Source organism: Podarcis pityusensis, assembly GCF_964106645.2.
Source record: "Podarcis pityusensis genome assembly, chromosome: 13".
NCBI classification, from domain to species: Eukaryota; Metazoa; Chordata; class Lepidosauria; order Squamata; family Lacertidae; genus Podarcis; species Podarcis pityusensis.
This window is the reverse complement of record NC_138038.1, coordinates 55685602-55755179: the sequence shown is the minus strand read 5'-3', so window position 1 is coordinate 55755179 and position 69578 is coordinate 55685602. Positions and strand designations below refer to the sequence as shown.

The following is a 69578-nucleotide window of genomic DNA, read 5'->3' as shown; positions in this document are numbered from 1 at the left end:
GGAGGCCGCATTCCAGGCAGTCAAGGACTTGCTTGTCTCAAACTCGGTCTTGGCACACTTCGACGAGAGGCTGCCGGTGGTGCTAGCATGCGACGCCTCACCCTATGGCATTGGAGCTGTCCTGGGGCACCAACTCCCGGATGGAAGAGAGGTACCGGTGGCGTACTTTTCCCAGACACTCAACACAACCGAGCGGAACTACTCGCAAATCGACAAGGAGGGTCTGGCAATCGTAAAGGGAGTAAAAAAATTCCATGATTTCTTGTACGGGCGGCCCTTCACCGTGGTGACTGACCACAAGCCGTTGCTTGGCTTGTTTGCCCCCGAAAAGCAGACCCCCCAAGTGCTGTCTCCTCGCGTCCTCAGGTGGTCAATTTTCCTTGCCAGCTACCAGTATGCACTGATTCACCGACCTGGGAAGGCGATGGGCCATGCGGACGCCCTCAGCAGGCTACCACTACCGGAAACAGGCCCTGACCCAGCACCTGCACAAGAGGTTATGAGCCTGGAGCTGCTTCCCGACCGCCCCATTCAGGCACAAGAAGTTGCACACCATTCCAAGAAAGATAGGGTCATCTCCCGGGTCCTGGACTGGGTGTGGAGGGGATGGCCCAGCAGCAGCCCCGGGCCAGAATTCGCCGGCTACACAACCCGCAAACATGAACTGTCGGCCCACAAGGGGTGCCTGTTATGGGGAAGCAGAGTCGTTGTTCCCCAGCCCCTCTGCAAAAGGGTCCTCACAGCCCTACACGAGACACATCCAGGGGTAGTAAGAATGAAGGCCCTTGCCAGGAGTTATGTGTGGTGGCCGGGGATCGATGGAGAGATAGAGGCCTGGGTCAAACACTGCCAGGCCTGCCAAGAATCCCGCCCAGATCCCCCAAGGGCCCCAGTCCAGTCCTGGGAGTCCGCCCGAGCACCATGGTCACGCCTGCATGTGGATTTCGCTGGCCCCTTTCAGGGGAAAACATTCTTCATAGTGGTGGACTCCTACACCAAATGGCTGGAAGTCGCACTGGTACCGTCCACTTCCACGTCCGCAGCCATCCGGGTACTACGCAGGCTGTTTGCAACCCACGGGCTCCCTGACACTCTCGTCTCAGACAACGGGACTGCATTTACGTCAGGAGAATTCCAAACCTTCACAGCGCAGAACGCCATCCGCCACATCCGTTCGGCGCCGTTCCACCCTGCCACCAATGGCCAAGCAGAACGCATGGTGCGGACCACCAAGGACACCCTTCGCCGCATGACGCAAGGGGACTGGGAGTACCGCCTTGCCACATTCCTTCTAGCACAGCACAGCACCCCCAGCTCAACGACTGGCCGGAGCCCCGCTGAACTACTAATGGGTCGGCGCCTTGCAATCAGATTGGACCGCCTTCACCCCGATAGAGCTCAGGATGAGGTAGTGGTGGGGGAAGGCAGGAACCCCCGGACCTTCGAGGCCCAGGACCCAGTGTACGCAAAGAATTTTGGGGCAGGCCCAGCATGGGTACCCGCCACAATCACCAGGGTCACTGGCCCCGTGTCGTACGAGGTGCTAACGGATGGGGGGCAATGCTGGCGCCGCCACTGCGACCAGATACGGCGACGATTCCCGGGAGAAAACCAGGAGGAGGACAGGTCAGAGGAGTCCCAAGGGAACAGCGGGGCAGTGAGGCCCATAGAGCAGGAGGGGCCAGCAGGAGAGGCAGAATCAGTAAATACAGAGAGGACCCGTGAGGCCGAAAGGACACCGGAACCAGAACCACGACTGAGCGAGCCGGTTGCACCAGACCAAACAGCCGCATCACAGCCAGCATCCTTGGAACACGAGCCAGAACCCGGAGCCCGGACCAGGGAACACCCCAGGCCACAACGCACACGTAGGCCGCCGGCATACCTTGAGGACTATGAATGCGACCTCCCGGGCAGGACTGGAACTTAGAGGGGAGGGGTGTTATGTACTGAGTTGAATAGGATCCAAACTGTAGCAGTCTGATTGGTCCTAGAACAATAGGATCCAAAAGGCAGCAGTCTGATTGGTCCTAGAACAATAGGATTCAGAATGCAGCAGTCTGATTGGTCCTAGAACAATGCAGCAGTATGATTGGTTGGCAGGAACCACCCAATCCTGCTCCAGATAGAAGTGAATCCACAACCTGATTGGCTTACAGTAGAATTCCAGAATTAGCCAATCATGTGCAGCCCATTGTGTAAATAATGTATATAAAGCAGATACTGTGAGGGGACATTTATTCATTCCTCCTCACCACTATGAGCTGAATAAAGAGCATGAAATCACTTTGCGACTCTGAGTATATTTCAGACCGCCTTTTCTGGGATGTATCTGAGGGGTGGTCTTAGGTTACACCCCTTCTGTGATGTATGCATAATATTTCTGGGGGTGGTCTTGATCTAGAGGATGGAAATTTCAAAAGTCTTTATAAGCCCTTGCACAGCATTTTTGTGGGTCCTCCTCCTTTCCTGCGAGTGAGGGGAGCACCCTGTTGCAACAGATCAATAAAGATCCAGCTTACTAGCTGCTTTGCTTCTCAATATTCTCTGGTTGGCCTCTGTTATTTTCTCCTACCAATAGGGAACCTATGTAAGGACTCTATATGGGCTCTTGAATACCCCATAAGGGAAAAGGGCATATTTTTATTTACAACAATGGGAGAGCCCTTGAGATATATGAAGGTGGCCATCATTACTCACATTCAACCAGATATCAACTGAGTGTTGAGTAGGATGACACTTTGTTTCTGCCTTTTCTGTGATTGAAGATGGGAGACGGCAGAATCATAGAAGCATAGAATTGTAGAGTTGGAAGGGACCACAAGGGTCATCTAGTCCAATGATGGAGAAAATAATAATTTCAGAGAACTGTATATTTGATGGTTTCATTTTCTTTTGAGTCTATGGCCTAGCTAAAATGAAGAGGCCTGGACCTGTTTTTTTACAGCACAGAACTAGTTGCTTTTAGGTACTGTACACAGTGAATGTTCGTTCCAGAACACTGAAAAGAATAAACTGTTAGACTCTATGATGGCCATTGTATGCATGAAAAGAGAATCAGCTAGGCATGGCAGTTGTGATTAATATTGAATTGTTTTGTAGACAGATGAAAAAGGATATTGAGAGACATTTAATGAATAGGGAAATTAGTCAAAGTCTAAACAGGGAAGGACACTGAGATGGGGGCTGATTTGAACTAGGTGATTTTGATTGATTCGCGGTGGCGACACTAGGTTGCGACTATTCAGGTTGCTGTGATCCTTTGATTGGTAAATAGAAATCATTTGTAACATGGAAGTGTATTAAAGTGTGTATCTGAAGAAGTGTGCATGCACACAAAAGTTCATACCAGTAACAAACTTAGTTGGTCTTTAAGGTGCTACTGGAAGGATTTTTTTTAAAAAAACAACAACATTGCTTTGGATGTTCTTTGCAGCCTTCTTATTTTTGAGGCTGCCCCTAGGCACATTTGGATTTCAATAAAAGCCTATCTTTTTACTTGGAACTTGCATCCTTTTCTGTTGGGTTTCTGGGTGGGATACCTCAAGTCTAGGAACCACTTTTAAATTTCTCCATTTCATGTTAAAAGTGGGATTGACTGATACACCACAGAGTCTCAGGAACTGGATTGAAGTGGGGAGACTGTCACTGGCAGAGGTGCCTAAAAAATAACCAAAATTTAAAAATCTCCTCCTTTGCCTGTCCTGCACTCAACATTCAGCACTGGCGTCTTTGAGGCTTGTGTGGATGTATGAGTTTTAACCCCTATGCTATTTATTGCAGGCTTTAACTGAAAATTTCTTTCATTTTGTTCTACAAGATATTTTTGAGGTGGTTTGCTGGTTTTATTGAAATAAGGTTTTTGTTGTTGCTGGTTATATTGGTATTGCCAGATATGCTGGGTGGTTGCAGCCAAAAAAATATACAGTACAGGGGAATTTTGTGTTGTCCTTATTTGTTTTGTTTGTATGAATGCCCAATGAGAGTGATGGTCTCTGAAAATCTTGTTGATCAGGTTAGGAAGGAAGATGAGTCCAGCTGCCCAGCCAAGTGTTGTGAGGTGAGGTCAAAAGCAAGGGGGCTCAGTGGAATTCTGTGAGTCATTTTTATCAGTAAGGGTATGAGCCTATTGTGTTGGTGGAAATCTGCTTAGACTTGCTTTGAGACCTGGCTCCTTGGCATTGTCACCAGAGACACCACACAAAGGATGCCCTACACAATCCTTTCCTAAGTGTGATGGCTGCCCTGGTACCTTTTCCCCAGTTCCAAAGCAATGAACCTGCTTACTGGAGTTCGATAAACTGTGTTTGGTGTGACATTATCTAAGACACTCTGTTCCTGGCATTGTGTTTCTGAACCTTGTTCACCCTTGTTGTTTAGTCGTTTAATTGTGCCCGACTCTTCGTGACTCCATGGACCAGAGCACGCCAGGCACTCCTGTCTTCCACTGCCTCCCGCAGTTTGGTCAGACTCATGTTTGTAGCTTCGAGAACACTGTCCCACCATCTCGTCCTCTGTCGTCCCCTTCTCCTTGTGCCCTCCATCTTTCCCAACATCAGGGTCTTTTCCAGGGAGTCTTCTCTTCTCATGAGGTGGCCAAAGTATTGGAGCCTCAGCTTCACAATCTGTCCTTCCAGTGAGCACTCAGGGCTGATTTCCTTAAGAATGGATGCGTTTGATCTTCTTGCAGTCAATGGGACTCTCAAGAGCCTCCTCCAGCACCATAATTCAAAAGCATCAATTCTTCGGCGATCAGCCTTCTTTATGGTCCAGCTTTCACTTCCATACATCACTACTGGGAAAACCATGGCTTTAACTATACGGACCTTTGTTGGCAAGGTGATGTCTCTGCTTTTTAAGATGATGTCTAGGTTTGCCATCGCCTTTCTCCCAAGGAGCAGGCGTCTTTTAATTTAGTGACTGCTGTCACCATCTGCAGTGATCATGGAGCCCAAGAAAGTAAAATCTCTCACGGCCTCCATTTCTTCCCCTTCTATTTGCCAGGAGGTGATGGGCCCAGTGGCCATGATCTTTGTTTTTTTGATGTTGAGCTTCAGACCATATTTTGCGCTCTCCTCTTTCACCCTCAATAAAAGGTTCTTTAATTCCTCCTAGAATCATAGAATCATAGAGTTGGAAGAGACCACAAGGGCCATCGAGTCCAACCCCCTGCCAAGCAGGAAACACCATCAGAGCACTCCTGACATATGGTTGTCAAGCCTCTGCTTAAAGACCTCCAAAGAAGGAGACTCCACCACACTCCTTGGCAGCAAATTCCACTGTCAAACAGCTCTTACTGTCAGGAAGTTCTTCCTAATGTTTAGGTGGAATCTTCTTTCTTGTAGTTTGGATCCATTGCTCCATGTCCGCTTCTCTAGAGCAGCAGAAAACAACCTTTCTCCCTCCTCTATGTGACATCCTTTGATATATTTGAACATGGCTATCATATCACCCCTTAACCTCCTCTTCTCCAGGCTAAACATGCCCAGCTCCCTTAGCCGTTCCTCATAAGGCATCGTTTCCAGGCCTTTGACCATTTTGGTTGCCCTCCTCTGGACACGTTCCAGTTTGTCAGTGTCCTTCTTGAACTGTGGTGCCCAGAACTGGACAAAGTACTCCAGGTGAGGTCTGACCAGAGCAGAATACAGTGGCACTTTTACTTTCCTTGATCTAGATGCTATACTCCTATTGATGCAGCCCAGAATTGCATTGGCTTTTTTAGCTGCCGCGTCACACTGTTGGCTCATGTCAAGTTTGTGGTCAACCAAGACTCCTAGATCCTTTTCACACGTACTGCTCTCAAGCCAGGTGTCACCCATCTGGTATTTGTGCCTCTCATTTTTTTTGCCCAAGTGCAATACTTTACATTTCTCCCTGTTAAAATTCATCTTGTTTGTTTTGGCCCAGTTCTCTAATCTGTCAAGGTCGTTTTGAAGTGTGATCCTGTCCTCTGGGGTGTTAGCCACCCCTCCCAGTTTGGTGTCATCTGCAAATTTGATCAGGATGCCCATGAGTCCATCATCCAAGTCGTTGATAAAGATGTTGAATAAGACCGGGCCCAAGACAGAACCCTGTGGCACCCCACTAGTCACTCTTCTCCAGGATGAAGAGGAACCATTGATGAGCACCCTTTGGGTTCGGTCAGTCAGCCAGTTACAAATCCACTGAGTGGTAGCATAGTCAAGACCGCATTTTACCAGCTTCTTTACAAGAATATCATGGGGCACCTTGTCAAATGCCTTGCTGAAATCAAGGTAGGCTACATCCACTGCGTTCCCTTCATCTACCAGGCTTGTAATTCTGTCAAAAAACGAGATCAGGTTAGTCTGACATGACTTATTTTTCAGAAATCCATGCTGACTATTGGTGATCACAGCATTCCTTTCTAGGTGCTCACAGACTGTTTGCTTAATGATCTGCTCCAGAATCTTCCCTGGTATTGATGTCAGACTGACTGGACGGTAATTATTTGGGTCCTCTCTTTCCCCCTTTTTGAAAATAGGGACAACATTTGCCCTCCTCCAGTCTGCCGGGACTTCGCCTGTTCTCCAGGAATTCTCAAAGATGACTGCCAGTGGTTCTGAGATCACATCTGCCAGTTCTTTTAATACTCTTGGATGCAGTTCATCTGGCCTGGAGACTTGAATACGTCTAAACTAGCCAAGTATTCTTGTACTATCTCCTTAGTTATTCTGGGCTGTGTTTCCTTTGCTGAATCATTTGCTCCAAATTCTTCAGGTCGGGCATTGTTTTCTTTATCGGAGAAGACTGAGGCAAAGAAGGCATTGAGGAGTTCAGCCCTTTCTGTGTCCCCTGATTGCATTTCACCATCTTCTCCTCTGAGTGACCCCACTGTTTCTTTGTTCTTCCTTTTGCTACAGACATACCCATAAAAGCCTTTTTTGTTGCTTTTAACCTCTCTAGCAATTTAGTTGTTTGTCTTTCTTTGTTGTCTTTGCTGTTGTTGAACTTTTTTTTTTGCACAATTGCCAAGAAATCTGATATTTTTCAGCTTTTTTAAAAAAATGAAAAACCAGCACTTCTGGAATGGGTTGCCATGTTATCCTGGACATTTTCATGCTTGCCAAAACTTCCCCTCGGATGCTATTAGCATCACACGAATCCCGGTCCTCTCTTTTCCCCTTTTTGAAAATAGGGACAACATTTGCCTCACTTTCTGTCATCAAGGTTGTGTCATCTGCATATCTGAGGTTGTTGATATTTCTTCCGGCGATCTTAATTCCGGCTCGTTCACCCAGGACACCTCTAAAATAGTTCCATTGCAATGAAATAAATTTCAGGGAAGCATCCTTTGGTTTGAATGAGTTTCCCATTTATGAATCCATTGCTGTGAATTTTCGTTTGTGATGCTGCTTTAAGCATTGTTCCACAGACGTAAAATTCAGGGAAGAATCCTTGAGTACCAGTGGATTGAAGTATGTGTCTGGAATGGTAGTGGTTGCTTAAATGGTTCCATCACTAAGTCTTGGACAGGCTGATCTATTGTTTTGTTTATCTGCTATTTGTATGTGGTCTCTTTTGTCTGCTTCTTTTGTTAATTTTATAGGGATGCGGGTGGCACTGTGGCCTAAACCACTGAGTCTCTTGGGCTTGCCAATTGTAAGGACGGCAGTTCAAATCTGTGTGCCGGGGTGAGCTCCCCTTGCTCTTTTGCAGCTCCTACCAACCTAGCTGTTCAAAAGCATGCCAGTGCAAGTAGATAAATAGGCACCACTGTGGCAGGAAGGTAAATGGTTTTCCATGTGCTTTGGTACTCATCCCATTGTCTCCCTCGGCCTGAAAGCGGAGATGAGCATCGCACCCCATAGTCTCCTTTGACAGGACTTAACTGTCCAGGGGCCCTTTACCTTTACCTTACCTTTGTGAATTTTTGTAAAAATCAGGGTTCAAAGTTTGATCCCTGTCAAATTTCCACATAGAAAATAGTGTCAAGATTAGTAAATATAATTCTCTAGAAAACTTCAAAAAGCAATTAAGTTGTATAAAATATGCCCTGTTATGGTTGTTTTAGCCTATATCTACACTCTATTCCCAGCTCCTTAATTTTCCTCTCAACCGCTTCCTTTTTTCTCCCAGTGTTTCTCCCTCTCACATCCAAAGCCTGCCCAAGCCTGCCCTGGATTTTATTTACCATAAATTAACTAATTACAGATCAGAAATCTGACTTTTCCAAGGAAGCACCTTCTTTCGCGGAACTGTCTGATATTATTGAATATTGTGGGTCCCCAGTTTGAAATGTAGTAAATGGGTGGTTAAAGGCAGAATTCTTTTAGTTCACCTATAAATGCAGGAAACCTCCCCCGCTGTATCACAGTGTTTTTTTGCCCTGGGGAGCAGGCAGAAACCAGAAAGCCCCTGAAATGCAGGAATCTTGTGCAACGTGGGACTCGAACCTACAGCTCTGATATTACCGTAAGCCTCTTAATAGATAAGGTTCTATCCCTCAGGTACATCTATCCCAGTAAATATTCCTATTGATTTTTAATTGCATTTTAGTTCCTTCTCTTATTCCTTGTACTTTATTGTATTACAGTTTGAATTGTGTAGCAAATGGTAAAATACAACGTGTAAGATATAAAACGAGCAATAAAAATGCAAGGAAAGATCTCACAGCATCTAACAAAGAACATGATTCTATAAGGCTGCAACAAGCTGAACAAAAGTGGTCTGCTAAATCCCTCAGCCATTTTCAAACCATGAGGAGAGGAGTTTGGGAACCCCTCCTGCCATATGCTTCTTTGAGGACTTTGGATGGAAAGTAGCAGGCAAATCTTTTCCATGTATCCTTGAATCTCTGTCCAGCTGTTGCAGCTCAGGATCTTTGTGAATAAAACAGGCATCTCCTTCTGTCCTAGTTTGGGAGCGTTACTGGCCTTGAAAGGGGTCAAAGCAGACACCAGCAGGCAGGGGTGTAGCCTGGGGGTGTCAGAGGGGCCATGGTCCCAGGCATAGTTTTTTGAGGGGCCATGAAGCAGGAGCCCCCTCCATGCAGGCACCATGCTGGGGGTGCCTGCATGGGACCCCTTGCTCCATGCCCACCAAGTGGTGTGTTGGCTGGGGGTGGGAAGGCAGTGCAGGGCGGCCCTGCTTGGCTCCAGGACAAAGGGTCACTCTGGCAATGAGGGCAAGGGTGCCACCACAGGCTCCTTCACCCTCTGTGCCCCTGATGAACTCACACCCCCTCCCCTGGCACTCTGCTACTGCCAGCAAGTGTGAGCAGAAGTTTGAGATGAAGTTGCTGTCCTGGCTGAGGCGAAGCAGGTCTGGGCGTGATCAGGGCTGGCTGGATGATTGTCTGGGAGCCATGGTCCCTTCCAGACCAGAGCACAAGAAGAGCCCTGCTGCTCAGACCAGAGATTTGTCTGCAAACCAGTCAGTTTGAATGCTCAATATGCAGGTCATTGAGTTGTTCTACCTCACTAGTTAGGGGCAGCGATGCTTCTGAACATCAGTTGCTGGAAGCCACCAGAGGGAGAGTGGCTTTTGTTCTCCCATCCTGCTTGTAGGTTTCCCTCTGGGGGCACCTGGTTGGCCGCCGTGAGAACAGAAGGCTGGACTAGATGGGCCACTGGCTTGATTCAGCAGCCGGGCTCTCCTTAGGTTCTTAAATAAATATGAGGAGGAGGAGGAGGAGGTTTCATTTCCTAATATGAAGTCTTTGTTTTGAAAAGCCCTTTATGTATTGACAAAGCAATTAAATTATTCTGTAAGGAGAAGGTATTCAGTATATGGTCCCTCCTGGGGAAAGAGATGGAAAGGATTAAAACCTCTCACACGGTGTGAATAGTTACAGATTGGTAGCCGTGCTGGTCTGCCGTAGTCGAAACAAAATAAAAAATTCCTTCCAGTAGCACCCTAGAGACCAACTAAGTTTGAAAGCTAAGTTTGAAAGGAATTTTTTAAATTTTGTTTCGACAGTGTGAATATGTTTCATCTGAGGGCTCAGATTTCAAGTCACAGGTCCAAGATGTTCTTCTTTGGTCTCACCACTTTCCCAGGGAAAACCCGCAGTTTACTGTTGAATTGAAACAAACGTCAAAACATATTCTTTTACCTCCTCATAGGGCTTCTTTTTCCATTTATTTCCTTCCTCTTGTACTAATTTTTCATACATAACCCAATTTTTGCTCATATTTATCTTTTTCAAGTGTTAACTTGAAAACTTTCAGGCTGTTTATATTTTGATGCAGATGTTTAGATGCAGGCCCTCCACTAATCCTCAGATGATGAAAATAGGGACATTTCTTTCTCCCAACTGGCCCTCCTCAATGCCAATTTTTTGTTCCTCCCCCTTTAGAGCATTTCCTATCAGAAGAAGGGTGGGCACCACACCAACAGGACCCAGCACAGACACCCTCCACCATCCTGAGAAAACCTCTTAATTCTGATTTGATTTGATTGGTAGATTTACAACAAGACAAACACTCACCAATAACAAAATTTTAGAAAGGGGCATGATTAGACACAGATGCACAAAGCTTTTTTTTTTTTTTAAAGTTAATATTCCTTGTACTCCGCTCTTTCTCCCTTTAGTCCCACCCAGGGCGGCCCTTCCCTCTGCCTGCTGCTCAGAGCCAGTATGTCATGCAGGACTGGGCAACAGCAGCCTCTCCTCCTCCTCCCCTGCTCTCCAGCAACCGCTAGGAGCTGCCCAAGCTGCCAGGGGAAATAGGGATGTTCTGGGCAGTGGCGAAGCTGCATGGTCTGGCACCTGGGGTGGATAACAGGTGGTGGCATGGCTGGCGCACATCCCAGAGGAGCGTGGTGCGTCGCCCGTGGGGGCATGGCACACGTCCCCGGGGCGTAGTGCATGGCGCAGTGGGGGGTGGCGTGTGTCCAGGGGTGGCGGCGATGGTACCCCCCTCCCCGATGGTGCTGGGGGCTCTGCGCTCACCCCGCTCCTCTGCCAGTGGTTCTGGGATCACAGCAGAAACCAGGATGACTTCAGGACACTTTGAATGGTGTGTAGATGTTAAATATTTTCTGGAACATATGCAGATGCCTTTATAAATGGACTCGTTGAGCCCTGGGTTACATTGAAGGGTTTGATGCAACCGCAACAGAATATTATTGTCAGGGCTGCCTCAAGTCTCAGCTCACAAAAGACCAACGCCTTTCTTTTCTTATATACAAAAGTGTTTATTGCAGTTCATTGTTTGCTTCAGATCCGAGGCGCGCAGCCCTACGTCTGTTAGGCTTAGACCGCTGAAGTCCCTTCTGAATCCGTCCCTCCCCTGCACCAGTTTAAGAGGCTTGCGCTGCTCCACCTCTTTCTCTCTTTCCTTTTCCGCAGGGTCTTTCTGCCCGCTGGGGTTTCGCCCCTCCTGGATTCCTCCGATGCGGAATCAGACTGCTCTTGCCCCCTCCTGCGGGCTTTGGGACCTGGCCCCTCCTCCGGGCTCCCTGTACTTCCGCGCGCCTCTACATTTGAACTTGGCGCGCGCGCCCAACCTCTAACTTTCCTTTTGACAGCTATGCTACTCCCTTCACTACTCCCCTCCCCTTCCGGGAGGGTGGCTTGTTCCGACCTCCCTCCTTTCTCTACTGCCGGAGCCGCCTCCCCTGATACACTTGAACCTCCACCCCCTTCGCTGCACTCTGGCGGGGAGGCTGGTCCTGACGCCCAGCTGCCACTTTGGGATCCCCCGCTGGCCCCCTGCTCCTGACACGTCCCCCCTGGGGCTCCCCTGGCCTTGACCACCGGCGCCCCCTTCTGGGAATCCTCTGATTCGCTGGAAAGACTCATGGAATCTCTAGAGTCATCGTCATCCTCTTCCTCGCTGTCCTGGGATTCATCCCCATCGCTCTCGATCTCCTGCCTACCCTGTGCCTCTGTCCCTGAACCCCTGACAATTATTATTATTATTATTATTATTATTATTATTATTATTATTGTCAGGGCTGCCTCAAGTCTCAGCTCACAAAAGACCAACGCCTTTCTTTTCTTATATACAAAAGTGTTTATTGCAGTTCATTGTTTGCTTCAGATCCGAGGCGCGCAGCCCTACGTCTGCTAGGCTTAGACCGCTGAAGTCCCTTCTGAATCTGTCCCCGCCCTGCACCAGTTTAAGAGGCTTGCGCTGCTCCACCTCTTTCTCTCTTTCCTTTTCCGCAGGGTCTTTCTGCCCACTGGGGTTTCGCCCCTCCTGGATTCCTCCGATGCGGAATCAGACTGCTCTTGCCCCCTCCTGCGGGCTTTGGGACCTGGCCCCTCCTCCGGGCTCCCTGTACTTCCGCGCGCCTCTACATTTGAACTTGGCGCGCGCCCCCAACCTCTAACTTTCCTTTTGACAGTTACGCTACTCCCTTCACTACTCCCCTCCCCTTCCGGGAGGGTGGCTTGCTCCGACCTCCCTCCTTTCTCTACTGCCGGAGCCGCCTCCCCTGATACACTGGAACCTCCACCCCCTTCGCTGCACTCTGGCGGGGAGGCTGGTCCTGACGCCCAGCTGCCACTTTGGGATCCCCCGCTGGCCCCCTGCTCCTGACACGTCCCCCCTGGGGCTCCCCTGGCCTTGACCACCGGCGCCCCCTTCTGGGAATCCTCTGATTCGCTGGAAAGACTCATGGAATCTCTAGAGTCATCGTCATCCTCTTCCTCGCTGTCCTGGGATTCATCCCCATCGCTCTCCATCTCCTGCCTACCCTGTGCCTCTGTCCCTGAACCCCTGACATCCATCCCCCCCTCGAAGCCCCCCCTTCCCCCCTCCCGCTGCTCGGGCGCAGGTTCCGGGAGCTCCGTTGTAGCGGGGGTAGACGCTGGATACAGTTCATCGACGTCGATCTCCTCTGCTTCCAGTTCAGTGTATGCGTGCTCGAAACCGGGGTCCTCCCCCAACACATCCAAACCCTTCCCTCCCCCTGTTACTTCAGGCGATGCTGCTTGCCAAGGCCCCCTTCGCCACCCCACTTCTGGTTGATCGTCCCACCAATAAGAGCGGTCCGTGTCCACCCCCGAGCACGATCCCCTTGGAGGGCTCGATTCCGGTGTGGTCTCCTCTGCGGAGGAGAACCCCCGGAAGGTGCTGCCTGAAAGTGTGGGCGTAAAAAGCCAGTCGTCAAAATACTCCTCTGGCATGGGCCTGTGTGGGAAGAGTGCATGGAACTCGTCTTTAAGAAGAGGTTCCTCCAGAGCATAATCTGGCACCCAACTGTTGGCGCTGGCCGGGGTACCTTCCCTGGCGAGGAGGTATTCCACTCCCTCCTCCCCCCATCTCGAGTCCAGAATTTCCGTGACCTCGTTGAGTGTCGGGGTCCTCGGTGACTCCCCCCCCCTGGTGATTCTCTATGTGGGTCTGGTGCCGTCCCTGGCTCCTGAAATCTGTGTGGGGCCTTGTAGGGTGTAAGCACCGACCTATGAAAGACCGGGTGCATTCGGGAACCTTCTGGGAGGGTCAACCGAAAAGCTACGGGATTGATCCTGCCCTCAACTTGGTATGGCCCTAGCTGTTTGTGTCCTAGCTTCTTCTTAGCTAACGACTTGGCCGGCACCGCCTGGGCTGCTAACCATACCCAGTCCCCCACCTGGATGTCTTCTCCTGCCCTCCTGTGCCTGTCTGCCTGCACTTTGTAGGCGTGTTTAGCTAGTTCCAAGTGCCGTCGTAGCTCCTCGTGGACCTCCTGCAATTCTGCTGCTAAATGCTCAGCTCCCTGCAACTCCCCCTGCGTCGTTGTCTCCAACGCCGGGAAGGTTCTGGGATGTCGCCCATTGTTGGCGAAGAACGGTGTCACCCCCGTTGACGCGTGCTTCGTGTTGTTGTAGGCAAACTCGGCCATCGGTAAGTAGTCCACCCAAGTTGCAGGCTTTTGATTGGCGTAACATCGCAGGTACTGCTGCATGATGGCGTTGACCCTCTCCGCTTGGCCGTTGGTTTGCGGGTGTCTCGCCGACGCTAAGTTGATCTTGACATTCAGGATGCCCAGGAGCTTCTGCCAGAAACTGGAAATGAATTGGCGACCCCGGTCGGACAGGATGGACCGCGGTAAGCCGTGCACCCGGAACACGTGGTCTATGAACAGCTTGGCGGTCTGTTCCGCTGTTGCCACCTTCGCGCAAGGAATGAAGTGCGCCATCTTGGTGAACAGGTCTACAACCACAAGCACCGCCGTCTTGCCCCGCGAACTGGGCAGATCAGTAACAAAGTCCAGCGCCACCCGTTCCCACGGCTGTAGTGGCGTCTCCAGCGGTTCCAGCAATCCCGCTGGCTTCTTGTGCACTGGCTTGCACCTCTGACAAATGTCACACCTGGCGACGTAATCTGCGACCTCTCCCCGCATCTGGGGCCACCAAAAGTCTCTGGCTACTAAGTCCGCCGTCTTTTCTTTGCCGAAGTGACCCGCGCTGGGTGCGTCGTGTAACTGCTGTAAAACCTTCGCGCGGAGATCGTCTCCGGGCACGTAGAGAGCACCTTTGCGGGTCAGCAGACCGTCGCGTATCTGGAATTCGCCGTCCTTTGCTGTCCCTCTTCGCACCTCCTCCATCTTGGATTGTGCGAACGGATCCGTCTGCAGCGCGCGTCGTACCGCGTCCAGGTCCACGGCGGCGGAAGCGCACGCCCACGCTTGCGGTGCGAAAATGTGCCTGGCTGCCACTGGTGCCGCTTCCTCGAGATACTGCGGTTTCCTGGAGAGCGCATCCGCTATGACGTTGTTGTCTCCCGGGATATACTCTATCCGGAAATCGAAATCCGCAAAGAACTCCGCCCATCTCATGTGCCTCTGGCTCTGGAGCTTCGCCGTGCGCCAATACTCTAGGTTCTTGTGGTCCGTGCGGACCTGCACGGTGTGCTTGGCTCCGATAAGGAAGTGCCGCCACGCCTTGAAAGCCGCGTGGATGGCCAACAACTCCCTGTCCCAGATGGTGTAGTTCTGTTCCGACTTGCTGAGCTTCCGGGAATAGAAAGCGCAGGGCCTCCAGTTCCCTTGCGGATCTTCCTGCAAGAGGACGGCCCCCACTGCTCTGTCAGATGCGTCAGTCTCAACCCGCATGGGCCTGCCGGGATTCACGTGTAGCAGCTGGTCTTCGGACGCGAAGAGACTCTTAAGTCTCCTGAAGGACTGCTCCGCCTGGTCCGTCCAGGTGAACTTTTTCTTCTTGGAACTGAGGGTGTCCGTGATAGCTGCCGTCTCTTTCGCGAAACCCCTGATGAACTTGCGGTAAAAGTTGGCGAAACCGACGAACCTCTGGACCTCCTTCCGATTGCGCGGACTATTCCAGTCCAACACCGCGCGGACTTTGGCGCTGTCCATGGCTAGTCCCTTGTCTGACAGCCGGTAGCCCAGGAAATCCACCTCCGTCACGTCGAACTGGCACTTCTCCAGTTTGGCGTAGAGCCTGTGCTCCCGTAGCCTCTGCAGGACCTCCTTTACGTCTCTCTCGTGAGTCTCCTGCGATTCTGAGAAGATCAGAATGTCGTTGAGGAAGCATACGCACTTCTTGTAGAGGAGTCCTGCTAGCACGTGGTGCATGAATGCTTGGAAACAGTGGGAGCCATTTTGGAGACCAAACGGCATAACTCTGTATTCATAGGTGCCCAGCGGCGTGAACATGGCCGTCTTCCACTCGTCACCTTCCCTCATGCGTATTAGATTGTATGCTCCACGTAGATCCAACTTGGTGAAGATCCTCCCCTTCCTCACCGTCGCGAGCAGGTCGTCAATCTTGGGCATGGGGATGGCCTTGGGCTTTGTCATCGAGTTGATGGCCCTATAGTCCACAATGAGCCTTTTTTGGGGCGTGTCCTTCTTCTTCACGAAAAACACAGGACTGCCCCCCACGGCCTTGGATTCTCGGATGAATCCCCGCTTCAAATTGTGATCTATGAACTCCCGGAGTTCCTGCATTTCATCTTCAGACATGGAATACAGCTTCGCAGTCGGCAGCGTCGCCCCTGGTAAGAGGTCAATTGCACAGTCGTAGGGCCGGTGGGGTGGTAATTGGTCAGCTTCCTTTTCACAGAAGACCTCCAAAAACCCCTTGTACTTGTGGGGCACTGCCTGCACCATGCCTAGATGCAACTGCTGCCCTTCCTCCTGGCCCTCCTCCTCCTGGCCTGTCTGGATGCAATGTTGTGCGCAGTAGGACGAGCCAAAGGTGAGCTGCCGCTGGTACCACGCTAATGATGGGCTGTGTCTATCCAGCCAACTCATGCCTAACACTATAGGCGTGTCTGACAGTTGGGTGACATTGAAACTGATGACCTCGCGATGATTCCCAATTTTCAGCAGCATGGGTGGCGTCTGTTGTACCACTTGCCCACCCAGCAACTTTCTGCCATCTACCGTGACGACGTTCAGAGGCAGCGTGGCTGGTAGTAGCGCTATGCGATGCTGCTTGATGAACTGCATCCCCACGAAGTCTGCGTTGCTCCCTGAGTCAATCGTAATGGGGACTTCCAGGGTGAGTCCATTAGGTAGCTGGAGAGTAGCAGTGAGCTGCACCACTGGCTTGGGTGGTAAGGGGTCTGTAGGCTGCAAAAGCGCTGGGGACTGCTTCACTGACTTGCCTGGTGGAGCCCCAGCATCTCTGCTTCCATCCAGGCATTCTCGTTTCCCTGAAACTGTTCTCCTTGGAACTCTTCCCCTGTTACTGTTGCTAAGGCTGCAGTGTGCTTCTGGAGCCTCTGGGGACACTCTTTAGCCATGTGCTGTGGACTGTCACAGATGTAACACTTCCTGGTCCCTCTAGGAGGCTTCGCCTTGACTGCTCCGGACGCTGAGGCTCCGGCAGCTGACTGAGCCTTTGCACGACCCAGCTCCATTGGCTCCTCCCCTCCCTTCAGCATAGGCGAGGGATTTGTACGTCCCAGGTCCCTGGGAAGAAGAAAAGGAGGCGCTCTAGCTGGTGGGCGGACGTGACGCCCCTCCTCACTGTGCCAAGGGCGTTCTTCGTGGCGCACCCCTATCGTGAGTGCCCTCTGGACGACGTCTGCTAGGGTTTGAGGTCTGTCTCCCCTAGCCAGCTCATCTTTTACTGAGCCATGAAGCCCCTCCCAAAACAAGTCTCTCACTGCCAGGGAGTCTTTTTCCCAGCCCAGCACATTCAGCAATGCAAAAAAGCGAGAATGGTACTGACGCACTGTAGCCTTGCCCTGCCGCAATCCATGCATCTCCTGGCGCGCCACATCAACGTCAACGGTAGATTGGAAGCAAGCGTCCATGGCTTTGATAAATTCGTCAGAGTCCCTGCGGGCAAGACCATCTTCGCGCCACAAATTGCGTAACCAGGTTCTAGCTTCCCCATGCAAATGCGACACAATAAAGCCTACTTTCTCCTCCTCATCTTTGAAGTCTTTTCGAAGCAAATGCAGCGCGTATAGGACGTCTGCTCTGAAATTGGGATAATGCTTCTGGTTCCCATCGAAGTGGGCTACTAAATTGCCTCCCCTTCGTCCGAGAGCGATTCCCTCTGATCTGGACCCCGGGAACCCCTGTTTGCACGCCTGATCCCACCTGGCTTGCAGATCCTGGCATCGCGCTTCTGCTTCGGCAACTGTCTTCTGAGAGACCCGTACTGCAACGGAGAGTTCAGCGACTGCGTTTTGCAGGGTCGTTATCTGCTCCTCAGTAGTCATGTCTGCCAAACTTCGTGAGCTTTGCAAAAAAAATTTTTTGCAGTTTTTTTGAGAAGGGACTTACTGTCAGGGCTGCCTCAAGTCTCAGCTCACAAAAGACCAACGCCTTTCTTTTCTTATATACAAAAGTGTTTATTGCAGTTCATTGTTTGCTTCAGATCCGAGGCGCGCAGCCCTACGTCTGCTAGGCTTAGACCGCTGAAGTCCCTTCTGAATCTGTCCCTGCCCTGCACCAGTTTAAGAGGCTTGCGCTGCTCCACCTCTTTCTCTCTTTCCTTTTCCGCAGGGTCTTTCTGCCCACTGGGGTTTCGCCCCTCCTGGATTCCTCCAACGCGGAATCAGACTGCTCTTGCCCCCTCCTGCGGGCTTTGGGACCTGGCCCCTCCTCCGGGCTCCCTGTATTTCCGCGCGCCTCTACATTTGAACTTGGCGCGCGCCCCCAACCTCTAACTTTCCTTTTGACAGCTACGCTACTCCCTTCACTACTCCCCTCCCCTTCCGGGAGGGTGGCTTGCTCCGACCTCCCTCCTTTCTCTACTGCCGGAGCCGCCTCCCCTGATACACTGGAACCTCCACCCCCTTCGCTGCACTCTGGCGGGGAGGCTGGTCCTGACGCCCAGCTGCCACTTTGGGATCCCCCGCTGGCCCCCTGCTCCTGACAAGTCCCCCCTGGGGCTCCCCTGGCCTTGACCACCGGCGCCCCCTTCTGGGAATCCTCTGATTCGCTGGAAAGACTCATGGAATCTCTAGAGTCATTGTCATCCTCTTCCTCGCTGTCCTGGGATTCATCCCCATCGCTCTCCATCTCCTGCCTACCCTGTGCCTCTGTCCCTGAACCCCTGACAATTATTATTATTACTACTACTACTACTACTACTACCCCTCCCATCTGGCTCGGTTTCCCCAGACACTCTGAGTGGCTTACAGCACATTCCTCAGGGCAGGCGCCACTACCGAGAAGGCCCTCTGTCTGGTTCTCTGTAACTTCCCTTCTCGCAGTGAGGGAACCAGCAGAAGGCCCTCGGAGCTGGACCTCAGTGTCTGGGCAGAAGGATGGGGGTGGAGACGCTCCTTCAAGTATACTGCGCTGAGGCTGTTTAGGGCTTTAAAAGTCAGCACCAACACTTTGAATTGTGCTCAGAAACATACTGGGAGCCAATGTAGCTCTTTCAGGACCAGTGTTATATGGTCTCGGTGGCCACTCCCAGTCCCCAGTCTAGCTGTCACATTCTGGATTTGTTGTAGTTTCCAGGTCACCTTCAAAGGTAGCCCCACGTAGAGCGCATTGCAGTAGTCCGCACGGGAGATAACCAGAGCATGCACCACTCTGTTGAGACAGTCTGCGGGGAGGGAGGGTCTCATCCTGCATACCAGATGGAGCTGGTAGACAGCTGCCCCAGACACAGAATTGACCTGTGCCTCCATGGACAGCTGTGAGTCCAAATGACTCCCAGGCTGTGCACCTGGTTCTTCAGGGGCACAGTTACCCCATTCAGGACCAGGAAGTCCCCCATATCTGCCTGCCCCATTCCACAAAAACAGTACTTCTGTCTTGTCAGGATTCAACCTCAATCTGTTAGCCACCATCCATCCCCCAACTGCCTCCAGAAACTCACACAGGACCTTCACTGCCTTCACTGGTTCTGGTTTAAGAGAGAGGTAGAGCTGGGTATCATCCACATACTGATAAACACCCAGCCCAAACCCCCTGGTGATCAGCATGTTGGCTGAAGACAAAAATTTCCAGAGGGAGGTTATATGCAATTTACTCTTTATTTTGATTTTCTATCAAAATTCATCTGCCCCTGCTGCAACAAGGCATGTCTTTCCTATATGGGTGTCTACAGCCACAGCAGGTGCTGCAACCTTCCAATGGTTGGACTTCACCCCCCCAAAGAACACTCCTCCATGGTCTCCTGAGACAGATGAATGCAAGGAGGAAGATTGCTAATCTGGGCCCTGCTAGGCCTACGTCTCCGTCATGCACACAGCAGAGCAGCCATGATATATCAAGATGAAGGACACCAGACCTCCTTTGTGTCTAACAAACTGCTTGGAGCCGTGTGCACATATTGGCTGCTTTAGATAAGGTTCATGGAGACATTGGCCTTACAACTGGGCAGCAGGAACAGCAGCCAGGATCCAAGACAAAGGTGTCAGGCGCTTTGGCAAAGCGGCGCTGAAGGGGCTTCAAAGTTCCCTCCATTCCCTGGAACATTGCTGATCCAGGGCAGTTGGCGGGGGTAGGTTTCCCTGGCTGTTTTTCCTTTTCTGCCTTGGTGCCTGCTTTACTTCACATGCTGTTATGAGGCTGGCAGCCATGGATTGTTACTGATCTAAACCTAGATTAGTTTCACAACCAGATGGGTTGGAGGGAGTCAGGCGTTGCATTATTTGCTGTAACTGATAGCTCTGTGCTTGCTGATTATTAGTTCCTGTGCAAATTAAGTTGCATTTAATATAATGTGAAAATAACTTTATTCTTAAATATTTCATCTTGCCTTAATTCCTTTAAATTCAATCTTCTATGCCACTCCTGCATAAGGTTTATATCATTTATCATTCTGTTTCATTTCATTTAATAGATCTGTTGCACACCACCCCAATCTCCAAGCGCTGAGAGTCCCCAGGGATTCCAGGCACTTACCCAGGGTTCAGTTTGGTTGGAATGAAAGCCAGCAGAGACCATGGTGTCTTCAGGATGTGTGGCTTATTTACATATATCTACAACCCAAGCATAGGGTGCTGGGGCTCCCAGCACTGACACCCAAGAAGGTCTTGCTTCTTCCAGCATTGGATTCCAGCAAAGATCCAGCATGTCTCTCCTTCTCTGGCCTCTGCCTGCTTCCAGCCCAGCTCATACACACCCAGCTCTGGCCATTGTCCTTCTCACCACCAGCCAGGTAAGGGAGGGGATCTACCTGTCTGCCCTCTGACACAAAGCCATTCCATTCTTATACTAGTGACCCATATTTAGGGGTCATTATGGTCCTTACCTGACTAATTCAACAAAGGGATCCTCAATTAGATGTTGACCCTTATTGGATCCAGGAATTACGACACAGGCATCATACAGCCTAACTGCACATGCTCTGAGGTCCAAGCACAGTGGGCAGCCAAAGAGGACAGCAGTGTGACTGGGGTGGTGTGAGGGAGGTGCCAGTGCCTCTCAGGGGAGACCTAGCTGGCCCTTCTGAGGTTGAAGGGATCATCAGGCCCCAAAGCCACAAGTGTAACAGTCTTCCTCCCACCCTGCTCATAACAGAGGACACTTTTGGTCCCCCAGAGCTCCAGACTGTGTTTGTGAATTCTAAAGTGTCATAAATAAAAGGCACATTCCTAAATGCACAAGGTAAATGCACCCACGTAACTGCATAAACCTCATGTCTGAAAATGTACAGCAGCCATGCTTAGCTCCTAGCCAACCTCAGAGACTCCCTCAAGACACAGAGCAGGGAATTCCTAATAGGTTGCCCCTCTGTGAACAGATTTGACAAGGATCTATTGAATGGCCAAGCAGACCTGTTAAAGGAGCAGATATCTGTCCTTGGCAATGGATTCTGGAGTCCAGCTATTCACCATTTCAAAAGGATGTCTCCAACATCCATTAAGTATTTCCAGGCAACTTGATTGACAGACTTGAAATACGTTGGAGAAATATGGACTCTGAGCATGATCTGATTTCCATGTGCAGCCAATTTTGTGATGCACCGGTGATGTGGGTTGGGGTGTTCTTTCTGTGACAGGGCAGTCACTCTCTGAGGGTTTAAAAATTGTAACATGCTTTTGTTCAGGGCTCCCTCACCTCCTTGCAAGGGGGGCAGGCAGGGGTGAGTCTATTGCAGGGGTTGGCAAGGTTTACCTCGCCTGGGCCGGTTCACTCCAGCAGAGATCCCTCTGTGGGCTGGATTGCGTGTGCCTGTGATTTCCAACATTTGCATCTGCGCAGACGCAATTTCCAGCATCTGCGTCTGCACAGATGCAATTTCCAGCATTGTGAAAGCGAGTCCCCGTGCTGCGCTACACCAGTTTACCACAGTGTGTGGGGACTTGCCGAGCGGGCGGCTTGGTTCGGGGGGGCTCATGGGCCGGTTAAACGACCCCTGTGGGCCACTTGTGGCCCATGGGCCATAGGTTGCCGACCCCCTGGTCTATTGCAACAGACCAATACAGATCAGCAGCTTGCCTTGCTTCCTTCCATTTGTATCTCTGACCACAGCAGACCTCCAGGGACCCAAAGTCCCCCCATTTTCCCCATAACATTTGTGGCTGGGGGAAAAGGGTGCCCCCCACTTTTCTGGAGGCCCCTTTCCCCACTGCAGGGGATCTTCGACCCGCTGTGCAGAGTGTGGCAAGGCATCTGGCATCTGGAGACCCCTGCCTGGGGCTCCTTCCCTCTCCCTCCTGGCTCAGTCTCATGGGCAGACGTAGGAGAGGAAGGAGGCAACTTCGTTCTGCACCACGACTTTGCCAGGGTGGATGTTGTCGGGCAGGTAGTGGCAGGAGGTCATGGCCCAGGCATCCACAATGGCCACACGCAGGCCGGTGAACATGGCGCGCAGCAGGTGGTCCAGCTGCAGGGAGAGCCAGTCGCTGCCGTAGACAGACTTGTAGCCGGTGTTGGCCGTCTTGATGACCACGGTGGTGAGGGGGCTGCGGGCCAAGAGCTGGGCCACAGCTTGCCGCACCCGGCGCAGCCGCCGGACGTAGACCTCCAGGGGGAAGGTGGTGAAGTGTGCCCAGAGCGTGAAGGCCACCACGGTGTCAGGGCCACCGCCTAGCCCATCCAGCTCGTTGGCCAGGTAGTGCAAGTCAGCCATCATGGTCTTGCCAGTGCGCAGAGGGAGACCGTGGGCACGCCAGCTCAGCACCAGGCCCCGGGTGGCCTCCACGGCCAGGAGAGGCCCCGACTGGTAAGTGACGTGGAGGTCGATGTGCTGGAGTGCTGGCAGGAGGGGCAGGGAGAGAGGGGGGACAGAGAGAGATTCAGACCCCAAACATCCCTGGGTTCTCCTGCTCTGGGTCCTGCCCACCCTCACAGGGACCCAGAGCAGCTAGAGCAGTGGTTAGGATCACAGAGTAGAAAGGGATCCCCAAGGGTCATCTACTCCAACCTTCTGCAACTCAGGAGTAATGTACTGAAACTTTATTCTCTGGGCTGCACTTTTGGAATAAAAATCTACTCCCGCCACACCAAATTTTTTCATTAATAAGAAATGTGTTGGAAAACCCAAGTTGGATTGTCCTCAGCATTTCTTGAGGCTCTTGCTCTCATTTGGAAAATATATCTATCCATATTCTGCAAATGCAAAAAATGATTTTGATGCTGTACTATACTATAATTTAAGCATTTCTCGAATTGCCCTTGAATCTTCTGCCACACTTGCTATCCTCTCCTGCTGCCCCACTATGGTGCGCCACACCCTTTGAGAACCCGCTCGGTTAGAGTGTTGGACTCAGACCTTGGAGAGACCAGGGTTTGAAGAGTTGCTGGATAGCTCAGTTGGTAGAGCACAAGAATCTTTCACTCAGGGTCATGGGTTCGAGACCCATGTTGGGTAAAATATAGTTATTTGGCCCCTTCCATGCTTCTCCTAGCCCCAGCCATCCATTCCTCCTCTTTCCACCCAGCATGACCAAATGGGACCTCCCTTGTACCCCCCTGCTCATTGTCCTCTTCCCTCCATTTCTTTTTGCCTGGTCTCCTCAGCTCAGCTCAGCTCAACCTGCCTCCGGTTCCACCTGAATGCCCAAAGTGTCCCCCCCGCCACTGCCCCAGGGGACCAGGCACTCACAAGGGATGAATTCCACCAGGAACTCCCACCACTGGCGCAGGGTGGAGTCTCCAACCATGTGGACGATCTTTCCTTTCAGGCAGCTGAGGGCCAAGTCTGGAGTAGTGAAGGGCCGACTGGAACACAGCAAGGAAACCCAGGTGTCCTGGTAGTAGAAGCCCACTGGGTTGGCGGGGGCAAGGCCAGGGCGGCACGGCTGAGGGGGTGGCGTCACTGCAGGGAAGCGGGCAAAGGAGAGAGATGGTCAGCTCCCACCAGGCCCGAAAAGTGCCACTCTGTCCAAAGAGACAGGAATTCACCATTTCAGAAGGATGTCTCCGACATCTATTATCAAGTATTTCCAGGCAACTTGATTGACAGACTTGAAATATGTTGGAGAAATATGTGACCAGGAAATAAAGGGACCAGGAACCAGCAGGGGGCAACTGACCCCCCTGGCAACTCACCGATGGCCTGCTGGGGGTTGGACAGCACCCGGATAACAGGCACACTCCCTGGGATGGGTTGGTCTGTCACAGCCCTGTGTGGACAGAGAGAAATGAGAAGTGGGGAAGGGGAAGGGGGGGTCCTGCAGGTGCTGCTGCCTGGGAAACTCCTGGCTCTAGGGAAGAACAAAGGGCATCAAGGGCCCCCAGAGCCCCTCCAGCAGCTGGTTCCGGCTGCTGACTGACCGTGCTGGTGCATCTCCCTCAGGCACCTTCACCTGCCTCGCCTCCGCCTTTCCTACCTGCTGCTTTTGGCTTTGGAGTCAGGGCCCAGAGAGACACTCTGCAGAAGCTGCCCAGGTGGCCCCTGGGAGATGGAGGGGCGCCTTCCCTGCCCTCCCCTCCCCACCCTGCTCTCTGTTGTTTTTCTTCAAAAGATTCTGTTGGGGGTGGGGATATACAAAAATTAATATCAAATATCTTTTTAGAATATCAAAGATAAAACAAACAGATCTAAATAAAAGCACATACAAAAAATGAAAAAGAAAAATAGGAGGGAAAGAAAAGAAGAAAGAAAAAAGGAGAACTTCTGATTCTTTGTCTGTCAACTGCATATAAAAATTATTCAAAACATTAGAAAATAACTGGAATTTTTTAAAATATATGATTACAGCAGAGAGACTCTTGTGTGGACAAAGATGGAAGTATTTATTATTCTTTAATATGGAGGTTGTTGAAGTTATTGGAAACAAAGCTGATATGTCTGATTAGAGAAAAACGATTGCTAACGTTTATTAATAAGAATAATTAGAGAACACCTTTTGAACTTCTTGTGTAAAAAGGAAAACGAATTAATCTGTGACATTTGTGTTGGACGTTTCAGGAAATATTGCCAGTTGTAGGTCATTCTAGAGTGAATATTTTGAATATTTTCTTTTATGTAACTGACAGAAAAATAAGTCTTTTTTACTTTCCCTCTCTTTTCCTCTTTTCATTTCCCCCCTTTCCTTTCCTTTCCTTTCCTTTCCTTTCCTTTCCTTTTCTCTTTTTGTTTTCCTTTGGTGTTTTCTCTTCTCTTTCTCTCGCTGTTTGTTTTCATTTATTTTATTTTCTCTTACTCTGGTATGAAAATGCTTTAATAAAACCTTATTAAAAGCAGAAACAAAACCCCCACCTCTCTCTTTGAAAGACCTGTCTAACAAGCCTCCTGGGCGACTTGGCACCCCCCCCCCCCGCCCCTCTCACCTCGCAAAGAGAGCCTTCTCCCTGGGCGCCAGCACGCTTTTGTAGCGCCCCGACGAGTGGCGCACAAGGGCCGCGCAAGGGTGCGCTTGGGGCCGCGCGCAGAACCAGCGCTCGCCGGTGCCCGGGTCCACGTACTGGCAGGCCGGCCCGGGCGGCGGGTGGACGTTGCACTCGGTCACCTCTTCCTTGCCCGGCTGGTCTGGCTGCGCGAAGTAGCCGGAGAAGGCGACCGTGGAGGGCTGCGAGCGGCGGATGCGGCGCAACAGCGCCACGGCCTCGCTGGAGTGGGTGAGGCGCACCGCCACGCGCACGGCGCCCGCCCACAGCAGCGGGAAGGCCAGCGTGTAGGAGCCGTTGCCGTGGTCCTGCACCGTCCCGGCCGCGGCCGCCTTCAGCTCCGGCGAGTGCACCTTGGCGCGCACGAAGTCGCCCCCGTAGCGCTTGCGCCGCCCGGCGTGGTCGCGCGCCTCCAGGCGCACCAGCAGCGTGTCGCCCACCGTGTAGTTGCGCGGGGCGTGCAGGAGCGCGTAGCCGCTCTTCTCCGGGCTGGTGGAGCTAGCGAACGCCACGTCGGCGGCCTCGGCGGGAGCCGGCCACGCGATCAGCTGGAGCAGCGCCTGCATCTCGCGGGCGTCTGGCGAGGGCATCGGGGTCGGGCGGGTGTCGCGCGCGGGCGGGGGCGCCGACTGGGCCCGGGGCTTCTCGGTGGCGATGATGTAGTACAGCACCTGCGGAGACAGAAGGAGAGCCGTCAGGCGGGCAGCAGAGCGGCGGAAGAGCCTGTGGCTGCTGGCTCTAGGGTGCCTCGAAGGAAAACTCGCGAGCAGTCTCCAAGCGCAGGGCCGTCTCCCCTCCTGGCAGGGCTGGCACCCAGAAGCATAGCTGCCTCTGTAGAGTGCCACGCCTAGCCTTTGTGGCCAGGAGCCATCGAGAGCCCTCTGTGGATTTTAAAAGCATATTTTAAAGAGGTCTAGAAAGGGAGACCCTCCCTCTCTTTTCCCAGCCCCCACCTCGAAGATTATGATGGTAGTGAATTAAATTTGTATACCGCCCTTCATCCATAGATCTCAGGGCGGATTACAGCATAAACATGGCCATTCACATCCTGCACAGGGTCTTTCCGCGCTCCCCACGACGCCTGCTGGCTACCGAGGAGAGACCCCATACCCGGGCTTTGCGCAGGGGGGTGTCTATTCCCTCTGTGCGCCAGGTGCCTCCAGTGAGGCTGAAGGGCAGATGGATGGATGCTCCTGACACATTTGGATTTTTATGACTTTTTTGTATTAGGCTTCTGCATTCTAGCCATCTTTTAGCGCAGTGTTTCTCAACTGGGGGCCATACGGCTCCCTGGGCCCTCCCCCCAGGATATTCCAAGGGGGCCACAGATGAAAATCGTGTAAATGGGGGGGGGGCACGGCACGAGGCGGCGGGGCCAGAGAGAGAAGTGAGAAGTGAAGAAAACAGAAGTGACCTAGAGAAAAAAACAAGAAAAAGACGTTGCTGTTTCTTTGCAAGAAGTGCTGCTAGAGCTGCAGAACGACGTTAGCAGCCAGAGTAACTTTCAGTCAAGAAAAACACCGTTTTTGGATAAAGTGTACAATATCTGAGCTGAGCTCCCTCAAGGTTCAGCAGACCACCACCCCCCAACCCTGAGAATGGGACCCTTTCCCAGCCCACTGGGACCTCAAGCCCTGCAGGAAGGAGGGGCAGGGCAGAGGGGGGCAGGGCATCTCCTGGTTAAGCTCCGCTGGTGCCCTTGTGGGGCTGAGTGAACTATGGAAGGCAGGGAGGTGCAATCCAAACATCTGAGGCTGAGGTGCGGCTCTGGAAGAGGAAGGAGCATCCATCATACTCCCAGACAACTGCTTATTATATTTGCTGCAACCCAGCAGGAACAGCGTCTTCCAAGAAGGATCTGGGAAGAGCCAAAGGGAAGGAGGGGAGGGGAGTGCCCGGAGGCAGTGCCAGGCCAACCCGTTGAGGAGATGGAGCCCCTGCTAACACACACACACACACACACACACACACACACACACACCAGTTTCCTTTGGGGCAGGGAACAAAAGACATTTTCTCTCAAAAAATTGACCCTGCACAATAAGCAACTGTAAGGAAGTTCTTGATTTTATTTTTAAAGCAAAGCTACCTTTTTAATCTTAACTCCCAATTTGGACTGCTCTTACTTTGCTCCTCACACACACCAAACACACAGCAACACCCATCAATTCTGCAAGTCCTCTTCCTACAGAGGGAGAGGGCGGGCAGGGGGACAAATCCCCTCCTCCAAGCTCCAAATCCAACAGGGATTCTGACGGCAAACCACTGCAGAGTGCATTTGACCCCAAAGGAAGAGGTTTAAGTAACTTCTGCCAACTTGGATAGAGGCACCACACGACTCCCCTCAAAGATTCCTGGATTTTGTTTGGGTGAGGGGAAATCTGGTCCAGTTGGGGGTGAACCATGGCTCCCAGGATCCTTGGGGGGGAGCCGTGTCCCTTAAATGTGCACATCCAGAACCCTGGCTGAGAAGGGCTGGAGGGGGAGATTAAGCGGCACTTCCCTCTCATCTCCACCAGTGAGTCAAGCTTTTTGCATTTCCCCCTTGCCCACCCAAGTGGCCAGCAAAGCACAAGGTCCCCCCTCAGAACTCAGAAGACCACCCAGCCCAACCCCTTTCCCCGAGAGATGGGCTCTTCCACATCTCATTCCCTTTGGCACCCAGCTCACTTGCCCCTGAAACATTACTGAGCAAAATGTGAGCACTCCAGGCAAACCAAGAGGCAGCTCATAGAATCATAGAATCGTAGAACTGGAAGGGACCCCGAGGGTCATCTGGTCTGTAAGGAATGAAAATGTCTCTTTTTCATAAAAGCATAAAAGGTCAAAAGGCCTCCAAAAGTTGCAGCTTCTGAGCAGAATGTTGCAACAACTCAGAAACCATAGACTCGCTTGGGGTCTTATCTTTACTGGCTTGGGGTTAGAATGCCAGAAAACAGGGTGGCTTACTGCTGGAATGTGGTTTAGACACTTCAGCAGGGTAGAACTGGATAGAAGTCATGTGCACCTAAGGGTGGTCAGGATGTGGCTTCATCTCTTGGGAAAATGCATGAGAACACACTTCCTTATTTGGGTAAAAGTAATTAAGAGTGATGGTCCCTGGATTTAGAGGGATGGGAGATGTCAATAGGGGCAGAGAGTTTAATATTTTAATTAGGCAGTCCTGATAAGACTGTAACCCCTGTGTGCCTCCACCCAATGGGGAACAGGTGATATAAACTTGTATTTTACTAAACTGGGGTGTGCCTGCTTTTGGGACACCCAAATCATGAAAGAAACATATATGTAATCAATAAACTAACTTTTTGCTGCTTCACCAATTTTGCTCAACTTTTTATTTAAAGGTCCCAGAGTCTTGGGACCGGTGTTTTATATCTCACATAGTCCAATCCCCTGAAATGCAGGAATCTCAACTACAGCATCCAAGACAGATAGCCACACACCTCTGCTTAAAAACCTCAAAGGAAGGAGAGACACACCCCCCCATGGGTCTTTTGTAGGTACTTGTGGGAACTTCAGGATGGGACCCCCCCCCCTGCTCAGGTTGCACGTCTGTCTGACACTGTCTGGCTTGATGGCGAATGCAAGTAGTAGGGCTCAGCAAGGACAGACCAGGAACAGGCCCCACAGAGGCAACATGTCCGCTCTTGACCCACATCACCATTCCTTTTCAATCACATGCACACCCTAAAGTCAACCCCACTGAGCCCTCCCCACTCCCTGCTGGGGCTTTTTAGTTGGGGGCAACTTGACTTAGCCCAGTGACCAGCAGCAGCCCCAGGAGATGCACAAACCACCACGATGCTCCCACCCGCCCCTTGAAAGACTGCATCCTCCCAAAGGGCTCCATTCAGCTTTTACCCCCACCCAGGCCTGGTATTTTTAGACAGCATGATACTCCCCCAGTCAACCTGCCCCCTTGACTCACCACCAGCAGGAGGGTTAGTCCAAAGCAGAAAAAAGCAGCTGGTCGGCAGCCCCCAGAAGTCTTCTTGGCCAGGTGTCTCATTGCTTCCTGTGCAGGACGGTCTGTGCTGACAGGGCACGAAGGTGGGAGTGACTTGCTCTCAGAGAGGCCAAGCGCAAGCTGCGAGGGGCAGAGAGCAGCCCAGGTGAAGGGAGGAAGGGAGTGGAGCAGTGAGGCCCTGGGTCCAGGGACACGCCTGTCTCCCGCTCTGGACCTTGCAGTGGGACTCTGACAGCCAGGCTACTGACCTTGAGAGGAGGACTCTCACTTCCTGCATTGGATCTCCACCTCAATGGCCGCCTGCCAGGGAAGGGACTTCTGCAAGCAGATCTCCTCCTCCAGGGCCTCCTCAGAGGCCCCTTCCCAGCCCCATCTCTGGTGCCATCTCAGCAACTGAGGCAGAGCCCATGGAGGAGGAGGAAGAGGAGGAAGGCCCCAATATTGTCTGCAGGGCAAGCAACTCTGAACAGTTGCAGAAGGGGCGGAGGAGGAGAGAGTGTCTCCTCCTGGACCGCCTTCTCAAAAGGAGCACCTGAGGAGCAAAGCTCCATTTTCCAGGGAACGGGAACCCCCAGGGAGAGGCAGGGCAGCTGCTGGAAAGCCACTCCTCTGGCTGGGCAGGCAGCCACATGAGTCAGTGTTGTACATAAGTAGCCATGGCTCACCTCCTGTGGACCTCAAGGTGGAATTATTATTATTATTATTATTATTATTATTATTGATTATATATTATATTTATATATTAATCCCTGAGAGGCAGGTTGGGCTGAGAGGTAGAGACTGGCTTCATGTGAGGATTTGAATCCTGGTTCTTCCCAGTTCCTGCTCCAGCCCTCAAACCACTACACCATTGCTTGCTGAGGTTGGGCTTGGGCTGCCAGGATGTCTGATGGCCAGAGGTGGGGGCAGTGGTTAAGCTACACTGCAGCATCTGGAGAGTCACAGGTGCCCCCCCCCAGCCCTCACGCAGCAGCATTTGTGGGGCAGGAAGGTCGCCAGATGGGGGGGGGCTTTCGAGCCTGGAGTCCCTCTGCTCTGGAAGGAGGCAGAGACCTCTGTGCCTTTTGGGGAGGGGTCTAAAGCAAGAGGGAGGGGCTGCCTCAAGAGGAGCCCCTTTGGGAGGAAGCCTCTCGGTGAGAGGCAGGAGGAGATACCGGCCGGGGAAAGAACTCTGGGAAGAGAAGCTGGAGTCCCCGCAATGTTGCTGCGTGAGAGGAAGCTATTCGGGGTGGGGGTGACTGCGGGGTGAGGAGCAGCTGGGAGGAGAGAAAGCGGGCAGTGTCCTGACATCACACACCCCGCCACCGCCCAGTTGATTCACTGCGCTCAGATCTCTTTAAAAAGGTGAGGAGGATTGAGGGTAGCGGGGAAGTGAATTATTCAGCATTTTAAGGAGGGCAAAGGAGCTTTTTTAATGGCCCAGATGTGAGCATATTAGTAGACTGCTTTTGGGTTGCTGTAACTGTTTGTGTACAACTGTACAACTGTTGCTGTAACTGTTTCCACTCCAGTATCCCTGCCAAGAAAATTCCATGGACAAAGACAACAGGCATATAAAAGTTATGACGCTGGAAGATGAGCCCCTCAGGTCGGAAGGCGTCCAACATGCTTCTGAGGAAGAGCAGAGGACAAGTACAAGTAGATTCAGAGCTGATGAATCGGCTGGGCCAAAGCCGAAAGGACGCTCAGTTGCGGATATGTCTGGAAGCGAAAGGAAAGTCCAATGCTGTAAAGAAAAATATTGCATAGGAACCTGGAATGTAAGAACCATGAAGCTTGGTAAGTTGGATGTGGTCAAAAATGAGATGGCAAGAATAAATATTGACATCCTGGGCATCAGTGAACTAAAATGGACGGGAATGGGCGAATTCAGTTCGGATAACCATCACATCTACTACGGTGGGCAAGAATCCCGCAAAAGAAATGGAGTGGCCCTCATAGTCAAGAAAAGAGTGGCAAAAGCTGTACTGGGATGCAATCTCAAAAATGATAGAATGATCTCGATACGAATCCAAGGCAGACCTTTTAACATCACAGTAATCCAAGTTTATGCACCAACCACTGGTGCTGAAGAAACTGAAATTGACCAATTCTGTGAAGACTTACAACACCTTATAGAAATGACACCAAAGAAGGATGTTCTTCTCATTATAGGGGATTGGAATGCTAAAGTAGGGAGTCAAGAGATAAAACTGGCAAGTTTGGCCTTGGAGTTCAAAACGAAGCAGGGCAAAGGCTAATAGAGTTCTGCCAAGAGAACAAGCTGGTCATCACAAACACTCTTTTCCAACAACACAAGAGACGACTCTACACATGGACATCACCAGATGGGCAGCATCAAAATCAGATTGATTATATTCTCTGTAGCCAAAGATGGAGAAGCTCTATACAGTCAGCAAAAACAAGACCTGGAGCTGATTGTGGCTCAGATCATCAGCTTCTTATAGCAAAATTCAAGCTTAAATTGAAGAAAGTAGGAAAAACCACTGGGCCGGTAAGATACAATCCAAGTCAAATCCCTTATGAATACACAGTGGAAGTGAGGAACAGGTTTAAATATTTAGATTTGGTGGACAGAGTGCCTGAAGAACTATGGATGGAGGCTCGTAACATTATACAAGAGGCAGCAACTAAAACGATCCCAATGAAAAGGAAATGCAAGAAAGCAAAGTGACTGTCCAATGAGGCCTTACAAATAGCGGGGGAGAGAAGGCAAGCAAAATGCGAGGGAGATAGTGAAAGATACAGGAAATTGAATGCAGATTTCCAAAAAATAGCAAAGAGACAAAAAGGCCTTCTTAAACGAGCAATGCAAAGAAATAGAGGAAAACAATAGAATGGGAAAAAACAGAGATCTGTTCAAGAAAATTGGAGATATGAAAGGAACATTTCGTACAAAGATTTCCATAATAAAAGACAAAAGTGGAAAGGACCTAACAGAAGCAGAAGACATCAAGAAGAGGTGGCAAGAATACACAGAGGAACTATACCAGAAAGAAATGGATGTCTCGTATACCCCATATAGTGTGGTTGCTGACCTTGAGCCAGACATCCTGGAGAGTGAAGTCAAATGGGACTTAGAAAGCACTGCAAAGAACAAGGCCAGTGGAAGTGATGGTATTCCAGCTGAACTATTTAAAATTTTAAAAGATGATGCTGTTAAGGTGCTACACTCAATATGCCAGCAAGTTTGGAAAACTCAGCAGTGGCCAGAGGATTGGAGAAGATCAGTCTACATCCCAATCCCAAAGAAGGGCAGTGCCAAAGAATGCTCCAACTACCGCACAATTGCACTCATTTCACACACTAGCAAGGTTATGCTTAAAATTCTACAAGGCAGGCTTAAGTAGTATGTGGACCGACAACTCCCAGAAGTGCAAGCTGGATTTCAAAGGGGCAGAGGAACCAGCGACCAAATTGCAAACATGCGCTGGATTATGGAGAAAGCTAGAGAGTTCCAGAAAGACATCTACTTCTGCTTCATTGACTATGCAAAAGCCTTTGACTGTGTCGACCACAGCAAACTATGGCAAGTTCTTAAAGAAATGGGAGTGCCTGATCACCTTATCTGTTTCCTGAGAAATCTCTATGTGGGACAAGAAGCTACAGTTAGAACTGCATATGGAACAACTGATTGGTTCAAAATTGGGAAAGGAGTACGGCAAGGCTGTATATTGTCTCCCTGCTTATTTAACTTATATGCAGAATTCATCATGCGAAAGGCTGGGCTGGATGAATCCCAAGCCGGAATTAAGATCGCCGGAAGAAATATCAACAACCTCAGATATGCAGATGACACAACCTTGATGGCAGAAAGTGAGGAGGAATTAAAGAACCTTTTAATGAGGGTGAAAGAGGAGAGCGCAAAATATGGTCTGAAGCTCAACATCAAAAAACCAAAGATCATGGCCACTGGGCCCATCACCTCCTGGCAAATAGAAGGGGAAGAAATGGAGGCCGTGAGAGATTTTACTTTCTTGGGCTCCATGATCACTGCAGATGGTGACAGCAGTCACAAAATTAAAAGACGCCTGCTCCTTGGGAGAAAGGCGATGGCAAACCTAGACAGCATCTTAAAAAGCAGAGACATCACCTTGCCAACAAAGGTCCGTATAGTAAAAGCTATGGTTTTCCCAGTAGTGATGTATGGAAGTGAAAGCTGGACTATAAAGAAGGCTGATTGCTGAAGAATTGATGCTTTTGAATTATGGTACTGGAGGAGACTCTTGAGAGTCCCATGGACTGCAAGAAGATCAAACGTATCCATTCTGAAGGAAATCAGCCCTGAGTGCTCACTGGAAGGACAGATCGTGAAGCTGAGGCTCCGATACTTTGGCCACTTCATGAGAAGAGAAGACTCCCTGGAAAAGACCCTGATGTTGGGAAAGGTTGAGGGCACAAGAAGAAGGGGACAACAGAGGACGAGATGGTTGGACAGTGCTCTCGAAGCTACAAACATGAGTCTGACCAAACTGCGGGAGGCAGTGGAAGACAGGAGTGCCTAGCGTGCTATGGTCCATGGGGTCACGAAGTGTCGGACACCACTAAACGACTAAACAACAAGGGTGAACAAGGTTCAGAAACACAATGCCAGGAACAGAGTCAACAACAACAACAACTGTTTGTGGGACTGTTTCAGTTGCTGCTGTTTTAAGGTGGTTTCATGGTTATTTTGTTTCTTAGAGCCCTGAAGCCAGATCAGGCCCCTCAGCCTGGCATCCTGTTCTCACCATGGCCAACCAGGTGTCCCAAAGGGAAATTCATTTTTAACTCATTTTGAACTGAACTGAAAGTTGAAACTTCCAGCTGACTCTTTAGTCACTTATAAATCTGGCTGACCCTTTTTAACCCTGAAAAACGGAAGTCTATTGTCAGGGGTTCAGGAGCAGAGGCAAGGGCAAGGGAGGAAACAGAGAGCGAGGGAGAGGAGGCAGAAGAAAAGATGAGTGATGACGACGACCCGAGATCTCCGAGTCTTTCCAGTGAATCAGAAGATTCACAGAAAGGAGCACCAGTGGCCAGGGCAAGGGGGGAGCCTAGGGGGACACCCCAGGAAGATAGAGCCAGAGGGGACTCAGAGGGGAGCAGTTGGAAATCAGGACCAGCGTCACCGCCAGAGAGCAGGGAAGAGGAAGGGCGCCAGGGATCAAGCGCTGGCAGCTCACAACAGGGGGGAGGGCACGAGTCAGGAGTGGCCACACCTCCATCGGGGAGCGAAGAAACGGTCAGACGGAAGGTGGAAGGTTGGGCGCGCGTGCCAAGTTCAAATGCACAGGAAGGTGGCGCAGTAGGCAGCCCGGAAAGGGAGCCAGGTCCTAAAGCCCGCCGAAAGGAGGGAGAAGAGTCAGGGGGGTCAGCGTCAGCGTCAGAGGAATCCCGGAAGGAAGAGACCCCGGGGGGCAGAGGGACCCAGAGAAGAACAGTCAGGCGGAAAAGGTGGAGCAAGGCTAGGATATTAAGTTGGTGTACAAGGGGCGGAGACTCAGATGGAGCTTCGCCGATCTAACCATGAGACGTAGAGTTGCACGCAGCAGCTTGAGAATGGGAACTGTAACTCAATAAAGACTTTTATTTAATGATCGCTGGCTAGCGTGATCCTCTGTGAGCTAGGATCTGGAAGCAGCTCTGACAGTAAGCTCCATCTCCCTAGATTGTGGGCATCTACGTCCTCGCGGAGAGGAGAGAAAGCGGGTGCCTACTAGCGAGCTCACGAACGGCAGACAACATGACGGCCGAACAGCAGATAGTGGAACTCAGAGAAGCAGTGACACGACTGAATGCCGAGGCTCTTGCATCCAGGAAGAGAGAGGAGGACGCAGCTGCCGCCTACAGGGATCTCCAGGTCAGGTTGGAAGTGCTTACGAAGCAAGGGCAACTGACACCCAAACCGGAGGGGATTGGGTTGGGGAGACGAACAGGCGGTCTGGTCTCTCACTTCGATGGGAATTTGCAACAGTACCCCAACTTTAGAGCAGATGTAATGTGTGCACTGCAACTGCTGAACAAAGACTTTAGAGATGAGCAAGAGAAGGTGGGATTCATCATGTCCCATTTGCATGGAGATGCTAAAGCATGGCTGCGCAATTTGTGGAGAGATAAGGATCCGGCGCTCCAAAATGCGGATGCCTTTATTAAAGCGATGGATGGGTGCTTTTTATCAAGCATTGACGTGGATCTTGCTCGGCAGGAGATACATGGACTGAAGCAAGGGAGGGCCAGCGTAAGGCAGTACCATGCCCGCTTTTTCGCTTTGGTCAGTGCCCTGGAATGGGACAGAGATTCGGCTCCTGTAAGAGACCTGTTTTGGGAGGGATTGCACGGCTCGGTTAAAGATGAAATTGCGAGGGGGGAGAGACCCCGGACCACGCAGGAGATCGTTCAGAGGGCGCTGGCGGTGGGGGTGCGGCTGGAAGGACGTCCGTGGAGCAGGGACGAAGGGCGTGGAGGGCGCGAACCAGCCAGGGGCTCCTCCTTCCTTCCCAGAGAAGCAGCGCGTGCGCAATCCACGCCTCCGCCAGGAGGAGGAGCGGAACCTATGGAGGTTGGAGGTGCAAGGGCTCAGTCAGCAGCCAGAGCCCTAGCACCGGCAGCAGTGAAAGCGAAGCCTCCTAGAGGGAACAGGAAGTGTTACATCTGCGATGATCCACAGCATATGGCGAAAGAGTGTCCCCAGAGGCTCCACAAGCACACTGCAGCCTCAGCAATGGTAACTGCAGCAACGCAGCAAGGACAACCACAGCAGGGAAACGAAGGAGTCTGGTTGGAGGAAGAGGCACTGGGGCCCAGCCAGACGTGTCAGTGAAGCAGTCCCCAGAGATTTTACAGCCCATGGACCCCCTCCCGCCCAAACCGGTAGTGAAGCTCACCGCGTCGCTCCAGCTGCCCAATGGAATCACCATGGACGTGCCAATCACCATTGACTCCGGAAGCAATGCGGACTTTATAGGGCAGGACTTTGTCGACCGGCACGCTATACAGTTGCTGCCTGCCACGCTGCCCCTGCAGGTTGTCACGGTGGATGGCAGGGAGCTGCTAGGGGGGCAAGTGGTGAAGCAGACGCCACCAATGGTGATGCGACTTGGGAATCACAGGGAAATCATCAGCTTCAATGTCACTCAACTATCGGACACGCCCATTGTATTGGGCATGAGTTGGCTGGACAAGCACAGCCCGACGCTGGCTTGGTACCAGAGGCAGCTGACCTTCGGCTCTTCCTTTTGCGCTGAACACTGCATCGTGCCCAGGCAGGAAGGAGGGGAAGAGGAGTCACAGCTGCAGCTAGGCACGCTGCAAGCGGTTCCCCACAAGTACGCAGAATTTTTGGAGGTTTTCTGCGAGAAAGAGGCAGACAGGCTACCCCCCCACAGACCATATGACTGCAAAATTGACCTGCTGCCGGGGGCGGCGCTACCCAAAGGGAAGCTGTATTCCATGTCTGAGGACGAACTGCAGGAACTCAAAGAGTTCATAGATCATAATTTGGAGCGCGGTTTCATCCGAGAGTCCAAGGCAGCGGGGGGCAGTCCGGTATTCTTTGTTAAGAAGCGGGACACGCCCCAAAAAAGACTTGTAGTGGACTTTCGCATCTTGAACAGTGTGACCAAGCCATCGGACTTCCCCATGCCCCGAATCGACGACCTCCTCGCAAAGGTACGGAAGGGCAGAGTGTTCACCAAGTTGGACCTGCGAGGGGCATACAACCTCATTCGCATGCGGGAGGGAGATGAGTGGAAGACAGCCATGTTCACGCCCCTGGGCACCTACGAATATAGAGTTATGCCTTTTGGATTGCAAAATGGCTCCCACGTTTTTCAAGCTTTCATGCATCACGTGTTGGCGGGGCTCCTCTACAAGACGTGCGTCTGTTTCTTGGATGACATCCTGATCTTTTCGGAATCGCAGCAGGAGCATGACAGACACGTCAAGGAAGTGCTGAGCAGGCTACAGCAACATAGGCTTTACGCCAAGCTGGAGAAGTGCCAATTCGACGTGACCGAGGTGGATTTCCTGGGCTACAAGTTGTCTGATAAAGGGCTCGCCATGGACAGCGCCAAGGTCCGAGCAGTGTTGGATTGGAAAAGCCCACGCAACCGGAAGGAGGTCCAACGGTTTGTCGGCTTCGCGAACTTCTATCGCAAGTTTATCAAAGGCTTTGCGATGCAGACAGCGGCCATCACGGACACGCTCAGCTCCAAGAAAAAGAAGTTCATCTGGACAGAGCAGGCGGAGCAGTCCTTTCAGGCACTCAAGCGTCTCTTCGCGTCGGAAGAGCAGCTGCTTCATGTCAACCCCAGCAGGCCGATGAGGGTGGAGACAGACGCTTCGGACAGAGCCGTGGGAGCAGTCCTGCTGCAGAAAGACCCGCAGGGGGTTTGGAGGCCGGGAGCGTTTTACTCAAGGAAGCTCAGCAAGTCCGAACAGAACTACACCATCTGGGACAGGGAGTTGCTGGCCATTCATGCAGCGTTCAAAGCGTGGAGGCACTTCCTGATCGGCGCCAAGCACACGGTGCAGGTCTGCACGGACCACAAGAATCTAGAGCACTGGCGCACGGCACAGTTCCTGAACCAGAGGCAGATACGTTGGGCTGAGTTCTTTGCGAATTTCGACTTCCGAATAGAGTATGTCCCGGGGGACACCAACATCATGGCGGATGCTCTCTCCCGTAAGCCACAATATCTGGAGGAGGCAACGCCAGCGGCCGCCATGCACATCTTCGCACCGACAGTGTGGGCGTGCGCGGCGGCAACAGTTGACCTGGATGCGGTGCGACGAGCGTTGCAGGATGACTCCTTCGCGCAAGCAAAGATGGCAGAGGTGCACAGGGGCACGGCAGCGACCGACGAGTTCCAGCTGCGAGATGGTTTGCTCATCCGTAAAGGGGCCATCTACGTGCCGGGAGACGAACTTCGCGCCAAGGTACTGCAGCAGCTGCACGACGCGCCCACTGCCGGGCACTTTGGCAAGGAGAAGACGGTGGAATTAGTAGCCAGAGACTTCTGGTGGCCCGGAATGAGAGGGGAAGTCGCGGACTACGTGGCGAGGTGTGACACCTGCCAGAGGTCCAAACCAGTGCACAGACCGCCGGCCGGACTGCTGGAACCGCTGCAAACTCCGTTCGAGCCATGGGAGAGAGTGGCCCTGGACTTTGTCACGGATCTGCCCAGCTCGAGGGGCAAGACGGCTGTGCTGGTGGTGGTGGATTTGTTCTCCAAGATGGCACATTTCATTCCGTGTGCGAAGGTGGCCACGGCGGAACAAACCGCCAAACTGTTCATAGACCACGTGTTCAAGGTTCACGGTCTGCCGCGGTCTATTCTGTCCGACCGAGGGCGACAGTTCATCTCAAACTTCTGGCAGAGGCTGATGGGCTTCCTGAACGTCAAGATCAACCTGGCGTCGGCTAGACACCCGCAGACCAACGGGCAAGCGGAGCGGGTCAATGCCATCATGCAGCAGTACCTGAGATGTTATGCGAATCAACAGCCTGCGACGTGGGTGGATTACCTGCCTCTCGCCGAGTTCGCCTACAACAACACGAAGCACGTGTCCACGGGGGTCACGCCGTTCTTCGCCAACAACGGGAGGCACCCTAGAACCTTCCCGGGACTGGAAAGAATGGGGGAGGGGGAGCCGCAGACAGCAGATGCGTTCGCGTCGGAGTTGCAGGAGGTCCACGATCAGCTGCGGCGGCACCTGGAGCTGGCTAAACACGCATACAAGGTACAAGCGGACAAACACAGAAGGGTTGGCGAAGAGATCCATGTGGGAGACTGGGTCTGGTTAGCAGCCCACGCAGTGCCGGCCAGGTCGTTGGCGAAGAAGAAACTAGGGCATAAACAACTGGGGCCCTACCAAGTCGACGAACAGGTCAACCCGGTGGCTTTCAGGCTGGCTCTTCCGGAGGGTTCCAGAATGCATCCGGTGTTCCACAGATCGGTGCTCACTCACTACAAGGCACCTCACAGGTTTCAGGAACCAGGAACGGCACCGGGTCCGCTCCGAGAGAGAACCGGGCAAGGGGGAGTGGCACAGGAGGAGCGCATCAACGAAGTCACGGAGATTTTGGACTCCAGATGGGGGGAAGAGGGGGTAGAATACCTTCTCGCCAAGGAGGGCACCCCGGCCAGTGCCAACAGCTGGGTGCCGGGCTACGCTTTAGACGAACCTCTGCTCAAAGAAGAGTTTCATGCCCTCTTCCCACATAGGCCAATGCCAGCAGACTTTTTCGACGACTGGCTTTTCACGCCCACGCTTTCAGCCAGCACGTTCCGGGGGTTCGACTCGGACGAGGAACCGACACGAGACGCCCGTTCCCCAGAGGGGTCACCCTCGGGATCTGCTTCAGAACCCTCGTATTGGTGGGATGATCGACCAGAGGAGCAGTTCCGCAGAAGGTGGCTGGAGGGTCCAGGACGAGCAACGTCTCCAGAAGGCAACGAGGGAGAGACGGACATGGACGTTTTCGGGGACGACCCGGGTTTCGAGCACGGCGGCACAGAGATGGAAGCGGAGGTGACCGTCGTCAACGAGAGCAGGGAGGAAGAACCGGAAGACTTCGGATGGCGGCCCGCCACGGGAAGCGAACTGTATCCGACATTCGTCCCCCTGACACGGCAGCACCCAGATCCCGCACCGGAAGGAGGGGAGGGGGGAAGAGGGGGCTTCGAGGGGGGGATGGATGTCAGGGGTTCAGGAGCAGAGGCAAGGGCAAGGGAGGAAACAGAGAGCGAGGGAGAGGAGGCAGAAGAAAAGATGAGTGATGACGACGACCCGAGATCTCCGAGTCTTTCCAGTGAATCAGGAGATTCACAGAAAGGAGCACCAGTGGCCAGGGCAAGGGGGGAGCCTAGGGGGACACCCCAGGAAGATAGAGCCAGAGGGGACTCAGAGGGGAGCAGTTGGAAATCAGGACCAGCGTCACCGCCAGAGAGCAGGGAAGAGGAAGGGCGCCAGGGATCAAGCGCTGGCAGCTCACAACAGGGGGGAGGGCACGAGTCAGGAGTGGCCACACCTCCATCGGGGAGCGAAGAAACGGTCAGACGGAAGGTGGAAGGTTGGGCGCGCGTGCCAAGTTCAAATGCACAGGAAGGTGGCGCAGTAGGCAGCCCGGAAAGGGAGCCAGGTCCTAAAGCCCGCCGAAAGGAGGGAGAAGAGTCAGGGGGGTCAGCGTCAGCGTCAGAGGAATCCCGGAAGGAAGAGACCCCGGGGGGCAGAGGGACCCAGAGAAGAACAGTCAGGCGGAAAAGGTGGAGCAAGGCTAGGATATTAAGTTGGTGTACAAGGGGCGGAGACTCAGATGGAGCTTCGCCGATCTAACCATGAGACGTAGAGTTGCACGCAGCAGCTTGAGAATGGAAACTGTAACTCAATAAAGACTTTTATTTAATGATCGCTGGCTAGCGTGATCCTCTGTGAGCTAGGATCTGGAAGCAGCTCTGACATCTATACTGAGCTTTTTATCCTTTTTCTTTGCAAGGCTTCATCTACCTTTTTAAAATGCAAGCTGACTCTCCAGGTACAGCTGCAATGCCTGGAACTATATGTAATGGTGGAGTTATCACAGAATCTTAGAGTTCAAAGGGACCCTGGTGGTCATCTAGTCCAACCCCCTGCAATGCAGGAATCTCGACTAAAGCATTGATGGCAGATGGCCATCCAACCTCTTCTGGGAAACCTCCAAGGAAGGAAAGGCCACCACCTCCAGAGGGAGACTTGTACTGTTGAACTGCTCCTTCTCCAAAACTTGAATTGTAGTCTGGTTGGCTGTGATACCTCCAGCTTCCCTTCTAGGGTAGCACTGAAAATGCAATTTCTGCAGGCTTCCCACCCCTAAAGTTTAGCCCTTGGGGTAGACGTTATTGCAGAAAGTGGCTCATAGCACCCAGCACTTACCTTGCCCTTATGAGCCTGAGTTGCCACTTCATGGAATGAATGAGCGGCTCTTGCCCTCAGCTGCTTGATGCTTTGTCACAGGGGCAGAGACATTTTGACATGCAGCTCAGAGAACAGTCCTCCAATGGGCCACAAAGTGGCTGAGAAACAGAGGAGAGAGTAGGAATAAATGGGCACTTATCCATGGAGAGACGTAGCGTCGCCCAAGGATTGGGAGTGAGGCCTGCACTTTTTCATTTGTTCATTTATTATTGTTGTTCAGATTTGTGTGTGTGTATAATCATCAAAGATAAAAAAACTAATCTAAATATAAATTTAAATCAAAAGGAGTAAAAGAAAAAGGAAGAAAAAGGAAGAAAGAAGAAGAAGGAGAAAGGGGGGAGAAAAAGGGAAGAAAAGAGAACTTCTGATTCTTTGTGTGTCAGTCAGTGTAATGAAAATTTCACTTTTTCATGAAAGGCCAAAAGGTCACAAGTTTCAACAGCTAAGGAAAAGGTTGCAGCAGCTAAATACCTGCAACCTTGCTTAGAAGCCTTGGGGTTAGGGTTATACTGCCTTGGGATTAGAACACCCAAAAACAGGGTGTCTTGCTGCTAGAATGTGGCACCCTTCAGCAGGGAAGGACTCGTGTACGCCTCTGGGGCAGTTGGGATGTGGCTTTATTGCTTGGGTAATTGTGCAAGAAGAGTATAGGAACAGGCTTCCTTATGAGGCAAAAGTAATCAAGGCACAGAACCTTTTAAATGGATGCTGGGGCCAGTGAATGAGCCATCCACAATTCAGAGGGCAGGCATCTCACACCTTTTATTTAAACCTTAACAACAGGAGGCTAATCTCACTGTGCTAGCATCATTCAAATTCACCACAAGCAACATGCAAGGTGGGGGGGGGGGAGGGCAGCCCGGACATCTAATCTTAAGTCTTTTTAGCTGGAAGGGGGAAACCTTTCACATTTGGCCATTCTAACCTGTTGCTTTGGCTCTTGTACATCTTCTTGGCTGGACCCTGTCTGTCCTTTTAATAATAATAATAATAATAATAATAATAATAATAATAATAATAAATTTTATTTATATCCCGCCCTCCCCAGCCCCCCTGGGCTCAGGGCGGCTAAGAACAATAAAACAGTCCAAAAGTACAGCATAAACAACACTCTAAAATCATTCATTATAAAATTAATTAATTCAAGCCACTGGCAACCATTGGGCCAGAGCTCCGCGAAGATTGCCGAGGGAGGGAGTCAGACTGTGCCTTGGCCAAAGGCCTGGTGGAACAGCTCTGTCTTGCAGGCCCTGCGGAAAGATGTCAAGTCCCGCAGGGCCCTGGTCTCTTGTGACACAGTGTTTCACCAGATTGGAGCCACAGCCGAAAAAGCCCTGGCTCTAGTTGAGGCCAGCCTAACTTCTCTGTGGCCTGGGACCTTCAAGATGTTTTTATTTGAAGACCGTAAGTTTCTCTGTGGGGCATACCAGGAGAGGCGGTCCCATAGGTACGAGGGTCCTAGGCCATATAGGGCTTTAAAGGTTAAAACCAGCACCTTAAACCTGATCCTGTACTCCACCGGGAGCCAGTGCAGCTGTTATAGCACCGGGTGAATGTGATCTCGCAGCGAAGACCTCGTAAGGAGTCTCGCTGCAGCATTCTGCACCCGCTGGAGTTTCTGGGTCAGTCTCAAGGGCAGCCCCACATAGAGCGAGTTACAATAATCCAGTCTGGAGGTGACCGTCGCGTGGATCACAGTGGCTAGGTCAGGGCGAGAGAGGTAAGGAGCCAACTGCTTAGCTTGGCGGAGATGGAAAAATGCCGCCTTTGTTATAGCTGCAATCTGCGCCTCCATGGAAAGGGAGGTGTCGAAGATTACACCCAAACTCTTAATGGACGGTGCTGGCACTAATTGCGCCCCCGCATGGAGATGGGAGTTGCCCCCCCAATCCCATATCGCCCCGTCCCAGCCACAGGACCTCTGTCTTCGAAGGATTTAGCTTCAACCGGCTTCCACGTAACCATCCAGCCACAGCTTCCAAACATCTGGTCAGTGTGTCTGGGGCCGAGTCAGGATGGCCATCCATCAACAGATAGAGTTGGGTGTCATCGGCATACTTTTATCCCCATATATTTTCTTCAGTTGGTCTGAAAAATCCCTATTTGTTTGTTTATTGAATTTACTGAATCTATACCCCACCCGTCCTCCCAAGGGACCACAGAACAGCAACCCCCAAGTGCTAAACCAACAAATACACCTTTCAGACATCTCAGAAAATGTCAGTTCCCTTGCAGATGTGCCTCTCCCTTGGCATCCACCAGCCCTTATCTGCTCTGGTTCCTGGTACCTGGCTGGTTCTATAACATCAGCAAGCTGATCAACGTTGCTTAGCAGCAGTGGCATAGGAAGGGGGTGCAGTGGGTGTGGTCTGCCCCAGATGTCATCACTGAGGGGGGTGACAAAATGGCAAAAATATGTGTTTTTAAAATAAGAAATTCCCATCGCGAAAAAAAGTTTTTAAGTGCTTATGCTCACAATGTTAAGTAAATAAACCAGAAAACAACGCTTGCAACTGTAAGTATCTTATTTTTCCTTCTTTTAATAATTTCAAGTTGGGAGATGACAAGAAATTTTCCTCACCGGTTACCACCTGACCTTGCTACACCACTGCTTAGCTCTCCAGGCTTACTCCCTGCACATCCAGGCAAGGCCTCTTACTTGGGTGGGAGAGCGAGGGTGCTTTATCCAGGCATCTAATGGGACGAGACAGACAGCAGCCCAGACATTCAGGAGCGGCATTCCAAGAGCTCAGGAACAGAGCAGGAAGGTCTGAGCTGCTGGATGGAAGCAGCAAGGAGGTCCCTCAGCTGTACTTGAGGGATGATTCCAACAGATTCCACATGAAAAATGCTTTTGACCCTGTGGAGATGGCAGTCCCAAATCGGTGACGCATGCCATTCTGGCTTGCACTCTTTATAAAGACTTGAGGAATGAGATTATCACCCCTCTTTTATTCTCCATTCCGGGTCGCCCAACCACTGCCACACTGTCCTTTCTCTTGGCAGATCAAGATGAGCAGGTGACAGCAAAGGTTGCAAGGTTTTTAGCTGGGCAATCAGAATAAGGTCCACCATTTGACTATTGATTCAAAACCCCAAAATGTATTTTATATAACTGTCAGGGGTTCAGGGACAGAGGCACAGGGTAGGCAGGAGATGGAGAGCGATGGGGATGAATCCCAGGACAGCGAGGAAGAGGATGACGATGACTCTAGAGATTCCATGAGTCTTTCCAGCGAATCAGAGGATTCCCAGAAGGGGGCGCCGGTGGTCAAGGCCAGGGGAGCCCCAGGGGGGACGTGTCAGGAGCAGGGGGCCAGCGGGGGATCCCAAAGTGGCAGCTGGGCGTCAGGACCAGCCTCCCCGCCAGAGTGCAGCGAAGGGGGTGGAGGTTCCAGTGTATCAGGGGAGGCGGCTCCGGCAGTAGAGAAAGGAGGGAGGTCGGAGCAAGCCACCCTCCCGGAAGGGGAGGGGAGTAGTGAAGGGAGTAGCGTAGCTGTCAAAAGGAAAGTTAGAGGTTGGGCGCGCGCGCCAAGTTCAAATGTAGAGGCGCGCGGAAGTACAGGGAGCCCGGAGGAGGGGCCAGGTCCCAAAGCCCGCAGGAGGGGGCAAGAGCAGTCTGATTCCGCGTTGGAGGAATCCAGGAGGGGCGAAACCCCAGCGGGCAGAAAGACCCTGCGGAAAAGGAAAGAGAGAAAGAGGTGGAGCAGCGCAAGCCTCTTAAACTGGTGCAGGGGAGGGACGGATTCAGAAGGGACTTCAGCGGTCTAAGCCTAACAGACGTAGGGCTGCGCGCCTCGGATCTGAAGCAAACAATGAACTGCAATAAACACTTCTGTATATAAGAAAAGAAAGGCGTTGGTCTTTTGTGAGCTGAGACTTGAGGCAGCCCTGACAATAACTGACTTTTTATTTCTATTCTTCGTATATTGTATTGTTGTTTTATTGCTACGGCCGATGGCTGACACAAATAAAGATTCATTCATTCACAGGAAACTCCCTTCCCCAACTGCAAGTGTGTGTTCTCCTGCAGTGGGTCCTGGTTCTGTTCAGTGACTGCTGCCTCCTGCCCAGCTTCTCCCCTCATCTGGTCAAAGGCTTCTCTGCCCCCCAGACTTCCCACACTGCAGGAAGGTTGGAGGGAAGAGCTGGCATCCCAGCACCCCCTTCCAAAGCAACTGTGGGCTCTGGATCCAGATGGTGAAAGGCAGGATAGGATCCAGACCCCAGAAGCAACAACAACAGCAACAACAACAACAACAACAACAACAACAACAATAATTTATTATTTATACCCCGCCCATCTGGCTGGGCCTCCCCAGCCACTCTGGGCGGCTTCCATAGAAACCAAAAATACACTAAAATATCACACGTTACAAACTTCCCTGAACAGGGCTGCCTTAAGATGTCTTCTGAATGTCAGGTAGTTGTTTATCGCTTTGACATCTGCTGGAAGGGTGTTCCACAGGGTGGGCGCCACTACCGAGAAGGCCCTCTTCCTGGTTCCCTGTAGCTTTGCTTCTCGCAATGAGGGAACCGCCAGAAGACCCTTGGCGCTGGACCTCAGCGTCCGGGCAGAATGATGGGGGTGGAGACGCTCCTTCAGGTATACTGGACCGAGGCCGTTTAGGGCTTTAAAGGTCAGCACCAACACTTTGAATTGTGCTCGGAAACGTACTGGGAGCCAATGTAGGTCTTTCAAGACCGGTGTTATATGGTCTCGGCGGCCGCCCCCAGTCACCAGTCTAGCTGCCGCATTCTGGATTAGTTGTAGTTTCCGAATCACCTTCAAAGGTAGCCCCACGTAGAGCGCATTGCAGTAGTCCAAGCAGGAGATAACCAGAGCATGCACCACTCTGGAGAGACAGTCCGCAGGCAGATAGGGTCTCAGCCTACGTACCAGATGGAGCTGGTAAACAGCTGCCCTGGACACAGATTTGACCTGTGCCTCCATGGACAGCTGTGAGTCCAAAATGACTCCCAGGCTGCGCACCTGGTCCTTCAGGGGCACAGTTACCCCATTCAGGACCAATAATAATAATCATTTTATTCTTTATATGCCGTCCATCTTACTGGGTTCTCCCAGCTACTCTGGGCAGCTTCCAACAAAATATAAAGGAAAACACACACACACACACACCAACCATTTAAAACTTCCCTGCCTCCAGATGTCTTCTAAAAGTCATGACATTGTTTATCTCCTTCACATCTGAAGGGGGGGAGACATCCCCTGTAACCTCACAATGAGGGAACTGCAGAAGGCCCTTGGAGCTGGACCTCAGTGTCTGGTCTGAAGTGTCACCTCAAGTCAGAACTGCTCCAGTGACCCCCCCTTGCCCCCTTTATCACCCCCTTGCATTTCCTTACCCTGGCACAGGCTGTGACTTGGACCCAGGTGCAAAGTGATCAGCCACTCAGACCACAGGGGGGCTGTGGACTTGGTGTGGCATTCTGGGGCATCCTCAAAGCGTATCTGTCCTGGCAATGCTTGGATAGTGGCCCTGGCCCAAAATACCAGGATCAAGGCAGGTTTTTAATGTAAGTAATAAAAGGGACAGGTTGGCAGAGCAGATGTCTGGCATGCAAGAGGTCTCAGGTTCCACGGAACGCCCTCTAGAGAACTGCTGCTGCCCATCAGTGAAACTGATTCTGAGCTAGATAGAACCATGGAATTGGGAGGTGGAAGGCCATCTAGTCCACCCCCTGCAATGCAGGATTCAAGATTGCCTGTCTCAGCACAAGGCAGCTCATCCCTACAGTTTCACCTCCAACAGGAGATCTTCCAAGAGGAAGAAATGAGTTGTTTGAGGAGGGATCAGTTTTATACTACCTGTATTTAAGGATCCATTAAGTGGCTTGCAGTGTACAGTGAAAATATCACATAACAAAATATATAATAGAAGTAAACACATACATAGCAGTTTGAAAGCAAATCTTTAAAAGATCAGATCACACAAATTCAGTCTGGATCGTAAAACAGCTAAGTCACTCTTCAGAGGAAGCTCTGTCAGAGAGAAAAGGTGTCTGAGGAAGCTTCTAGAAGCAAGAACACCAGTTCAGTCAGGAGAGGGTTGCAGGCGGCTGGAGCCACAGCACGAAAGCCCCATAGAATCATAGAGTTGGAAGAGACCACAAGGGCCATCGAGTCCAACCCCCTGCCAAGCAGGAAACACCATCAGAGCACTCCTGACATATGGTTGTCAAGCCTCTGCTTAAAGACCTCCAAAGAAGGAGACTCCACCACACTCCTTGGCAGCAAATTCCACTGTCGAACAGCTCTTACCCCAATTTATAGCTAAGAACATAAGAAGAGCCTGCTGGGTGCTATGTGAAGAATCGACAGTAAATTCCAGGGAAACGGATGACTCTGGAAAATGTCAAGTTTTTCAGGTGGCCCCTTCCAAAGTCACTCATTTAATTGTGGATAATGAAATCAAACACCAACTGCCTCCTTTATCAAGTGGCATCTCTGTATTGTTGCGATTTAATCAGAGACTTGCAAGCTTTTGAGTATTAACCCTGAATGACTAATCCAGCCCTGCTTAGCTGTTGGGGATGAGCCCAAAGAGCCCGCCTTGTGGCAGGTGCTAAGCATCCTCCGCGCTGCGCAATCCTGTGTGTGCTGGCTTGAAGGCAAGCCCTGCCAGATGCAGCAGGACTTGCTCCCATGAAAGTGCACACTGGACTGAAGTCAGGAGGTGCAACATTTCCTCCTGGGCCTCTAACAGCAGCCGGCTTGGCAGAAATTCAACAGCTGAAGCTCCTTCGTGTCAGTGTGGTGGGGAGGGGAGCAACTTCCAAGCTGAGTGTCTTGCATCATGCTCTCCGCTAGGACCCCAAATTCTTGTTCCTGGTTGGTCATCGCCAATTCAGACCCTGTTCACATCTATATGAGGTTCAGATTTTTTGCTCCGGTGTGCATGCACTGCACGGTCTGCATTTGCCATTTTATTGCCAATTCACCCGGTTTGGAGCTATTCATTGGGAGGACAGTCCATTTATTTCTGCTCTCTGCTTCTCATGAAAAACTTTTTGAAAGCCTAAACACCAGTGCTATTTTTCTAGAAAAAGAGGTGCTGGAACTCACTCTGAATGCCTCCCTTATTATCTTATAATGGCAATGGCACCCACTTGAGAGGTGCTGGAGCTGAGTTCTGGCTGAAAGAAAGCCCTGCTAAAGACAACGTTGACAGACCCACCTCTGCAGTATACTTGTTGACACACTCAAAGAACTTCAAAAGGTTTGCAGGACAGGACTTTCCAGGCAGAAGCCATGCTGGCTCTGCTTCAGCAAGGCTTGTTCTTCTATAATAATGCTTTCCATCAGTTTTCTCTGGACAGTCATTAAGCTAACAAGTCTGTAATTTCCAAAAGCCCCACCCATGGATCCCTTTTGAAATATGGTGTTACACTGGCCAGTTCCCAGTCCTCAGTGATGGAGGCTGATCTGAGGGGCCAGGCGTACATTTTTGTTTTTTAAAAAAGCAGCAATTTTGCATCTGAGTTCTTTGGAGTGGATGCCATCCAGGCACAGGGATTCATCGGTGTCTATTTTGTCCATCAAGTCTAGGACCCAGTCCTTTGCCACCACCATCTGCCTCAGCTCCTCAGGCTCCCTTCCTGCAACAGGGACTTTGGGATAGGGACCTGTCTGGCAGCTGTGCATCAGCTGAGCTAGAAAAGAGGGAGCAGTTCAAAAAAATCACTAAGATCTTAAACTGCCACATTATCCCAGCTTCTCAGTTTTAGCACTTTTACCTACATTTGATGAGGGTAACCAAAATCTGCATTATAAAGACTTGAAAGGGCATCTGCTTATAGCGGTTAGGACCACCGCTAGAGTTTTGGGAAAAACTAGATGGGGCCAATTTTACTACTTGGTACACTGAAGCGTGGGAGATTGCCCTGCTGGGAAAACTAACTGATAAGCTGAGAGTCCTCAGGGTCAAAGGAAAAAGGACTATTTTATACCTCTTTGGTCTGACTTAATTCATTTTTCCATGGTTTTCCCAGTAGTGATGTATGGAAGTGAGAGCTGGACCATAAAGAAGGCTGATGGCCGAAGAATGGATGCTTTTGAATTATGATGCTGGAGGAGACTCTTGAGAGTCCCATGGACTGCAAGAAGATCAAACGTATCCATTCTGAAGGAAATCAGCCCTGAGTGCTCACTGGAAGGACAGATCGTGAAGCTGAGGCTCCAATACTTTGGCCACCTCATGAGAAGAGAAGACTCCCTGGAAAAGACCCTGATGCTGGGAAAGATGGAGGGCACAAGGAGAAGGGGACGGCAGAGGACGAGATGGTGGGACAGTGTTCTCGAAGCTACAAACATGAGTCTGACCAAACTGCGGGAGGCAGTGGAAGACAGGAGTTCCTGGTGTGCTCTGGTCCATGGGGTCACGAAGAGTCGGACACGACTAAACGACTAAACAACAACAACAACAATTCATTTTTTAAGCAAAGAGGAATATGTTTGAAGACCCACAAGTGAATCTGGCTGATACAGTGACTTTGGGCATTTGAATACTTTCATTTACCTTCCCTTGCTATAGGGAAGGTAACTTTGCCTTCTTCAGTAAATAATTACAGTCCCTCCCTTCTGCACATTCACATGCCTTTAGTTATTTATTTTGGTTTTATTCCATAAGAACTCCCCCCCCCCCCAGCTTTGCCTCTCCGCACTACGAGGCAAAGACAAAGAGCCACCGCTGCACATTACCAAATGTAATAATTCACTATACTGGCTCAATGGGAAAACTTGAAATTCATATAAAACTCATATAAAATCACTCTAATTATGGATTTACACCATTCCAACATTGTTCTAATCCGAAGGAAAATGGCTACCAGAGAAGCTTGGGCTATGGCATGGGGCAGCCATAATCCCTGAAGTGTGAGACCACATACTCAGCAGACCACTGCCTGGGTGATAATTGCTGACATCCTGGTACCAGAGTGCCAGACAGGTATTCATTCCGAGACCAACAGCATGTCCAACCTCAATGGATTGGACTGGGAAACCGAAACATGTAAATACTTACCCTTGTTTTACCTAAAGGGTGTGTTATAACCGGGGGGGGGGGGGGGGAGCTAAATGACTTCCCCAAAATCCCAAGTCCCTACCACAGCCTCTAAAAAGTAGTCTATAAAACTGTAGCAGTAAGTGTAGCAATAGCAAATGTATTGTAGTGTTTTCCAATATAGAATCAAATAATCACCAAAATTCAACAGTTTGCCCCATTTCCTTGGCTCCAATGGCTAATGACTCCTCTGGAAGTGGGGAATCCAGGGCTTCCCCAGCCTCCATAATCCCTGAGGCATAGAGTCACTTACATCTCCCACCTCCCTAGGGAAAAGATAACAATGGACCAGACAGATATCCCTTGATGGAGTTTGCAGAAGCCAGGTGTTCACAAAGCCCATCTTCAGGAAAGGATAGGTCTAAATAGTTTTATTGAATAATTGACTCCTGTTACCATGCAAGATTCCCTCCTTCTTGGTGACACATTGGTGATGTATTGATGATGTATTGATGATGTATCTGGAAATGTCTTATGGAAAGTGAGGGAAGGTCTTAAAGGTCCATGCAACCCCATGCTTGGGGTTCCTACTCTGTGTGTGTTTGAACCTTGTTGCAACAATAAGGATTAGGTCTACTGACCACTGATTTGCTTCTTTACTTGGCTGGAGATTCCTTCTTTTGCTGACAAGGAGAGCTGGGTAGCAGAGTAAACCTGCACCCAGAATTTTTCCGTAACAGGTAGGAGGTAGAGGTCACGTGAGGGACAGGGCAAGCCTGGTGCTCAGGTTTCTGCCAGAAGACACTCCCAATTTATGACACAGTTATGACAAATGTATGGTGTTGTTATGAGAAAAAACTGCTCCTTTTCCCTTATGGGATACCCAAGAGCCCATACAGAGTCCTTTTGTAGGTTCTCTATCGGTAGGAGAAAATAACAGAGACCAACCAGAGAATATTGAGAAGCAAAGCAGCTAGTAAGCCTGATCTTTGTTAAAGCTGTTGCAACAGGGTGCTCACTCACCACACGCAGGAGGGAGGAAGGACACAGAACAAAGGTGCACCCGCCCTTATATAGACTTTTTAAATTGCCCACCCTCAAACTCCAGACCACCCCCAGAAACATCATACATCACAGAAGGGGTGTAGCCCAGGACCACCTCCCCCAATACATCTAAAACAGAATCCTGAGTGTGTTGTTTATTTCCTGTCTGCCATTTACCGTATTTTTCGCCCTATAGGACGCACTTTTTCCCCTCCAAAAATGAAGGGGAAATCTGTGTGCGTCCTATGGGGTGAATACAGGCTTTCGCTGAAGCTTGGAGAGCAAGAGGGGTCGGTGCGCACCAACCCCTCTCACTCTCCAGGCTTCAGGAAGCTATCAGCAAGCCTGGGGAGCCCGCGGGAGTTCCCACAGGGCTCCCTACGCTGCGGATAGCAGCCTGCCACCCGGCGCGCGGGGCACCCTGAAGCAGAGCGCCCCGCGCGCCGGGCAGACATCCGCAGCATGGAGCATGGGGTTTCCAGACCCTTGATCAGCCTGTCTGCCCTCCTCCGCACACATCCCAGCTTGTCAACATCCTTCTTAAATTGTGGTGCTCAGAACCAGACACAGTATTCCAGACTCTCCAAGTGTCCCTATTTTCCAGGGACATCTCTGATTTAACCCTTCCCAGTTTCTGATTTAATCCCGGAATGTCCCACTTTTCCTTAAGATGTCCCTAATTTCATTGGAGAGAAGTTGGAGGGTATGAAGTTATCTGACCCCCCAAGCTGTCTGAAGGCAATCCTGTATAGGGAAGGGGCTTTTTTAGTATTTAATGTTTTATTATGTTTTTATATATGTTGGAAGCTGCCCAGAGTGGCTGGGGCAACCCAGTATGATGTGTGGGGTATAAATAGTAAAATTATCATTATGGAATCCGATGTCCCTATTTTCATCAGTGAAATGTTGGAGGGTATGGCATTCCAGGTGTGATCTGACCAAGGCAGAAGGCCTTGCAAAAACCTTTAGTAAAAGCTAAGTTTGTTTTGGTTTCACTTTGCCACCAGCCTCATTATTCACCTCGTGCTGAACTGCCTTTTCCAGAACAGGCCAGGGAGGAAGGCGTAGGCGCCAACTCTCTGGGGCACCCACAAAATTCCCCTGAAGGGGCCCGACACCTACAAGTTTCGGTGCCAAGCTGGCACTCCTGGAGGAAGGTAAAGAGTTTGGCATCGACTTGGGGGCAAGAGGCAGCTCTGTCCTGGATGCTCTCCTCCTGAAACCAGTGTTTCAAAGAGAAGGTGGCCTTCCTGCGGGGACCTGCCTTTTCACTCCCATTCCTCACTGCCCTCCTCAACACGCTGCAATGTGGAATATTTGGCAGCTCCAAATAATATCACAGCCCATGCCAGTTACAACCCTAGACTTGTAAAGTTGGAAGGGCCCCCAAGGGTCATCTAGCCCAACCCCCTGCAATCACAGCTAAAGAATCCGTCACAGTTCAGGAGCAAATTCAACCACATGCCAGCAAATTCAGGGTGTACAATCAAGCCCATCTGAACCGCTTGCCAAACAAGCCCACTTCTCCCCAGAGTCCAGGCTTTTTGCTATATGGAGATGGCAAAGCTATAGAATCCTAGAATCGCAGAGTTGGAAGGGAATTCACCCTGGCAAGGGAGGAGTCTCCAATCAAACATCCATGGCAGATGGTCATCCAAGGGACCCCCAAGGGTCATCCAGTCCAACGCCCCACAACACAGGAAATGCAACTGCCTGGAGGCCCCCCAAACCCTAGCTCAGATGACCTTTGGGGGTTCCTCCACAATTCCATGATTCTAACTTGATTCCTGGGCCACTGTGGCCTGATCCAGTAGAGCTCTTTTTGGTTCTCACAGAACCTCCCCATCCAGAGGAAGTCTACCTTGATTCCTAGGGGGATTTGGGCACTGGGGTAACAGGATGCTGAGCTAGGGGCCTCCCTTTGGTCTGACATTCTTATAGGGGGAAGCCCCTTCCAGCCACACCCCAGAGCTGCTCAGCCTCACAGAATCATAAGTTGGAAGGTACCCAGAGGACCATCTAGTCCAACCCCCTGCAATGCCAGATTCTGCAACTGCCCCATACAGAGATTGGACCTGCAACCTTGGCGTTATCAGCACCACGCTCTATCCAGGCCTCCCTCCCCTTCCAGTCCCGCAGACCCACCCAAAGCCCCTTTGCCCACCTTGGTCTCACGCTTGGCAGAATCAGGGCCATGCACAACGGTCCTCGCAGCCCTGGGCAGGGCAGGGGGGGGTCGGGGTCTGTCCACATGCCTTCCTGTGCTGGATGAGGCAGGCAGAGGCTCCTCGCTCACCTGCCTCACGCAGCATCTGTACTGGCCTAAAGCGAAAGGGAGACTGAGGCACATGTTGCCGCCCACCGTTTTCCCGGCTGCAGAGACGTCATCTCATTTCCTCTTTCCACAACCAGAAGGTGGGGGAAGAAGAGCAGAATCTGACCCAGCCCTCGCCCTCCATCCTGTGTTTGGGGTGGGGGCAGGAAGGGGAAGGTCAGAATTGCAGAGCACAAGCCCCCACACGCCAGTCAGACCCTTCCTGGAAGCCATGAAGTGGGGGGGGGGGAGGAGGCCGCTGCCAGAACCCCAGGAGACAAGGCAGAAGCAGGACATCAATAAATTAAATATTTTATTATTCCATAATTTAAGAAAAAACAGATCCAGAAAATAAGACAAATTCCTTTGTGCTTAAAAAGGGGGGCTTCTCAGTGCTTTGGGAGCCCCCTCCCCAATGCCCTGGAAGGTCCGCAGAAGGATCGACAGCCTATGGGGTGGGGGCAGAAATGTAAGTCTGGTCGCTGCCCTAGTTGGAGGGGGCTGCCTCTTCACCTACAAGCTGCTAGCCCCCCTCCTCTGAGAGGGAGAAAATAGGGGGCAGCTGTCTGCCCCCCTCTCCCACTCTTCCCTTCCCTTCACCCACCCCACCCCCTCTTACATCCCCACCAAAAAGAGAGGCGAACTCAAAAGGTATAGAAAAGAAGTGAAAGTTCATTTCTAGGCCTCTCCTTACAGCCCCCATTTTAAAAAAACCCTGGTTTCCCTCCCCAGGTAATAAAAAAACAACCTTGACTCCCAATCCCCCCCCCCGCCTCTCTTTGTCATCCCCATAAAATTAAACCCCCACCTCACAAGTGAGAGGGGGATTTATGTGTGGGAGAGAATGAGAGCCCCAACCCAGCCCCCCTTTGACTGGATGCAGCGGGAGGTTCCCCTCTTCCTGGTGGTGTTGGGGGAGGGGTGATGCCAGAGGAAGTCAGCCATTTGAGATGCCAAAGCACTGTGGGGGTCACCAGCCCCCCAGCAGGAGGAGCAGGAAGAGGGGGGCAAAGACCTTGGCTTGCAAAGTGGCCCCTGTGGGGGGCAGCCCAGCCCCACTGCTTGGCCGCCCCCCACTCTGGTTCTGTCGGGAGGAGGAGGAGCCCTTCCCAGGCCGCTCCCTGCGAGGTGGGCGGGCATCGGAAGAAGGGCGGGATCCCGCGGGGGAACCCCCAGCCCCCCCTGCTCCAGCCCCCAAGGCCGGCCGGTCCTCGCTGTACCCAGCACCCGAGCCGCTCCCGCCGTCCTCATCTGGAACAGAAAACAGAGGGGAGGGTGGAAGGATCTCGTTCTCTCAAGCGCCATTCTGCAGGAAACCCAGCTGACATTTCCACAACCATGGGGCAGATGGATATGTGGATGAGCCCTCACTGGGAAGCCCCTGCTGGAGAGGGATGGGGGGGCCAGGTTGCTCCCACCCCTCTTTGTCTAGCCACCACCCACTGATTGCTAGACAGCTATGCTGGATGTTGGACTAGATGACCCTTGGGGTCCCTTCCAACTGTATGGTTCTGTGATTTTAAGAGCCAAAGGCTTCCCTAGGAGCTGGGGTTGGGGGGGGGCGTGTTGGCGGGCTTAATTTATTTTCCCCCTTGTAGGTGCCAGGTCAGTCAGCTGTCTTCATCAATGTTTCCCAATTGGGAGCCATACGGCCCAAGGCCCCCCAGGATATTGCAAGGTGGGCACAGGTGAAAATCATGTAAATGGGGGGCCACAGCACGAAGTTAGGGGGCCACAGAGGGAAGTCAGAAGTGAAGGGGGGACTTTTTAAAAAAAATCCTGATTGGCTGGCTATCCTCTTAGCCCATCCCAAGCGGGGGGGGGGGCAGTCCTGGCTTGTTTCTGATGTGAGAGGGCGGTCGCTGAGGCTCCTGTTTTGACCAGCAGAGCCTGCAACCCAGAACCCCAGGTCAGGCAAGTGGGGTGGTGGGGTGGCACTGGGGAGGGCTGGGAGCTCCAGAGCTGCTTGTTGCTGCCGCCAGTGCTGGGCCCGCTGGCCGCCTGGGCCTGACTCTGCAAGGCACAGGGTGCAATCCACCCCAGTGCCTGATGGATCAGGGCCTTCAGATGTTGCCAAGGGCTGCAGGGCCAGTCGGCAGTGAAATCCACCCAGCACTAACCAAGGGGGCTTGTCTGGTGCTGCTGACTTGCAGCTGGTAAATAACTAAGTGTCTCCTCAGAAGAAAGCCACAGTGAAGGGTGTGGGAGGCTAGAGTGTTTTATCTAGGCAGCCAGGGCTCCTCCAGATGACAATATCTTTTTGCACCAGGTCAGTGAGGACCACTTGCTTTTAAACATTCTCCCATATATAGAGAACTCCCTGTGCGCCTTTTGGACTGTATCTGTGGGTTTCCCCCTTTGTGTCAAATAACTGAGGTCAAATAAGTGTTTACTTTTTATAATACATGGAAGATGGATCTGTCTCAGGAGGTTTGGACTCTCCTTCCTTGGAGGTTTCTAAGCAGAGCTTGGATGGCCGTCTGTCCTGGATGCTCGAGCTGAGTTTCCTGCATTGCAGGGGGTTGGACTAGATGACCCTTGGGGTCCCTTCCAGCTCCATGATTCTGTTTTTCTGCTCCAACAATATTTTCTTACGTTCCTATCATTTTATGTGATTCTATTTTGTATAAATTATAAACATCATAAATAAAACATGTTCTATTTACAAACAAAACATTTAAATAGCTACCTTTCTACTGGTAGGACGGGGGCACGCATGGCCATAGCCAGGATTTTTGATGGGGGGGGCAGGCTTTTGTTTGTGTTGATTTTTTCTTATTGGGAGGCAGCTGCCCCCCCCCCAGTCTCCCCTTGGCTACGTCTATGGGGGGCATAGGAGGAAACAAGGTTGGAAGGGGACTACGGTCAGAAAACGGTTGGGAAACACTGGTCTACACTCCAAAACTTGGGTCTCCAGCAGTTTTTGGACTACAACTCCCATCATCCCTAGTTAGCAGGATCAGTGACGAGGGATTATAACAACTGTAGTCCAAAACCAGTTGGAGACCCAAGTTTGGAAACCTGGGTCTACCTCAATGATCAGGGCACATCAGCTCATTGGTCAGCCAGTGAGTCCAAGTTCATGTTACGTTTGAAGCTGCAGCTACTCTGCGCTTTGATTTATCTGTATTTGTATCTGCAAAGCCTCCAAGCGGAATGTATGTCTATGAGCATCATGCACTGTATTACTGAAGCCTTATCTTCTGGACTTTAGGCTGCCAGTGTGGTGACTGGAACTGGGGGCAACTCCTGCTGTGTGGGTCTCTCCTCCGATTCCCAACAAGGAGAGGGGGAAGTGGGTGCCCGGAAGGGGCTTTTAGGCCTCACCTGCATCCTGGAAGTCAAGGTCCTGCCCATTGCAGGCGCCCACCAGGCGGGAGGTGGCACTGCGTAGGGCCAGGACGTGCTGCCGCGTGGGCATGTCGGGGCGCGAAATGTCCACCTCCACCTCGGGGTTGTTGATCTGGTTCACCAGCCCATCACCCGTCACATCTGGGAGGTACCTGGGAGGGGGCAAAGGGAAAGGTGCGGGGGGAGAACCTTTAGGCGGACAATGCACCAAGCACCCAGCCCCAAAAGAACCTAAGGAGAGCCTGGTGGCTGGATCAGGCCAAAGGGGCCCATCTGGTTCACAATCCTGTCCTCACAGTGGCCTAGTACTTCTAAGAACCAAGGAATCAAGAGAGACTGCCGTTGGACCTGGAGGATCTGTAAGAATTTAAGAAAGGCCATGCCGCTGGGTCATGTCAAAGGCTTATCTAGTCCAGCCTTCTGTTCTCATGGTGGCTGAAAAGATGCCCTGAGCTCTGCATGGGGAAAGTCTTGCCCCACCCAATGACCAGGTTCACAGGCATGCTCAGGGGCTTGACTGCAAATGTATCCCCAAAAGCCTCAGGGGTCAAGTGCCCCCTGTCCCCTCCAGCCTCAAGGCAGGGGAGAGAAATCCAGCCAGCCCTGCTCCCCATCTCCCCTTGAGTCCACCCTTGCCCTTTTCTCCCTGCCTGCACCCTTCGTGGGGTCCAACCCCACCCCACCTGCCCCTCGCCTGCCCGTTCCAGCAGCTGTCCTCGTTGGTGACATCAGCGGCCACCTTCTCGTCGCTGCAGAGGGTGTGGGGAAGCATCACCCAGAAGCGCCGCATGAGACGCAGCTTCTCCTTCACATCTGACACCTGGGGGGGAGAAGAGGGGGGATTAATTTGTCCAGTCCTCCTTTAAAGCAGTCCAGGTTGGTGTCCATCACAGCCTCTTGGGAGAAGGAGTTCCAGAGATTAATGCAGAAGGGCTTCCTTTCCTCTGCCCCAAATCTTCTGACATTCCCCTTCATAGGATGCCCACAAGCTCTGGCATTAAGGGCAAGGGAGAAAAAGCATTTTCCCATCCATTTTCTCCATGACTTGCATAATTTTATAAACTTCTTTGCCCTTTCTCTAAACTAAGAAGCCCCAAGTGTTGCAACAAGCCGCCTGCTTGTTCTTATACACACCACGAGATGCAGGGTTGTGGTGCTGAGTTGTCCCAGGGTGGACAGTGCCCCCCCCAAGGGCAGCATCTCCTGGAATGCAAAAGGCTAAGGCTGACAAGGCAGAAGAGGCGCAAGTTCAAGGCTGAGCTCTGGGACGTACCATGCAGGCGGAGCCGGGGGGGGGTCCCCACAATACCTACCAGCCTGTCCAGGTTGGTTCCTGCCGCGGTTGTGGGCTTCTCCTCGGGCAAGTAAGTGCGGAAGCGGCGCTTGGCCTCCTCCCGAGGGGAGCGGCGAGAGCGAGCAGGGGCTGGGCGGGGGCTGCCACAGCTCTGGAACACCTGAGAGGGGAAGAAGGCACAGGTGACCCCCACAAGCACCCCAGAAACACCCACCCTGAGCTGCTCTCTCAAGTCCACATGAAGGCCAAAGGCATTCTGCTGCCAGAGCTGGTAGGAGACCAAAGCTCAGATAGGAGATTCAGACGGCAAGGAAGGGGAAGCAGACTCTGTCCTGGATGCTTCAGTGGAGATTTCTGCATTGCAGGGGGTGGACTAGATGATCCCTTGGGGTACCTTCCAACTCTGCAGGTCTATGATTCTGTAACTTAACCTCAGGAAGGACTTTCTAAGGGGAAGAGCTGTGGGGCATTGGAAGGGACTACTTGGGGAGGTGGTGGGTGGACTCTCCTTCTTCAGAGGGTTTTCAGCAGAGGTTGGATGTGCATCTGACAGGGAATCCTAGGATTGTAGGGTTGGAAGAGAACCCCCAGGATCATCTAGCCCAACCCCCTGCGAGGCAGGGATCACAGCTAAGCATCCCTGACAGATGCCTGCCCAACCTCTGCTGGTCTGTCTGCAGGTTGTTGGCATCTGTCTGTCTCAAGAAACAATGGAGTGCACCTCCAGGGGTGAAGTCAAACCACTGTGTTAGCAGTGCTGAAGTGACCTCCCCAGGGTGCAAGCCAGGGCCGTGTGCCTGGAGGTCCTGGGCTGCCCTGACGAAGAGACCCCCCTCTCAGCCTTGCTGATGGGCTCCAAAGGAAAGCAGAGCAAGATGTTTGGCACCAGCTTGGCTGCAGGAGATGCTGGAATGAGGCGTACGAAGCGCCTTCCAAGCATCTTGGGGGCTCCACTCTGGATTTGTGTCAGGTGTGCTCCTGAGCCTGCCTGCAGGTGGGTTGTCATAATAAGGAGCAGAGGAGTCAGATTCTCCCTGTCCCCCCATACACACCTTGGCTGAGATTTGGACACTGTGCTCCTGCAGGAACATGATCGCCTCCGAAATCTTCACTCCGATGGAGTCAGCCGCCAGTTCGAAGTTAAAGGGCCCCCCGAGGCGCTCGGCCAATTGGGTCAAAGCATCTGGGAGGGAGAAAGAGGGAGTGGGCCAAGGGGGCTAGGTTGGGGCAAGGGGAAAGAGCCCACCCACCCACCCAAAGACCCTGTCTACTTGCACTGAGTGGAACAGGCAGCCAGACTCAGACTTTCATTTTGCCTTTCTACCAATAAACCCAGGCTGGCATTCGTTTTGGTTCCCGCATGGCAGGGTGTGGACTAGATGCCCCTTGGTGCCCCTTCCAGCTCTACCAATCTAAGACGTCCCCTCTAGATATATGGCAAGCTGACCCTCAAGGCCTCCAGGGAGCTCCCCGGCTGATCAGAGATTTCTCCAGCTGAAGCCCAAGACTCGGCTATGCCCATTGCACCACGCTGCCTCGCAGTTGACTAAAATGCCACTTGAGGGCAAGCTCTCCCCTCGTCCAACCCTGCCTCCTGCCATTTCCCACTGCCAGCCTTTCCCCCAGTCCTCCCCCCCTCCCCCGGGGGTGTGCTCACCGAGAAAGCGCTCCCACTCGGGGTCCAGCTCCACTGCGCTGGCAAAGCAGCCCTTCATGACGTTGAGGCAGAATCCGTTGCAGGGCTTGAGGGCCGGAGTCCCACGGCAAAGTGGGCAGTAGGAGAGGCGCATGTGGGCACGGCGGCACTCTCCACTGGGAGAGAGCTGGGGGGAGAAATGGGGGGGGACAGATTGAGCATTTGGCAGCCCGAGGATTCCCCCAGGATGGCCGCAGGCACAGAGGAGGCGGAGAAGTCACCCTTTGGAACTCCCTGCCTATTGACCTTCACTGCATTCTCCATTAGGCAAGCCTGGCATCTGACCCTCCCTGTGATCAGAGCTCAGATGTTTTGCCCACTGTCCACTGCAGGTTCCCAGGGAAAGAGGGCCGAGGTGCCAGAAGCACCACCTGTGTCAGGAATGCTCTCCCAGGTGCATCCGTTGCCTGCTCTAGGGCAATTGCAAGTTTGCAGGAGCCTTGTGGATCAGGCCAGTGGCGCCTCCAGTCCAGCCTCCTGCTCTCTCAGTTGGCCAGCCAGAGTCCCCCAAAGGAGACCTGCAATGGAAGCCCCGGGACCAGATGGATTTACATCAAGTTATTATAAAGAAATGAAAGACGTGTTGATGATCCCTTTGAAAGAAGTTATGAACAACATTTTAAAAGAAAGAGACATTCCAGAAGCGTGGAAAGAAGCATATATTACCTTGATCCCAAAACAAGATTCGGATTTAACCCAAGTTAAAAATTATAGGCCTATTTCATTATTGAATACGGACTACAAGATATTTGCGGGAATTTTAGCGAAGAGAATGAAAAAGATATTGACAAGACTTATACAGGCTTGGTAGGAAACCAAGCAGGTTTCCTACCAGGCAGACAAATGAAAGATAATATAAGAAATATAATTAATTTATTAGAATATCTGACTGCTAGGAATGACAAACAAGCAATTTTAATGTTTGTGGATGCAGAAAAGGCCTTTGATAATATTATATGGGAGTTTATGTTGAAAAATTTAGAACATATGGAGGTGGGGAAAGAGTTTCTCAATGGTATTAAGGCAATCTATACAGAACAGAGAGCAAAACTGATAGTTAACAGTGTAATTACTGAAGATATAAAAATATCTAAAGGAACAAGACAAGGTTGTCCGCTCTCGCCATTGTTATTTATAATGGTTCTGGAAGTCTTTTTAAATGCGATTAGACAAAATAAACAAATAAAAGGGGTGACAGTAGGCCAGAAAGAGTATAAAGTCAAAGCCTTCGCCGATGATTTGGTAATGACCATTGAAGAACCAATAGAAAGTGTAAAAGAGGTATTGGATGAGATGGAACAATTTGGAAGGGTAGCCGGATTTAGACTGAATAAGAAAAAGACTAAAATGATTGCAAAAAATATGGAACAAAGTAAGATTGAAACAATGCAGCAACAGACGGAGATAGAGGTGGTGAAAAAGGTAAAATATTTGGGAATTTGGTTATCGCCCAAAAATATCGATTTGTATCAAAATAACTATATTCCGGTTTGGAAGGGAATAAAGAATGATCTGGAGGTGTGGGGTAGAATGAAATTATCCTTTGGGGGAAGAATTTCTACGATAAAGATGAGCGTACTGCCAAAGATGTTATTTCTATTTCAGACTATACCCATTATAAAGGGTATAGGAATTTTTAAAGAATGGCAAAGAGTGATTTCAAGGTATATCTGGCAGGGGAAGAAGCCAAGAATAAAATTTAAGTTATTGACAGATGTAAAAGAAAGAGGAGGCTTCGCCCTACCAGATATGAAATTATATTACGAAGCAGCATGCCTATGTTGGCTAAAGGAATGGATCAAATTAAAAAACAAGGAGCTATTAGATCTTGAAGGTTTTGATAACAGATTTGGTTGGCACGCGTATTTATGGTGTGATAAGAAGAAAGTTCATAAAGGTTTTGGAAACCACATTTTCAGGAGTTCGTTAATAGAAATATGGGAAAGATATAAAAATTTATTGGAACCAAAAGTTCCACATTGGCAATCTCCGTTGGAGGTTATGAGTGTTAAGAAAATTAACATGAGAGGTAAATGGAGTACATATGGAGATACATATGGTAATTAAAGAAGGAGGAAAATGGAAATTGAAACCATATGAACAAGTTAAAGATCATGTATATGATTGGCATTATTTCCAGGTAAATGAAATGTTTAAAAAAGATCTAAAAGAAAGTGGTTACGTAGAAAACGATTCTAAGTTCCAAACAGATATAATAAACAATGAATGCAAAACTTTGTCAAAAATGTATAAGATATTGTTGGAATGGCATACGAAAGATAAAGAGGTTAAATCGGTAATGATACAATGGGCCAAAGATTTTGGGTATAACATACAATTTGATGATTGGGAAAAACTGTGGATAGAGAATGTAAAATTCACTGCATGTATGGCACTGAAAGAAAATGTTATGAAAATGTTTTATAGATGGTACATTACACCTGTAAAGTTAGCAAAGATGTATAAGACGTGCAACAAATGTTGGAAATGTAAAGAAAAAGAAGGAACATTCTTTCATTTGTGGTGGGAATGTAAGAAAGTGAAAAGCTTTTGGGAAGTGATTTATAATGAAATGAAAAAGATGTTAAGATACACTTTTGTAAAAAAAAACAGAGGCTTTTCTTTTAGGGATTACAGGAAAGGAAATAAGAAGAAAAGACTGTAAACTTTTCCAATATGCAGTTACGGCAGCCAGAATCCTGTTGGCCCAGAAATGGAAACAAGAGGAAATACCGACGATAGAAGAATGGAGAATGAAACTGACAGACTATGCGGAATTGGACAAACTAACTGGGAAAATTAGATACACCAGAGACCAAAAGTTCATCGAAGACTGGGGAAAGTTCGTAGATTATCTGAAAAATGTATGTGATGTGAAAACAACGCTAGTGGGATTTCAAGAGGCACTGTAAAAACAGAGAAGTATTGTTAATAAGAAATAGAAGAAGGGAAGTTTAATGGCAATACGAATGAAGGGAATGTGTATTAAAGATATAAACATGGATGATTGTCAGAGACGCTGAAGGAAGTTCAAAAAGAGACAATTTGTTGAAATTTGGATAAAAATGTATAATTGTATGGAAAACTAATAAAAATTTATTCAAAAAAAAGAGAGGAAACTCTCTGCATGTGCTCAGAGAAACTCTTTGTGATGGCAGCAAAGGAAAAGTGCTCTCCGCGTTGTCCATTACATCCCCCACCCGCCTCTCTTTTCTCATGTCTACAGATGAAACCCTCAGAAGAACATCATAAGATCCTTCTGCATCAGGCCAAAGAGGGACTTCTGGTCCAGCTTCCTGTTCTCATGGTGACCAAGCAGATGCCTGCAGGAAACCCACAATCAGGATTCGGACGCAAGAGCCACTCTCCCCCCTTGCAGTTTCCAGCTAGTGGTATTATTGAAAAGCACCACTGCCTCCGATTGTGGAGCCAGAGTAGGATTCCTGCACTGCCCTTGGGGATCCCTTCCCACTCAAGGTTAACAGTTCTGTGTGAAGTAGTCCTTCCTTTTCCCTGGAGATATTTGCAAGCCAGAAGCGACTGATCTGATATCCTCCCAACACTGCTGCTCCTTTGGAGAGGACTTTGGCAGCAATGTGGGGTGTGGGGAGAGGGAAGGTGGGGGCAGTGGAGCAAACCTGACTGCATAGGGAGGACGGCTGGGTGGGGGCAGGTAATAATAATAATAATAATAATAATAATAATAATAATAATATCCTGCCCATCTAGGCTCCTTCCCTCTATCAAGATGCTTGCAGAAGTGTAACCTTCTCCTCAGCCAGGGGGCAGCTCACTCAGGCCAGGCTTCTCACCTTGACCGCCTGGACCACCACATCTCGTCCGGTCGCCAGGCCCTGGACAAAGGCTCGAGCAGCAATGAAGGCGCGAGTCACCTGCAGGGGAGCAGGACAGAGCGGCCAGGAAGGGCAGCTGAGCAGCTGGACACACGCATGCATGCACACAGCCCAGGACAGCCCACCCCTGAGGCAAGGTGAGGCGGGACCCACAGGGGCATCAGATCCGGACTCCAAGGGATGCATGGCCCACTGCTGCCATGAATGTGGTGCACTCCCTGGAGGCAGGTTCTGCCCTCCACCCAATGCTGCAGTGGCCTCCTGGCCAGTTGGAGGTGCTGCTGGTCTCTCCCCCTGCCTTGTTCCCGATGTAGATCTTCATTCCTGGCTTGTTCCAGCTGTAGATCTTCGCTCACCTGCCTTCTCCGGCCAAGAGATAAGAGGCAATTTTGTGTTTTGCCTCAGGTGCCAACATGTTGGGGGGCCAACCCTGCACCACCCACCCACACCCAACCCTCCCACCCACCTGCCCCACAGTTTTGCAGGGCTAAGGTTGCCATACGCCCATGAAATCCCAGATATGTCCTCTTTTGGGGGGCCAACAAACCCATCCGGGGGAATTTTTACACTTTAAAAGAAAGGTTCAGGGTTGGGGGGGTATTTATTTATTTCTGGGTTGTGCGGTTTTGTTTGTTTGTTTGTTTTTGGCTCAGGTGCGGGCTGCTCTGCACACCACGGCCAGCCCAAGCAACTCAGGCTGTCGTCTTTTTTGCTCTTCAAGATATGGCAGTCCCATGCAGGAATGAGTGTGTGTGTATCAGTGACTGGGAGCTGGATCTATGGGTAATTCATCTGCGCCCAGAGTTGGTAGAGAACTCAGGCACAGCTGGAAGCCAACTGTTTATGCTCTTGATCCTGCACACAAAGTCAGGGACGCCTCAGAACATTTATGGACTCGAAATTGCCTTTTGCCCCACAGCTGAGGGCTGACATGAGCCCCAGAGAAGAGGGGTTCCCTGTGGCCTGAGCCCATCCCTTGCAAGTGCATGAGGAGAGAGCTGCTGGATCAGGCCAGGGGCCCAGCTAGATGCTCGTGAGAAGTCTGCCAGCAGGATCCAAGCACAATAGCCTTTCTTCCCTCCTGCTGCCTCTAAATGTGGAGGCAGAGCAGGGCCAGTCTCGCCAGTGGCCCGAGAGCTCTCTCCTCCTCTGTGCATCGGTCCAATGCTCTTTGGAAGCCCTCCAAGTTAGTGGACATCCCTGCCTCCTGTGGGAGGGAGTTCCATGGGTTCACTATGGGTCACATGAAGAAGCAAGAGGGTGTTGTGGCATCCCAGGGAGGGTGGGGAGGGGAGGGCCAGGGGGTGGACTCACCTGCACGCGGAGCTGGCGGGGGCTGTCCCCAAAGGCCCGCAGCCCCTCGGCCTGGTGCCCCACACACTCCAGGTAGCCTTCGGGGAAGCTGTACTGGGGGTTGAGCAGGGGCAGCATCCGCTCCAGCAGGCGGGCCCAGAAGTCGCTCAGGGCCTCATCCAGCCCAGGTCGTGCTCCCTGCAGGTGGCGCCGCAGCTCCACAAAGAGCCCCTGGAAGAGCCGGGCATGCTGGGCATAGAGGCGCCCATAGGAGCGGGTGAACATGGCCTGGAGGGACTGCTCTGCCCCAGCCAGGAGCTCCCGGAAGAAGTCTGTGGGGGCAGGGAGATGCGGGGAGGAGGAGGAAGACGGAAAGGAAGAAGAAAAGGAAGAGGAGGAAGAAGGTAGCTTGAGCCAAAACTCTGCCTCTGAAAAGGAGCCTTCTCCTGAGCATGTGCACATTGCGCTTCCCTCACTACTGCCCCCCTTTGGGGTGCAGGACAAAGGCTTCCAGGCAGCCGCAAGCACAACTTAGGGGTGCAAAGCGGGTGTGCAGTTGGGTGGAAATTGGAAACTAGGAGAGTGGGGAGGCAACAAGCCAAGTTGGGGGTGGCAGACCAGCTTCCTCTGCTGCTCAGGGCAAAAGGCCCCCCACCTCAACCCCGGAGCTCCATTGGCCAAGAAGTCCCCCCCCCCCCCGCTTTCTTAAGGATCCGGAGCAGATTCTGGCATAGAGTGGGGGATAACTTTCATCCAGCCCTTCAGGACCTCCAGTGGGTTGGGCGTCCCACAGCCTCTGGGGTTTCCCAAAGGGAACAGGGAGGTGCTGGAAACCTCCCTCCACCTCACCGTGGAAGCGGCGCTGGCGGGAGCCTAGGGTGCTGAGCAGGAAGCCGGCTGCCTCTCCCACCAGGCCCTGGAGATCCCCCCGGCTCTGCTCACTCAGACGCTCCTCCGTCTCGCTGGCGCAGCAGGTGTACTCCTGGGGGCAGATGCGCAGGTGCTCTCCTGGGAGGGGGGAAGAGGATTGCTGTTAGCCTGCCTGGCCCCACAGCTGGAGGGAAGTGCTCCCCACCCCTCATAGGGGAACAAAGGCGGTGGCAGCCTCCCCAGCCCAACATTGTAGAGTTGGAGGGGACCCTGAGGGTCATCTAGTCCAACCCCTGCAACACAGGAGTCTCAGAGTGTGTGTTTTTTTGGGGGGGGTGGCAAAATTGCAGCCAGGAGCAGTTCCCACATAAACACATGAGAAAGTGAGTGGTGGCCTAGTGTTTAGCGTGTCCAGCTAGGACCTGGGAGAGACCAGGGTTCAAATTCCCCCACTCAGCGACCTCCAGAGCCAGTCACTTCCTTCTCTCAGCCTAGCGGACCTCACAAGGTCGTTGTGAGGAGAAAACGGAGAGGAGAAAGAGAACTAGGGGCATCACCATGAACTTGCCTAGAGAAAAAGAGGTGGTCTGGAGGTACAATAAAGAAGCTAAGAGAAATGGAGGGTGCTGGGGGTGCTCCTGCTTGCTAGCACAGGGGATGCCCCCCCCCCCAACTCCACAGAACACGGAGAGCCCTTCCAGAGGACAGGAGAGGTGGAGAGGGGCTTCTGAAGCGCTGAGGAGGCAGAGAAGAGGCAGCGAACGGGCGCGGGGGGCGCTGGCTGCCTGTGAGGGGTCCCTCGGTCGGGGAAGCGTCCCTCCACGAGGCATGAATGGGCTGACGGAGAAAACGTCCCGTCGGACTTGGGAAAATGGGGGGCTTCCCCGCAACTTCTGCCCGAAAGACCCAGAGAAAAGGGGCAATGGCGAGGCAGGGCACAGTCCCCACGGGCGCGCGGGGGGAGGGGTGGCGCGAGCCCTGCTGCTCGCTCTGCGGCCGCCTCGTCCGGGCGAGGGGGGCGTGGGGGGAGCCTTCCCCGCAACTTCCTTCCGAGACCCGGAGAAGAGGGGCGGTGGGGACCCACGCGAGACGCCCCTCTCCCTGATCCACGTCCTGGAGACGCCCGGGAAAGTTTGCTGCCCGCGCCCCCAGCGGTGCCAGGACGGGGCGCCCGCTTACCGGAGATGAGGCTGGGCGGCAGCGAGGCGAGGGCGAAGCCGCGCCCGGCCAGCGCCTGCCGACTCTCCGCGCAGCTCCGCGCCGCCCCGCGCGTCTCTCCGCCAGCGGCGGCGGCGGCGGCACAAAGGAGCGGCAGGAGCTGCAGGAGGAGCAGGCGCAGCGGCGCCATGGAGGGAGAAGCGCCCCTGCGGGCGAGGCCGGCCGGGGAAGAGCGCGCCGCCGCCGCCGCCGAGAAGCGCGCAAAGGAGCGCAGCGCGGCGCAGCAAACGGCCGGAGACAATGGCAAGGGCCAGCCCGCGCCCGCCGCCGCCGCCCGGCCCTAGCGCCGCCCGGCCCGGCGGGCGAGAGACAATGGGGGCCGCGCGGGGGGCTCGGAGGGAGGGAGGGGTCCTAGCGCCCCCCGCCTCTCCTGCCGGGCCAGAGGGGCGGATGCAAGACGGCGGGGGCGGGGAGAGACTGAGAGACTGCGATTCTGCGGGGGGGGGAGCGGGGGCGAGGGACGGAGGGACCCAGCTGTTTCCCCTCTCCCGGTCCGTGAGTGACAAGTGGCATCCAACCGCTTCGGCGTCCACTTGTCACTCACGGACCGGGAGAGGGGAAACAGCTGGAAGCCCCTAGCCAAGGCACGTCGAAGCTGCCTCGGAGCGACTGGGTGGCTTCTGTGCTGGGGGCTGGACTAGATGACCCTGGGAGCCCCTTCCCACTCTACAAGTCTTTGATTCTATGCTGCTACCTGGGGAGACCCAAGGAGATCCGTCCACGGAGTCCTCTCCGTCCATTTCCGTCCAGTCAACTGCTTCTGGGAGTCCAGCGGGGGCAGCCCTCCCCGCCCTCCCTGTCTGCCTGATTTCTGCTGGGGCTTGGCACGCGGTTGCCTCCTGCTGCCTCTGACCATGGAGGCTCCATTGTGCTGCTGCTCTGGCCAATGAGCCGCCGACGCTGGCCAGACCCACCTAAAACATTCACCTCCGCAGTCTCTCATTCTCCACACCTGGGCGACGATAGACTCGTAGAGTTGAAAGGGACCCCGAGGGTCATCTAGTCCAACCCCCAGCCACTGAGGAACTGGAGCATGTCCAGAAGAGTCGGCCAGGGTGTGGGTGGGTGTCCTGTGGAGAACACTTGAAAGAATTGGGTGTGTTTACCGTGGAGAAGCAGGGAGCCGGGAGGGGCTCACCCGATATCCCTGGAGGGTTGTCAGTCACGCAGAAGACCGAGCGGGACAGGCACATCCGGGCGGGTGGCCCTCGCTGCCTCCCCTGTTTGCCTGCGTGAAGAAGGACTTCCTTTCTTCTGTCACGAATCCTCCAGCCTTCAGCTTCAATGGATGTGCACGAGTTCTTGTTCCTGGAGAAGGAGAGAGGAAAGTTCTCCGCTGTCTCCACGTTCCCATGCCATACCCTAGTTTATACACTTCTATCGTCTTATTCGCCTTTTATAAGCCATAAAGCAGCCTTTCTTCACAGGGGCGTCATTTGGGTTGCCTTTCCTGAACCCTCTCCAACTCTGCAACATCCTTCTTGAGGCGAGGCGAACAGAACTGGACCCAGCATTATTGCACCTGCCGTCGCGCCCGAGATTTCTGTTATAAGCGCATTGCGATGCTTTCTGGGGCCGGAGCCGCTTCCACAGCGGAGCAGTCGTTGCCTTTGCTGGAAGTGCTTAAGGAGCGGCTGGAGCGAGGCCTGTCGGGGGTCTGTGGGCGTCGCATCCTTCCTGTCCCGCAGGGGGCTGTCCTGTGCGTGACCTCACGTGCCTCTTCCAGCCCCGAGCGAGCGAGCGCCCGGCTCTGGATCCCAGGGGAGCGGTGGGGGCCCGGAGGAGTCTGCGGTTGCCCTTCCCCGCGCAAGCAGCAAGGGGCGCTGCTGCGACAGGGAGGACCCAGCGCCGGAAAGTGCGCTTCCCCCGTAGGAGAGACGTACAGTATTGGAATCACAGAATGGCAGAGTGGGAAGGGACCCCCAAGGGCCATCTAGACCAGCCACCTTCAATAATGCAGGAATCACAGCTAACGAATTCCTGACCTCTGTTTTTAAAACCTTGCAATGAATCACAGAATCATAGAATCCTAAGGTTAGAAGGGATCCCCAAGGACCATCTAGCCCAACCCGCAGCAACGAAGGAATCACAGCTGACGGGTGGCCTCGCGACTTCTCTTGCCAAGCCTCCAGAGAGAAGAGAAGCCTCTTCTGCCTTTGCCCGGGCAGCCCAGGAGGACAACCTCCGGGTAACGAGAGAAGTGTTGAGTCGGGCCATATTCCACGCGGAACAAAGGCTCTCGCTGTTCTTTCGAGAGTCTGCCTGGGGGGTTGACTGCCTTGCTTTCAGTGGATTAACAGCCCCGTCCTCCTTCCCTATAGTTTGAAGTAAGGCGCTGAGCGATCCTACAGCCGATTAAAATGCAGGGGCGAGGGGAACCGGGGCAGGAAGAGATGTCGCCCCTGCAGCAGCTTGGCTCTTCTCCACCCAATGGCAGCTCAGCCTTGAGATGGGGAGGGGGATATACTGCTTGGGAAATCTCCCTCCCACAAATATTATGCAAGTGGGAGGCGCCCCCTGTTGGAAAGTGAGAGTTGGAAAAGATATGCCTATTCTCCAGCAGCAGAGCAGCGCAATGGCGATTGCTCCAGGCACATTTAA

The 69578-nt window shown here is 52.0% G+C and overlaps 2 protein-coding genes across 8 annotated transcripts; both read right to left on the bottom strand.

The window, feature by feature from the left end:
- Nucleotides 1–19348: 19348 nt before the first annotated feature.
- Nucleotides 19349–53519, bottom strand: LOC308460990 (NXPE family member 3-like). 3 transcript variants are annotated; one of them, XM_080977538.1, is made up of 6 exons: nt 53252–53519; nt 29045–29203; nt 25060–25787; nt 23836–23909; nt 23390–23602; nt 19349–22539 (listed from the first exon to the last, which is right to left on the bottom strand). In XM_080977538.1, the coding sequence occupies exons 1-6, from the start codon at nt 53435–53437 to the stop codon at nt 22010–22012; spliced, it is 1890 nt and encodes a 629-aa protein (XP_080833664.1). In that variant the 5' UTR covers nt 53438–53519; the 3' UTR covers nt 19349–22009. The 3 variants fall into 3 exon arrangements, with proteins under 3 accessions (XP_080833664.1, XP_080833666.1, XP_080833665.1); XM_080977540.1 differs by lacking the exon at nt 53252–53519 and adding an exon at nt 29332–29760; XM_080977539.1 differs by lacking the exon at nt 29045–29203.
- Nucleotides 53520–53697: 178 nt separating this feature from the next.
- On the bottom strand, nt 53698–68280 carry LOC308460993 (glypican-6-like). 5 transcript variants are annotated; one of them, XM_080977545.1, is made up of 10 exons: nt 68116–68280; nt 65739–65897; nt 64911–65221; nt 63555–63635; nt 59704–59869; nt 59099–59229; nt 58066–58206; nt 57436–57572; nt 56729–56904; nt 53698–54652 (listed from the first exon to the last, which is right to left on the bottom strand). In XM_080977545.1, exons 1-10 carry the CDS (start codon nt 68168–68170, stop codon nt 54372–54374), a joined length of 1638 nt encoding a protein of 545 aa, XP_080833671.1. In that variant the 5' UTR covers nt 68171–68280; the 3' UTR covers nt 53698–54371. The 5 variants fall into 5 exon arrangements, with proteins under 5 accessions (XP_080833671.1, XP_080833672.1, XP_080833669.1 ...); XM_080977546.1 differs by lacking the exon at nt 68116–68280 and adding an exon at nt 67672–67856; XM_080977543.1 differs by lacking the exon at nt 68116–68280 and adding an exon at nt 66939–67226.
- Nucleotides 68281–69578: the final 1298 nt, after the last annotated feature.

Bases quoted from the DNA above. Each gene is read 5' to 3' on its own strand.
- LOC308460990 (XM_080977538.1), bottom strand. From the start codon at position 53,437: ATGTGCCTCAGTCTCCCTTTCGCTTTAGGCCAGTACAGATGCTGCGTG. The intron at 29,204-53,251 runs GTGGGCAAAGGG...TGCCCCTCGCAG, and splicing joins CTGCCAAGCGTGAGACCAAG to CTTGCGCTTGGCCTCTCTGA. The intron at 22,540-23,389 runs GTGAGTGCCTGG...CCCTCCTGCCAG, and splicing joins CCTGGTGGAATTCATCCCTT to CACTCCAGCACATCGACCTC.
- LOC308460993 (XM_080977543.1), bottom strand. From the start codon at position 67,107: ATGGCGCCGCTGCGCCTGCTCCTCCTGCAGCTCCTGCCGCTCCTTTGT. The intron at 65,898-66,938 runs GTAAGCGGGCGC...CCCCCCTCCCAG, and splicing joins GCCGCCCAGCCTCATCTCCG to GAGAGCACCTGCGCATCTGC. The intron at 59,870-63,554 runs GTGAGAAGCCTG...TTCTCCCCCCAG, and splicing joins TGGTGGTCCAGGCGGTCAAG to CTCTCTCCCAGTGGAGAGTG.